The sequence below is a fragment of the Mustelus asterias genome, unplaced genomic scaffold (genome assembly GCF_964213995.1).
Source record: "Mustelus asterias unplaced genomic scaffold, sMusAst1.hap1.1 HAP1_SCAFFOLD_2105, whole genome shotgun sequence".
Lineage (NCBI taxonomy): Eukaryota > Metazoa > Chordata > Chondrichthyes > Carcharhiniformes > Triakidae > Mustelus > Mustelus asterias.
This window is the reverse complement of record NW_027592050.1, coordinates 1-64,716: the sequence shown is the minus strand read 5'-3', so window position 1 is coordinate 64,716 and position 64,716 is coordinate 1. Positions and strand designations below refer to the sequence as shown.

General features: G+C 49.2%; 1 protein-coding gene across 1 annotated transcript; it reads left to right on the top strand.

Moving 5' to 3' along the window:
* Positions 1-28,058: 28,058 nt before the first annotated feature.
* On the top strand, positions 28,059-62,420 carry LOC144489299 (rho guanine nucleotide exchange factor 12-like; the record flags this gene model as incomplete). Its single annotated transcript, XM_078207170.1, has 8 exons — positions 28,059-28,117; positions 30,665-30,688; positions 44,619-44,716; positions 55,532-55,630; positions 55,842-55,891; positions 57,710-57,767; positions 59,489-59,685; positions 62,346-62,420. Coding segments are annotated over exons 1-8 (660 nt in total), but the record flags the coding sequence as incomplete, so codon positions are not given.
* Positions 62,421-64,716: the final 2,296 nt, after the last annotated feature.

Genomic DNA, 64,716 nt, shown 5'->3' with positions numbered 1-64,716 from the left:
CCCCCGGGAGAACCCCCCCCCCACCCCCTTTCCCCCGGGAGAACCCCCCCCCCCTTCCCCCGGGAGAACCCCCCCCCCTTCCCCCGGGAGAACCCCCCCCCCCTTCCCCCGGGAGAACCCCCCCCCCCCTCTTCCCCCGGGAGAAACCCCCCCCCCTCTTCCCCCGGGAGAACCCCCCCCCTCTTCCCCCGGGAGAACCCCCCCCCCTCTTCCCCCGGGGAGAACCCCCCCCTCTTCCCCCGGGAGAACCCCCCCCTCTTCCCCCGGGAGAACCCCCCCCCTTCCCCCGGGAGAACCCCCCCCCTCTTCCCCCGGGAGAACCCCCCCCCCCTCTTCCCCCGGGAGAACCCCCCCCCTCTTCCCCCGGGAGAACCCCCCCCTCTTCCCCCGGGAGAACCCCCCCCCCTCTACCCCCGGGAGAACCCCCCCACTCTTACCCCGGGAGAACCCCCCCCCTCTTCCCCCGGGAGAACACCCCCCTCTTCCCCCGGGGAGAACCCCCCCCCCTCTTCCCCCGGGAGAACCCCCCCCCTTCCCCGGGAGAACCCCCCCCCCTCTTCCCCCGGGAGAACCCCCCCCCTCTTCCCCCGGGAGAACCCCCCCCCTCTTCCCCCGGTAGAACCCCCCCTCCTCTTCCCCCGGGAGAACCCCCCCCTCCTCTTCCCCCGCGAGAACCCCCCCTCTTCCCCCGCGAGAACCCCCCCCTCTTCTCCTGGGTGAACCCCCCCTCCTCTTCCCCGGGAGAACCCCCCCCCCCTCTTCCCCCGCGAGAACCACCCCCCCTCTTCCCCCGGGAGAACCCTCCCCGGGAGAACTCCCCCGGGAGAACCCCCCCTCCCCCGGGAGAACCCCCCCTCCCCCGGGAGAACCCCCCCTCCCCCGGGAGAACCCCCCCTCCCCCGGAGAACCCCCCCTCCCCGGGAGAACCCCCCTCCCCCGGGAGAACCCCCCTCCCCCGGGAGAACCCCCCCTCCCCCGGGAGAACCCCCCCCTCCCCCGGGAGAACCCCCCCTCCCCCGGGAGAACCCCCCCTCCCCCGGGAGAACCCCCCCTCCCCCGGGAGAACCCCCCACTTCCCCCGGGAGAATCCCCCCCCCCCCCCACTTCCCCCGGGAGAATCCCCCCCCCCCCCACTTCCCCCGGGAGAATCCCCCCCCCCCCCCCCCACTTCCCCCGGGAGAATCCCCCCCCCCCACTTCCCCCGGGAAAATCCCCCCCCCCGGGACAAACCCCCCCCCCCCCTCCCCTTTCGCCCGGTACGATCCCCCTCCCCTTCACCCGGGACGACCCCCCCCCCCCTTCACTCGGGACAAACCCCCTGCTTTGCCCGGGGTCAAACAGCCCCCTTCGACCGGGACCATTTTGCACACAAAGTGCTGTCAGGTTGTGCGGGACATTCACTAGACCGGGGGTTGAGTGGGCACCGGGGGTTGAGTGGGCACCGGGGGTTGAGTGGGCACCGGGGGTTGAGTGGGCACCGGGGGTTGAGTGGGCACCGGGGGTGAGTGGGCACCGGGGGTGAGGGCCTTTGGAGGGCCTTTCTCTCCTTACGACAGAGAAAGTTTATTGAAGATTTGGTGGAGATGTTCAAAATGATGAAAGATATTGACTGAATAATTAAATGGCAGAGACTTCATATCCAGAGGACACAAATGGAAGGTATTTCTCTAAAGAACTAGTGGCAAGGTGAGAATTTTGCACTTACCGTTTGCAATGAGTGATGGAGGCAGATTCATCGTAACTTTCAAAGATAATTGGATCAGTCGTTGAAAAGGAAACATTGCAGGGGTACCAGGAAAATGCAGGGAACAGCTAATTGGACAGCTGTCCGAAAGAGCTGGTGGCTCAAAAAGCTGGTGGCTTTTGCTACCAAATAAACCTGTTGGACTTTAACCTGAGACTTCTTACTGTGTTTACCCCAGTCCAACACCGGTATCTCCTCATCAAAGAGCTGGCACAGGCTCGATGGACTGAATAGCCTCCTCATTTGTGAAGACCGGGAATCTTACCCAGATGGATAGCGGCTTTAGTGTGACAGAACCAGTTAAAATTCAGTCTTAATTGTATGTCTCTCTGGGATTGTTACTGCTGTTTTTCTAAGTTAAACTGAAAGCATTACCCTTGTCAGTGCAGTAAGCATGACTCTGTAAATCCTAGTGACATCCCACTAGGATTAACTGTAATGCCAGGGAGTGGAATGACAAACACCCAGGAGTTAATGGCTGCCATTAAACTAGCAAGTAACCTGTGGTCGTTTGTATGGGGGGGTGGGGTGGGGAGAGCAGTTGTCCGGGGGAGGGGGGGGGGGGCAGTTGTCCGGGGGGTGGGGTGCGAAGTTGGGATCGGGCTTGTTCTGATTCAGAAAAAGTAGTTGTTATACATTTCCAGAAACGTGATGTTTATCTTGGGGTGAAATGAATTCACAGAAAAGGGCAAAATCTTTTATCCTACTCTTGTTGTGTCTCCTTGAGCTTGCTGTAATTCCCTCAAACACCCAATATAGGGGAATGCAAAATGGTACGGAATGCTGGAATATTCTGAGGAACATTCAGAGTTGACAATGACATGTTTGTGTGAAAGTGCAAGATAAATGTTCTTAAATGTGGCAGATTTATGGTAAAAGTTTTAAAAGCAGGTCGATAGAAATTCTTAGCATTGTGTTAAAAATGTTTCCACGTGAAAGTAGCCAATCAGATTCTGAGCTTTTGATCAGAGATTTAGCAAAATGGAAATGGAATTCATTGTCGGAAACGGCAGAGATTGCAGTCGGTGATTGTCGTGAATTTGACTGACCAGGGATTGCTGGTCTGAGTGAAGGGGACGTTCCGGCAAGTCTCAGCTGATAAATAAACATTGAGTTATTGATTTGATTGCATCATTGCGTTTCAGGAATTGGATTGGCCATCATGCAGATTGGGTGGCCCAATTTACAGCACAAACACGGTCAATCAAGTTCAGTTCCTGCTGCAGTAATGTGGCCTTGCGGTGGTTAGAGGATTGGGGATGCATTACATGAGGGTACCATGCAGTGTGTCAGTATCCTGGCTGTCATCAATGATGGACCCAGCTCTTGATTCCAGGGGCAAGGCCATGTTTATGAGATACAGATACGTCTGCCTCTCAACTCGTCCATCCCAAAAGGAACTATTGAAAATGAATTAGAATTAAAATGAATTGTGCAAAAGTTTCCAGGATTAAATGGAGGAGTTTGTGACCAAGCAGGGAATGCAGATACTGCTTTCTCTTTGTCTTTCTGACTCTAGTTGCATTGCTCCTATTTGGAAGTCAGTTTTGGACTGAATTTTCAGTGACTATGAGGAACCATTTGAAAAGAGGCGCTATTCAGAGGTGTGTCAATTTTACACAAATCAATAGAATGGAAAGACCTGTTTGTTTATAGATTATCTATCCTCTCTCAGAATTGCTACTAACTTTGCTTTGCTTCCAATTCACTATCTGGAAGCTCAGCAACAATGATCATCCTGTTTCACTGGTGCACAAGATACAGATCACGAGTAACCAGTTAATCTGTTTCTGGCTATGTTGATTGAGACAGCTGACTGGCAAAGCTCCCCACCTGCTCTTCCAATTGTCCCATGGGATCTTTTACATCCTGCAAGATAGGTAAAAGGGGTTAATATTCCCTTTGTAGAATGGCACTTTTGGCATTGCTGTGCTCCCATGTCTACCGAGATGATGTGCTTAAAACCTGAGGCGGGGCCTGAATTCATGAGCACACTCACCTATGAGTTGTAAGGTTTATGGGTTCAAACCCCATCCAGAGACTTGAACCTGTAAACTCGGTTGACACTCCAATGTGCACTGTTGGAGGTGCTGTCTTTCAGATGTGAGGTGAAATTGAACGTACAAATGTCTGCCCCTCCGGGTGATGTGATTTGGATGGAGAACAGGGAGTTCTGGCCAGTGACAATATTTATCCTCAGCCAGCATCTTGGATTAGAAGAAATGTAAAACGGATTGTCCAGCCAACACTCTGCTGTTTGTGGGATCTTGCCGTATGCAAATTAACAGCCAGATCTCCAACTTACAGCAGTGACTGCACTTCAAAAGTACACCATTGGCTGTTCAGCATTTTGGGACATCCTGGCAGCTGCTATGTAAATGCAAGTCTTGAGCTTATTCTACTAAGAGATGAGAGAGTTAAACTTGAACCAACGTGGCTCTTTATAATCTACAGCAGTAGATGCTAATCATACTGTATCAGTGAATACTCTGGGTGTGTTATGTATGACAACTGGCTAGAAAACACCTGTTACAAGCCTTCATTAGGTGACAGGTGCTATTTAAATGGAATTTGGTACACTGCAATCAGACCTGGCTGAATATCTTGGGTCTTCAGGTGAAGCTGTGAGAACTAATTGAAGATCTGGTGAAGAGTAGCCACTACATCTCAACGTATTCCTGGAAAATCCTAATCCCTCACAACATTAATATACTCCATGATGCTAATCCCTAACATTCCCAGGAACCCTGGTGTTAAATGCCCTACACAGAATGACCTCGGGAGTGAGGAGTCAGAGGATTTGAACCCCAACAAGGGGCAACGGCCCTCGGAGCGAGAGGAAGGGTAAAGTTCAGGGCACATCGCTGCTGGAATGGATTCTGTCGTTATTCGGATTGTTTAGTGGCTCGGAGCTGGGGACGGTTGTGTGCGCGCGCTCTCGGAGCTGGGGACGGTTGTGTGCGCGCGCTCTCGGAGCTGGGGACGGTTGTGTGCGCGCGCTCGGAGCTGGGGACGGTTGTGTGCGCGCGCTCTCGGAGCTGGGGACGGTTGTGTGCGCGCGCTCGGAGCTGGGGACGGTTGTGTGCGCGCGCTCGGAGCTGGGGACGGTTGTGTGCGCGCGCTCGGAGCTGGGGACGGTTGTGTGCGCGCGCTCTCGGAGCTGGGGACGGTTGTGTGCGCGCGCTCGGAGCTGGGGACGGTTGTGTGCGCGCGCTCGGAGCTGGGGACGGTTGTGTGCGCGCACAGTGGGAGCTGCTCTGTGTAAACACTGGGAGGCAGCAAAATAGGGAGTTGATCCTGTGCATCTGACAGTGGAGAGCACCAAATATAAACTTCACTGAAGAGTAAGAGAATGTGAAATCATTTTAAGAATGACTCCTACATTTTAATGAAAAGTGAGACATTTTGAATAAATACAGTTAACGATTCAAGTCCGTATAGTCCTCTCCGCTGAGTACTTTGTAAAGTTGCTCCAGTTCTGAAGAAGAATCATAATGAACTCTCTCCCACATTTTCTGTTTTTACTCCTACTCTATATATGTTGCTTGAGAAAGATCTTGGGATTTGTTGGCAGCATTGAGTCCCCAAGGCAGGAATACTGCAGACAATCCCTCTGACACTGAATGTTAGCTTTCATAAGTGTGGAGTCTCATTCCGTCAGATTTTAGTTATTGTTGAAAATTTAAAGATTAAAAATATGCTTTTACTCTGTTTCTGTCTCATACCTCTCCCACTCTCTCAATTCCATGTTTTTCCCCCTCCCTCTTGCTTACTGTACATAGTTTGACCTGATTTAAGTATTCTAACATGCTCTTTCTCATTTGAACTCTGCACTGCTCATTCTTCATCGTTATTGGTTAAGGAGTTCTGCCGTTGCTTGCTCAGTTCACACCGGTCTCAGAGCTCCTGTAGAGGATGCAGAGACTAAATGACATTCCAACAAATTCTGGTTCAAATTCCCATGGAAAAGCTGTAGGTGAGTTTGATGACGGCCAAATCTAGGACAATATTTGTTTAGAATGAAGGTGGTGAAATAAAGAAAAGGTTGAAAAATTCACTCCCGTTGTCAGGCTCTTGGCTTCACACCTGTTACAGGCTGATGTGTTTCAGTGGTATTTGGGATTGAACATTCACACTGATCCTTTCCGAGAATTGGATTTGTGCCCTGGAATCAGGACGGTTCCTGCACAGTGCCGGATTTCCACTGCCCCACAAGCATTATCTGTGATCTGTTGGCTTTTTGGTGTATCTGCCTTCAGGTGATGAATGAAACTTGGACGAATGGTGAGTGGGCTGAATCCACTGTGTTGCTGTTGGATTCTTCCAGAACATTGAGATGAAATCTGTGCAATGTGGGACCTAGTCTGGCATATCTGGTAAGGAACGCCCTGTTTTGGGAAGACTGGAACATCCAGATCATGTATTGAAGCTGAGTAGGAGAGGTGGTTGCACATCTGAGCAATGTTTGAATCAGGAGTGATGAAGCGTCTGCTCTCGGGGTGTAACCAAAACAGCAAGATGGAGCAGCTGACACAAACTGAATGTAACACAGCCAAGCGGACTGGAATTCCGAATTTACTGGATATGTCAAGCGTTTTAAAGAAGATTCTTAATTTGTTGCTGAAATTGGTTTTGAGATTAAATAGGATTTATCCTGGACTGAGTGAGTGCAAGTGTTGAATATTCAATCTTTCCAAGAGCATAACTATCTGTAGAGACATGGATGGAAGTTGTTTAATCTGAGTGAGGCACAGTTAATTATCAACCTTTTGGTCTGTTGGGTTTACTGTCCTGAGGACTGATCATCATTAGAAGAGTTTGTGCTAACAGCAGTTATTTTACTTTCTATATCTGGTGCTGGGCTGGTCACTTGTCTGGACGTGAGTCCCTGCTCTGTTCGTGTTGTGCTGACTGCTGGTTTGCAAAGTTGACAGGAAGTATTCCTTGGTGAAAAATTTACTTTTTAAACATCTCCAATATAGTGTAATCTCTCACTGACTGGGATGGGTGTTTACCCCATTGCCCCTCAATCTTTCTTTCCAGCTTGAGCTTTGTTTCTTGTGTTTTGAGGTGTACGAAACGTGTGGTGAGCAGTGGTTACCATGCGGTTTCCGGAGGGGAAGTTATTGAGATATGTTCTGAGATTGATCAACCCGCAGCTTGAAGCTGAGAAACTGCAACATTCTCAGCCACAGACACAAAGCTCGTCTCTCACGGACCAGGTGACATGATGATGCAGTGGTTAGCACTGCTGTCTCACAGCGACAGGGACCCAGGTTCGATTCCCGCCTTGGCTCACTGTCTGTGCAGAGGCTGCACATTCTCCCCGTGTCTGCGTGGGTTTCCTCCGGGTGCTCTGTTTTCCCCCCACAGTCCGAAAGACGTGCGGGTTAGGCCTCTTTTAGGGCATGCTAAATTGTCCCTCAGTGTACCCGAACAGGTGCCAGAGTGTGGCGACGAGGGGATTTTCACAGTAACTTCATTGCAGTGTTAACTAAGCCTACTTGTGACTAATAAATAAACTGGGATGGACTGTAGCAGATAAGAGGCTGCTGGACTTTCACCTCATTAGCTTGGGTTTGTTGCAATTAATCCTTCCTTCAAAAGGAAAATGTTTGTCTGAAATGAGTTTAAAATTGGTGACTCTTTGATTTCAGCAATGGTCAGCTTGGCCATGAAGTTGCAATAGCCCATGAATGTCTGTGGTTGTTGTTGCGGTCTGTCCATGATTCTCCAGTGAACCCGTTCTACACTCTGACTCCTGAACTCTGCATTGTTTCCTGTTACAATGGCCAATAAGACATCAGAATCATGGCTTTGTATTGACCTGTTGCTGTGGTCAATTTAATTCATTACCATTGACCATCACTGGACCTTTGTACCTTGCTCCGTGCCATTCCAGAGAGCAGAGCAGTATCTTCGCTAGCTCAACTTTATCAAAGTGGTTCCTGGCTGCCCTCCCAAATCCAAACTTCTAAATTTGAGCATGTCCAAAATTCTTCTGCTTGTGTCCCAACTCAAACCAAGTCCTGTTCATCCGTTACCTTGCTGGCTCCCAGTCCTGCAACAATTTATAAAAAAGCAGGAAGAGGTCATTTGGCCCCTCGAGCCTATTCCACCATTCAATAAGGTGATAGTTAATCTGACCGTGGCCTCTCCATTCTCCTACCTGCTCCTCCATTTTAAAATTCTCATCCTTCCGTGGCCTAGCCCTCTCTCTAAGCCAGTGACCTTCTACACATGTGCTATCCTCCAACATCTCTGTGAACGTCTGGCTAGGGTGTCTTTGTCCCTAATTTTAATTGCCCCATTGTGCCTTCAGGTACCTGAGATCTGGAATTCTGTCCCTAAGCCCCTCTATCTTGTTTCTTTCTTAGGACACTTCTTGGATCCCTGGAACGAAGAGCTTGTCGTTTGAGGACTCTGGATCTGTACTCATTGGAGTTTAGAAGGATGAGGGGGGATCTTATTGAAACTTGCAGGATACTGCGAGGCCTGGATAGAGTGGGCATGGAGAGGATGTTTCCACTAGTAGGAAAAACTAGAACCAGAGGGCACAACCTCAGGCTAAAGGGACGATCCTTTAAAACACAGACGAGGAGGAATTTCTTAAGCCAGAGAGTGGTGAATCTGTGGAACTCTTTGCTGCAGAAGGCTGTGGAGGCCAGGTCACTGAGTGTCTTTAAGACAGAGGTTCTTGATTTAATAAGGGGATCAGGGGTTATGGAGAAGAGGCAGGAAAATGGGGATGAGAAAAATATCAGCCATGATTGAATGGCGGAGCAGACTCGATGGGCCGAATGGCCTAATTCTGCTCCTCTGTCTTATAGTCCTTCAAACTTATCTCATTGGCCATACCTTTGGCCACCTGACCTAGCATCTGCTTATGTGGTCTGTCCGCTATTGTTTGATAATGCTCTATAAAACCCCTTTGGAGATTTTGGTAAGGGATGGTGTCTAAATGCAGTAAAGCTACAGGTTGGTGTTTGAAGCATTCCCTTTAGCAGTGGGTGTGAACTGGTTGAAAGCTTGATGCTGTCTCACTGATGTTGATCTGGGTTGCTGGAGCACTGGTTGCTCAGTTGGTAGAAAATCTATCAAATTGTTGATCTAACTTCACTCAGTCATGTCTGTTCGCAGCTTGGAGCAAGAGTGTTTTACCAGGACACACTCCTCTTCCTTGACCTCTGGTGGGTTAGTGTATCAAGGCAGCGGGAGCAGGTATTGAGGTGATTTTGTGTGTAGGAATTCTGATTGGGTTTGGAATGTGCTGGACGCAGTGGCTGCTGTGCCTTTAGCTGTGACGAAATGTTGTCAAACACTGCGCTGCCTCGATGCCGCAGCTTCACATTCTGTGCAGTAGATGAGACTCCCTCCGCCTGTTAATTATTGCAGAGAGCTGCTGACTCGCTGTCTGGGTGTAGACTCATTCTGCCTGCATCAGGATTCTATAAATAGGTGTGTGGGCCGAGGCAGAGACAGGCGTGTAATTAATGTTCCAGTTCCCAATGTGCTGGCCTCTCATTATAGGCACATTCACCCTTTCATTGCTGCTGCTTTAATGACTACAGAAGCTGAGTCTACACAACATCCTCCTGCTGAACCTTTGTAGCTTCCTGATTGCCAACGTGTGGAAAACCTGTTTCAGACTTGTTCTTCCTCCCAGGCCTTTTGGCACTGGAAACCTACATGACATCATCATAAATAATTTTCTATAAACTTTAAATGTTGCAAAGTAGAATTGGATGAATGTCAGATTCCAAACAACTGGTTATGTCAGACTTTAATTATGGGTAAGGTTATTGTTGACTGCAGGGGATTAGATTTTAAATCCTAAGAAGGTGGGGGAAGTAGTCCTGAAAATGCAATCCAGTGTTAGCACACAGCACAATACAGAGTAAAGCTCCCTCTACACTGTCCCCATCAAACACTCCCAGGACAGGTACAGCACGGGGTTAGATACAGAGTAAAGCTCCCTCTACACTGTCCCCATCAAACACTCCCAGGACAGGTACAGCACGGGGTTAGATACAGAGTAAAGCTCCCTCTACACTGTCCCCATCAAACGCTCCCAGGACAGTGACAGCACGGGGTTAGATACAGTGTAAAGCTCCCTCCACACTGTCCCTATCAAACGCTCCCAGGACAGGGACAGCACGGGGTTAGATACAGAGTAAAGCTCCCTCTACACTGTCCCCATCAAACACTCCCAGGACAGGGACAGCACAGGGTTAGATACAGAGTAAAGCTCCCTCTACACTGTCCCCATCAAACACTCCCAGGACAGGTACAGCACGGGGTTAGATACAGAGTAAAGCTCCCTCTACACTGTCCCCATCAAACGCTCCCAGGACAGTGACAGCACAGGGTTAGATACAGTGTAAAGCTCCCTCCACACTGTCCCTATCAAACGCTCCCAGGACAGGGACAGCACGGGGTTAGATACAGAGTAAAGCTCCCTCTACACTGTCCCCATCAAACACTCCCAGGACAGGGACAGCACAGGGTTAGATACAGAGTAAAGCTCCCTCTACACTGTCCCCATCAAACACTCCCAGGACAGGGACAGCACAGGGTTAGATACAGGACATACAAGACCTCCCATGACTCTCCTGGCATGATTGCAGCAGTGCCAAAGACTGAGTGAATGTGAGTCGCCCCCTGCATTATGCATTAACTCGGTACAGGAAACTTTATGAGGGTCCTTTGTTGTAGCATTGCCTGGTTTGGTTAACACAATATATTTCTGTGTAGCTTTATTGTCTGTGATTGAAGGTTGTGGAGTTAGATCCCAGGGAGTCACTGACATTCCAGTTCTGGAATAAGTGTGAGGTTGGAATCCAGGTTCATCTAAGAAATTGGTTCTCCTGCTTTTTAGGCAGCCAATTGGCTTACTGGAGCCGAACGAGACTCGGACAGTATCGCATGGAGCTGAACCCACAGCCGTTCTAGCCGCTGGAACTCCAAATTTTATTCTTCGTCTAATGGTTTGATAAATTTTTGGTAGCGAGATGGTTTCTGCAGGGACACTGAGCCAGTGATGGCCTTTCAGTGCTGGGCAGAGTCACACAATCTCCTTCCTGGGACAGGCTGAGTTATCAGGCTGGGCTGGGCCAGCTGGTACGGACTGACCAGGGAGGGGGTGGGGGAAGGGAGCGTGCTGCGATGGACTGACTGGAGTTGAAGGGCAGACTAGGGCAGAGAAAAACACATGGGGTGTAACACATCCACAGAAGATAAACATGAGGAGTGCAGGAATGGTCAGATTGCACCATCCTACAGGAAATGAGCCATTGATTGAATATAGGTCACTGCATATCCCAGTGTCTGAATATCAATCCCTGGCCCCCCTGTGTCTCCCAGCCTCAGAGTCATACAGCCCAGCAAATATCCTTTGGCCCATCGAGTCTGCACCGACAATAACTACCACTGAATTTCCATTTTCCAGCACTTGTCTCATATCCTTGAATGTTAGGATATTTCGAGCACTCGTCCAAATATTTTCTAAAGGTTATAGGTTTCCGGCCTCCACTACCTTCCCAGGCAGAGCAGTCCAGATTCCCACCACACTGACTGAAAATGGTTTTTTCAAACCCCCTGCCTCTTATCTTAAAACTATCCCCCCCACCACCTCCATGATTGACCCCTCAACCAAGGGGAGCAGCTGCTCCCTACTCACCCTGTTCATACCCCCCCATAATCTTATACACCTCAATCATGTCCCCCCTCAGCCTTCTCTGCTCTAAAGAAAACAATCCAAGCCTATCCAGTCTCCTTATAATTCAAAAGCTCCATCCCAGGCATCATCCTGGTGGACCTCCTCTGTATCCCCTCTAGTCCTATCACATCCTCCCTATAGTGAGGTGACAGAACTGCACAGTGGCCTAACCAACGCTCTGTACAGCCCCAACATAACCTCCTTGTTCTTATACTCTGTGCCATGACAAATAAAAGCAATTGTCCCATAAACCTTCTTAACTAACCTATTCACCTGCTTTGCCAACTTGGGACCTGTGAATAATTACCCAAGATCCATCTGTTCCTCTGAGCTTCCCAGTGTCCTGCCATTCATTAAATACTCCCAGATGGAGTTTAATCCGGACAAAAGCGAGGTGATGCATTTTGGCGGATCAAATTTGGGTGTGAATTATACTGTAAATGGCAGAATCCCTCGGAGCATTAACATACAGAGGGATCTGGGCGTGCAGGTCCACAGTTCCCTAAAAGTGACAACAAAGTTGGCCAAGGTGATTAAGAAGGCATATGACATGCTTGCCTTCATCAGCCTTGGCATTGAGCACAAGAGTTGGCAAATCATGTTGCAGCTGTATAAAACCTTAGTTAGGCCGCATTTGGAGTATTGCGTGCAGTTCTGGTCACCACACTACCAGAAGGACGTGGAAGCTTTGGAGAGAGTGCAGAGAAGGTTCACCAGGATGGCCTGGTCTTGAGGGTGTTGGCTATGAGGAGAGGTTGAACAAATTAGGATTGTTTTCGCTGGAAAGACGGAGGCTGAGGGGAGACCTGATAGAGGTCTAAAGAATGATAAGAGGCACAGACAGGGTGGATAGTCAGAAGCTTTTTCCCAGAGTGGAAGTGTCAATTACAAGGGGGTACAGGTTCAAGGTGAGAGGGGGAAAGTTTAAGGGAGATGTGCGGGGCAAGTTTTTCAGGTAGAGAGTGGTGGGTGCCTGGAGCACGCTGCCAGGGAAGGTGGTGGAAGCAGCACATTAGCAACATTTAAGAGGCATCTGGATGGATACATGAATATGGAGGGAATAGAGGGATACGGACTAAGTAAGGGCAGAAGATTTTTTCTTAGTTTAGTTAGGGCATCATGATTGGCACTGGCTTGGAGGGCCGAAGGCCAGTTTCTTTTCTTTGTTCTTGTCTTGTTACTACTTCCAAAGTGCATCACGTTGCACTTATCAGGGTTAAATACCATCTGCCACTGCTCTGCCCATCTGACCAACCCATCTATACCTTCCTGTAATCTACGACCTCCTTCACGATTAACCACCCTACCAATCTTGTTGTCATCTGCAAACTTACTTATCATTCCCCCCGCATTCTCATCTATATCATTTATGTATATAACAAACAATAAGGGTCCCAATACTGAACCTTGTGGTACGCCACGGGACACCGGCCTCCAGTCACTCAAATATCCTCCTGCCACCACTCTTGTGTCCTATTACCAAGCAAGTTTCTGATCCATCTTGCCAAGTTTCCATGTGCTTCAGCCTTCTCAAACAGTCTCCCATTTGGGACCTTGTCAAAGGCTTTGCTAAGATCCAGATAAACTAAATCAACAACACTTCCCTCATCCACACACACGATCACGTTTTTGAAAAATTCTATTAAATTTGTTAGGCATGACCTCCTCTGACAAAGCCATGCTGACTATCCCTAATCAACTCATGGCTTTCCAAATGGAGATTAATTCCCTGCTTCAGAATTTTCTCCAGTAGTTTCCTTACCACTGACATGAGATTCACTGGTCTGTAATTTCCTGGTTCATCTCTAACATCCTTCTTGAAAAGTTGAACCACATTAGCCGTCCTCTGGCCAGAGAGGAATCAAAATTTGTGTCAGAGCCCCTGCAATTTCCTGCCTTGCCTCCCACAGCAGCTTAGGATACAGTTCAACCAGCGTGGGGATTTGTCCATTTTTAAGCCCATCAGAGCCTCCAATACCTCCCCATTTCCTGTGTCAAACTGCTCAAGTTCCTCACAGTCCTTTTTCCTGAATTCTATACCCATGTTCTCCTTTTCCTGAGTAAGACCAATTAACATCCTTCCAATGTCCTGTGGCTTCACAAACAGATTGCCCCCTTGCTAAAAGCCTTTCTCTTCTTCCTTGTCCTAGAGATTCAGGGTGTCTGAATATCGATCACTGTTCACCTTGTGCATCCCAGTGTCTGGATACATAGAATCATAGAACCCTACAGTGCAGAAGGAGGCCATTCGGCCCATCGAGTCTGCACCGACCACAATCCCACCCAGGTCCTATCCCCATAACCCCATGCATTTACTCTAGCTAGTCCCCCTGATACTCTAGGGCAATTTAGCATGGCCAACCCACCTAACCCGCACATCTTTTGACTAGGGGAGGAAACTGGAACACCCGGAGGAAACCCACACACCCAAGCCGGGAATTGAACCCGGGTCCCTGGCGCTGTGAGACAGAAGTGCTAATCATTGTGCCACCGTGCCGCCCTGTGTATCCCAGTGTCTGTCAGGATTGAGCTGGTTGAATCTGTCACCGGTTTAAATCATTTTGAGGCTCAATAAAAGGGTAAATATAACCATTGAATTTCAGTTTCAAGGGGAGATTTGTTGTCTGTAAGTTATTGAGCGTGTCCCACTGAAGTTCTAATGCATGTTACTCAGACCACCTTGAGTGCAGGTCAGCTTCACTCCTGCCATCTAAAGCTGTACAAGGTCCAAGCGACTTTAGGAGGTGCTTGGGACAAAAGGCCGGGGAGGGGACAGACAGGAGAGTGGGCATGTGAGCAGTGTGAGAGAGCAGTGTGCTGAGTGAGCTGGATGGAGAAGGTGAGATTGGGGAAAGGGGTGACATGTTGGGAACTGAAGAGGGTCAGACATGTGCAGGAACACAAATTGGAGACTATTATCGCACTGTTGCTGCCCAAGGTGGTCACGACGTGCATTTCTATAGCACCTTTCACAGCCTTGGCATATTTCAGAACATTTTTTGGCCAATGAAGTGTTGTTACTGGTGTAAGGTGGGGAAAGTGGAGATTAATTTGCACACACACAGATGGTGATCAAGAGGTAAATGTTTTGTGACGCTCGGTTGGGACAGTGGGAGCGAGGTTTAGAAAGTGACCTGATCAGGTTCATGTAGCTTACAATGCAGATTGAAAAGTGAGCGGCGAGAGTCAGTGACTAGCTCTTGCTGCTATACAGGAGTCTGTGTGAACAACCTTTCTTGTGTATAGATGATTGTCAATGTATATTTACCAACTATAACTGACATTTCCCGAACTGGTGTGCACTGAATCCCCAGCCCCTCGCGTGAGGGGGTGAGAAGTTGTGGAGATGACCACCTGGTTAAATGAATGGTTTGTCAGTAGGTGTATGTTTTAAGTTGCCGAGTCACAGAGATGTGTAGACTGTGTATACTGATCTGTATACTGTGCCAGTGAGGGTAGCCGTGGGAAGTGAAGGGAGAGGCAGCAGCCCCTTCCCTCGCACTCTTTGTTTCATCAGCTGTCCTTTAAATTGCCTTTTGAGTTTTTGTCGAGCTGCTCGGGGTTGTTCTGAACCTTGCTTAGTTTGATTTCTTCTGGAAGAAAGAGCAGAAGATGATGGTGATTTTAAACTCCGTTTCACTGTTGCAAGCATTTTATTGTTTGTGGCCATGGGGTCCGTGGATCAGATGTTTAAAGTCTATTTGAAACCCAGTATCAACCTCTGCTACTCAGCTGCTGTACAATCAGTCGGAGGTGATGGCCTCGTGGTATTATCGCCAGACTATTAATCTAGAAACTCAGCTAATGTTCTGGGGACCCAGGTCCAAATCTCACCACAGATGGTGGAATTTGAATTCAACTTAAAAAATCTACTTAAAAATCATAAAAACCCACCTGGTTCACTAATGTCCTTCAGGGAAGGAAATCTGCCATCCTTACATAGTCTGGCCTACATATGACTCCAGAGCCACATCAGTGTGGTTCACTCTTAACTGCCCTCTGTAAAGGCCACACAGTTCAAGGGCAACTAGGGATGGGCAATAAATGCTGGCCACCCAGCGATGCCCATGTCCCACGAATGAATTTTAAAAAGGGTAAAGCAGCAGACCACTCTGCCAGCTGACAAACACTATGTAGCGTCTGTCTCTCTCCCTCAGTTGCATTGTTGCTGTTTGAATATTTCTCGCGTTATCTGTCAAATCCTCCAGTGTATTTGGAATATTCTTGTCTATTTGACACAGAGCCACACGTGGGCTGTATTTAAACACCAGCACATCACTGTCCACTCTCTTAAGCAGAGACATCTTTTTCTGACTTGCCCGGTTTTTTGGTGCTGCATCCATTGACATTGGCCACGTCCGATATCCATTTGATTGTTTGCCTGGTGAGCAGAATGAGAATTTGTGGTATATGATCAGTTCGCAGAAGAATGAACCTGGACAGGTGTCAGATCTCTCAGTGGGAGAGCATCTTGGGGATAGCGATCATAACTCTATCTCCTTTATGCTTGCATTGGAAAAAGAGAGGATCAGGCAAGCTAGGAAAGCGTTTAGATGGAGTATGGGGAAATATGAAGACATAAGGCAGCAAATTAGAAGAGTAAATTGGAAGGAGGTATTCTCGGGGAAATGTACTGAAGAGAGATGGCAGTTTTTCAAGGAATGGTCTGTCTAGAGTTCTACAGGACAACGTTCCGAGCAGACAGGGAGGAGTTCCTAGGTTAAAGGAACCGTGGTGCACGAAAGCTGTGCGGGACCTAGTCGAGAAGAAAAGGAAAGCGTACAAAAGGTTCAGAGGGCTTGGCGAAGATAGGGATCTAGATAAGTATATGACTTGTAGGAAGGGACTAAAGAAGGAAATTAGGAGACCAGAAGGGGTCACGAGAAGGCCTTGGCAGGTAGGATTAAGGAGAACCCTAAGGCGTTCTATAAATATGTGAAGAGTAAAAGGATGAGACGTGAAGGAATAGGGCCTATAAAAGGTGAAGGCGGGAAAATCTGTACGGAACCAGTAGAAATGGCAGAGGTGCTTAATGAGTATTTTGCCTCGGTTTTCACAGAAGAGAAGGACCTGGGTGGATGTACTGCGGGCGTGCAGTGGACTGAAAAGATTGAGTATGTGGACTTTAACAAAGAGGTTGTGCTGGAATCTTTGAATGGCATCAAGATAGATAAGTCGCCGGGTCCGGATGGGATGTACCCCAGGTTACTGTGGGAGGTGAGGGAAGAGATTGCAGAGCCTCTGGCGATGATCTTTGCGTCGTCGATGGAGACGGGAGAGGTGCCGGAGGATTGCGGATGTGGTTCCTATTTTCAAGAAGGGGAATAGGGATAGCCCAGGAAATTACCGACCGGTGAGTCTAACCTCAGTGGTTGGTAAGCTGATGGAGAAGATCCTGAGGGACAAGATTTATGAGCATTTGGAGAGGTTTAGTATGCTCAAGAATACTCAGCATGGCTTTGTCAAAGGCAGATCGTGCCTTACGAGCCTGGTGGAGTTCTTCGAAAATATGACTAAACACATTGACGAAGGGAAAGCGGTAGATGTGGTTTATATGGATTTTAGCAAGGCGTTCGATAAGGTCCCCCATGCAAGGCTTCTCGAAAAAGTGAGAGGGCATGGGATCCAAGGTGCTGCTGTCCTGTGGATCCAGAACTGGCTTGCCCAAAGGAGGCAGAGAGTGGGTATAGATGGGTCTTTTTCTAAATGGAGGTCGGTCACCAGTGGTGTGTCCCAGGGATCTGTTCTGGGACCCTTGCTGTTTGTCATTTTCATAAATGACCTGGATGAGGAAGTGGAGGGATGGGTTGATAAATTTGCCGACGGCACGAAGGTTGGTGGGGTTGTGGATAGTCTGGAGGGATGTCAGAAGTTACAGAGGGACATAGATAGGATGCAAGACTGGGCAGAGAAGTGGCAGATGGACTTCAACCCAGATAAATGCGTAGTGGTCCATTTTGGCAGGTCAAATGGGGTGAAGGAGTACAATATAAAGGGAAAGACTCTTAGTACTGTAGAGGATCAGAAGGACCTTGGCGTCCGGGTCCATAGGACTCTAAAATCGGCCCCGCAGGTGGAGGAGGTGGTTAAGAAGGCGTATGGTGTGCTGGCCTTTATCAATCAAGGGATTGAGTTTCGGAGTCCGGGGATAATGATGCAGCTATATAAGACCTTCGTCAGACCCTACTTGGAGTACTGTGCTCAGTTCTGGTCGCCTCATTACAGGAAGGATGTGGAAAAGATTGAAAGGGTGCAGAGGAGATTTACAAGGATGTTGCCTGGATTGAGTGGCATGCCTTATGAGGATAGGCTGAGGGAGCACGGTCTTTTCTCCTTGGAGAGACGTAGGATGAGAGGAGACCTAATAGAGGTATATAAGATGTTGAGAGGCATAGATCGGGTGGACTCTGAGGCTTTTTCCCAGGGTGGAAATGGCTGCTATGAGAGGACACAGGTTTAAGGTGCTGGGGTGTAGGTACAGGGGAGATGTTAGGGGGAAGTTTTTCACACAGAGGGTGGTGGGCGAGTGGCATCGGCTGCGGTCAGTGGTGGTGGAGGCAATCTCAATAGGGTCTTTTAAGAGACTCCTGGATGAGTGACAAAAACGGTTGATGAAGGAAGGGCCGTGGATGTCGTCTATATGGATTTCAGTAAGGCATTTGACAAAGTCCCACATGGCAGGTTGGTTAAGAAGGTTAAGGCTCATGGGATACAAGGAGAAGTGGCTAGATGGGTGGAGAACTGGCTTGGCCATAGGAGACAGAGGGTAGTGGTCGAAGGGTCTTTTTCCGGCTGGAGGTCTGTGACCAGTGGTGTTCCGCAGGGCTCTGTACTGGGACCTCTGCTATTTGTGATATATATAAATGATTTGGAAGAAGGTGTAACTGGTGTAATCAGCAAGTTTGCGGATGACACGAAGATGGCTGGACTTGCGGATAGCGAAGAGCATTGTCGGGCAATACAGCAGGATATAGATAGGCTGGAAAATTGGGCGGAGAGGTGGCAGATGGAGTTTAATCCGGATAAATGCGAAGTGATGCATTTTGGAAGAAATAATGTAGGGAGGAGTTATACAATAAATGGCAGAGTCATCAGGAGTATAGAAACACAGAGGGACCTAGGTGTGCAAGTCCACAAATCCTTGAAGGTGGCAACACAGGTGGAGAAGATGGTGAAGAAGGCATATGGTATGCTTGCCTTTATAGGACGGGGTATAGAGTATAAAAGCTGGAGTCTGATGATGCAGCTGTATAGAACGCTGGTTAGGCCACATTTGGAGTACTGCGTCCAGTTCTGGTCGCCGCACTACCAGAAGGACGTGGAGGCATTGGAGAGAGTGCAGAGAAGGTTTACCAGGATGTTGCCTGGTATGGAGGGTCTTAGCTATGAGGAGAGATTGGGTAGACTGGGGTTGTTCTCCTTGGAAAGACGGAGAATGAGGGGAGATCTAATAGAGGTATACAAGATTATGAAGGGTATAGATAGGGTGAACAGTGGGAAGCTTTTTCCCAGGTCGGAGGTGACGATCACGAGGGGTCACGGGCTCAAGCTGAGAGGGGCGAAGTATAACTCAGATATCAGAGGGACGTTTTTTACACAGAGGGTGGTGGGGGCCTGGAATGCGCTGCCAAGTAGGGTGGTGGAGGCAGGCACGCTGACATCGTTTAAGACTTACCTGGATAGTCACATGAGCAGCCTGGGAATGGAGGGATACAAACGATTGGTCTAGTTGGACCAAGGAGCGGCACAGGCTTGGAGGGCCGCAGGGCCTGTTTCCTGTGCTGTACTGTTCTTTGTTCTTTGAGTACATGGGACTTAATAGGATGGAGCGTTGTAGGTAGGCCTAAAAGGTAGGGATATGTTCGGCACAACTTGTGGGGCAGAAGGGCCTGTTTTGTGCTGTAGTTTTTCTATGTTTCTATGTAACCCCTCCTCGCTGGCTTTGCTCGCATTACTTTCCAACTTCTCAGCTTTGCCACTGACATTGGGAACAAATATTTTAATATGTTTTTCAGGATGTTTTCAGAAGTAACTTGCCAGTCGATTTAATTATCGACCTATTTACTTTCCTGCTTGAGTTCTGAGCCAAAGAAGAATTGTGATGAGGGTAATATTATACCATGATATGATTTGAATATCAACATTAATAAGAAAGAAAAAAATAATGTTCTATTCGACGCCATTGGCAAGGATTTAAATGTTTTATCATAAATTTAATATATTTGACAAGTTGGTGACGTGTAAATTATTGCATTCCTGTTTAAACCGTAACGGAGCAAAGGGCAAGCTCTTTATTTTCCACTTTACTGAACTTTTTCAACTCGCTACGTATTTTTCTTTCTTCCTATCATGTCTGAATTCCTTCCTTTCATTCTTCCTCTCTTGTGTGTGGGTGTTTCTCCCCTATCTCTGTAGTTTCTGAATGATGCGAGACTAGAAGTAATAGTGGAGCAAAGTGATTTATGCAAATCTCCAAAAGCTAATATACAGTTGCAGCAAGCAATTAAAACTGGCTGTTATCTGAATAAGGTTGAGGAAAGGGAGGGTAGTGAGTGTTTTGGAGGAGCTTGCTTTGGCCCCGTCTTAAGTACTACTGTCAGTTTCGGGTGACACAGCTCGGGGATATTGACCTTAGAAAGGCGGCAGTATTTATTCACCAGAATTAAAATCAGCTGCTTCACACCAGGGCAGGTTACATAAACTTGGCTTGGCTTCGATTTGAGGGCTGATCAAAATGATAAAGGATTTGGTTGAGTAGAAACTGATTCTTCTGGTGAATTGTTCAGAATAAGTGACTATTGAGGAGTGATATGAAGAAGCACACTTTTCACACACAGGCTCGATTAAACCTGGAATTTTCTCTCCTGAAAAGGTTGCCAAGAATCAGTTGGAGCTTTTGAAACTAAAATTGACAGATATTTGATTTTGATTTGGTTTATTATTGTCTCACGTATTAGTATACAGTGAAAAGTTTTGTTTCTTGCGTGCTATACAAAGCATACTGTTCATAAAGAAGGAAAGGAGAGAGTGCACCTCGCATTTATCTAAATTAAACTCCATCTGCCATTCGTCAGCCCACTGGCCCAATTGATCAAGATCCGTTGCAATTGGAGATAACTTTCTTCACTGTCCACTGTGCCACCAATCTTGGTGTCATCTGCAAACATACTAACCATGCCCCCTATATTCTCATCCAAATCATTAATATAAATGACAAATAACAGTGGATCCAGCACTGATCCCTGAGGCACACCGCTGGTCACAGGCCTCCAGTTTGAAAAACAACCCTCTACAACCACCCTCTGGCTTCTCTCAAGAACAGTAAGAAGTCTCACAACACCAGGTTAAAGTCCAGCAGGTTTATTTGATAGCACAAGCCACAAGCTTTCGGAGCGCTGCCCCTTCATCAGGTGAGTGGGAGTTCTGTTCACAAACAGGGCATATAGAGACATAAACTCAATTTACAAAATAATGGTTGGAATGCGAGTCTTGTGTGCTTACCCCAGTCCAATGCCGGCATCTCCACATTCTATCAAGAAGCCAATTTTGTATCCGTTTAGATACCTCACCCTGGATCCCATGAGATTTAACCTTATGCAACAACCTAGCATGTGGTACCTTGTCAAAGGTGTGCGTGTGAGTGTGCGTGTCTCCGATGGGGGAACGAGTTATCTTAGATCTGGTAATGTGTAACGAGGTAGGTAGAATTAAGGATGTTCTTGTGAAGGACCCTCTTGGGTCAAGTGATCACAATATGGTCGATTTTCTGGTACAAATGGAAGAGGAGAAAGTAGGGTCCCATACCAGTGTCTTCTGTTTGAACAGAGGGAAGTACGATAGGATGAGGGCTAAATTGGCTCAGGTGGACTGGGAGAGCAGACTGGTAGGTAGGACAGCTGAGGAACAGTGGAGGATTTTTAAGGAGATCCTTTTCAGTACTCAGCAACAATATATTCCGGTGATAAAGAAGGACTGTAAGAAAAGGGATAACCAGCCGTGGATAACAAAGGAAATTAAGGAGAGTATTAAATTAAAGACCGATGCGTACAGAGTGGCCAAAAATAGTGGAGAATCGGAAGATTGGGAAAACTTTAAGAAACAACAAAGAACGACTAAGAAAGCGATGAAGAAAGGAAAGATAGGTTATGAAGCTAGGCTAGCTCTAAATATAAAAAATGATAGTAAAAGCTTTTACAAATATATAAAAAGGAATAGAGTGGCAAGAGTGAATGTTGGACCCTTGGAGGACGAGAGGGGGGATTTAATAGTGGGAAATGAGGAAATGGCTGAGACTTTAAATAGGTTTTTTGTGTCGGTCTTCACAGTGGAAGACACAAATAGTTTACCGAATATTAACGATAGAGGGTTGGTAGGAGGAGAGGTACTCAATACAATTAATGTTACCAGGGAGGCAGTGCTTGGTAGACTAATGGGACTGAAGGTGGACAAGTCCCCGGGCCCGGATGGAATGCATCCCAGGGTACTGAAAGAAATGTCAGAGGTAATAGCGGATGCGTTTGTGGTTATTTATCAAAATTCACTGGACTCTGGAGTAGTGCCAGCGGATTGGAAAACAGCTACTGTTACGCCGCTGTTTAAAAAAGGAAGTAGACAAAAGGCGGGTAACTACAGGCCGGTTAGCTTAACATCTGTAGTTGGGAAAATGCTGGAATCCATCATTAAAGAAGAAATAGCAGGCCATCTGGATAAGAATGGTTCGATTAAACAGACGCAGCATGGATTCATGAGGGGAAAGTCGTGCTTGACGAACTTGTTGGATTTGTACGAAGATGTGACTAGTGCGGTTGACGGAGGGGAACTGGTGGATGCGGGTGTTTTTGGATTTCCAAAAGGCGTTTGATAAAGTGCCTCACAAAAGGATGCTGCAGAAGATTGGGTCACACAGAGTTGGGGGTAGTGTGTTAGCGTGGATTGGGGATTGGCTATCCGACAGGAAGCAGAGAGTCGGAATAAATGGGTGCTTTTCTGGTTGGCGGATGGTAACTAGTGGCGTGCCGCAGGGATCGGTACTGGTGCCTCAACTATTTACCATTTATATAGACGATCTGGAGGAGGGGACTGAGTGTAGGGTAACAAAGTTTGCAGACGACACAAAGATAAGTGGAAAAGTGAATCGTGTGGAGGGTGTAGAAGGTCTGCAGAGAGATTTGGACAGGTTGAGTGAGTGGGCGAGGATCTGGCAGATGGAGTATAACGTTAACAAATGCGAGGTTATTCACTTTGGAGGAAATAATAGCAAATTGGATTATTATCTAAATGGAAAAAAATTACAACATGCTATTGTGCAAAGGGACCTGGGGGTCCTTGTGCATGAGAGGCAAAAAGCCAGTCTGCAGGTGCAACAGGTGATCAAGAAGGCAAATGGGATGTTGGCCTATATCGCAAGGGGGATAGAATATAAAAGCAGAGCTGTCTTGCTGCATCTGTACAGGGCATTGGTGAGGCCGCAGCTGGAATACTGTGTGCAATTGGTCCCCTTATTTGCGGAAGGATATATTGGCCTTGGAGGGAGTGCAGAGAAGGTTCACCAGGTTGATACCAGAGATGAGGGGTGTTGATTATGAGGAGAGACTGAGCAGATTAGGTTTGTACTCGTTGGAATTTAGAAGGCTGAGGGGGGCTCTTATAGAGACCTATAAGATAATGAAGGGGCTGGATAGGGTAGAGATGGAGAGATTCTTTCCACTTAGAAAGGAAGCTAGAACTAGAGGGCACAGCCTCAAAATAAAGGGGGGTCAGTTTAGGACAGAGTTGAGGAGGAACTTCTTCTCTCAGAGGGTGGTGAATCTTTGGAATTCTCTGCCCACTGAAGTGGTGGAGGCTACCTCGTTGAATATGTTTAAATCAGGGATAGATGGATTCCTGATCGGTAAGGGAATTGGGGGTTATGGGGATCAGGTGGGTAAGTGGAACTGATTCACTTCAGATCAGCCATGATCTTATTGAATGGCGGGGCAGGCTCGAGGGGCTGGATGGCCTACTCCTGCTCCTATTTCTTATGTTCTTATGCTCTGTGTGTGTGTGTCTCTGTGTGTGTGTGTGTGTGTGTCTCTGTGTGTGTGTGTCTCTGTGTGTGTGTGTCTCTGTGTGTGTCTCTGTGTGTGTCTCTGTGTGTGTCTCTGTGTGTGTCTCTGTGTGTGTCTCTGTGTGTGTCTCTGTGTGTGTGTGTCTCTGTGTGTGTGTGTGTGTGTGTGTCTCTGTGTGTGTGTGTGTGTCTGTGTGTGTGTGTGTGTGTGTGTGTCTCTGTCTGTGTGTCTGTGTGTGTGTGTGTCTCTGTGTGTGTCTCTGTCTGTGTGTGTGTGTGTCTCTGTGTGTGTCTCTGTCTGTGTGTGTCTCTGTCTGTGTGTGTGTGTGTCTGTGTGTGTGTGTCTGTGTGTGTGTGTCTGTGTGTGTGTCTGTGTGTGTGTCTCTGTGTCTGTGTGTGTGTCTCTGTGTGTGTGTGTGTGTGTCTCTGTGTGTGTGTGTGTGTCTCTGTGTGTGTGTGTGTGTGTGTCTCTGTGTGTGTGTGTCTCTGTGTGTGTGTGTGTCTCTCTGTGTGTGTCTCTCTGTGTGTGTGTCTCTGTGTGTGTGTCTCTGTGCGTGTGTCTCTGTGTGTGTCTCTGTGTGTGTGTCTCTGTGTGTGTGTCTCTGTGTGTGTGTCTCTGTGTGTGTGTCTCTGTGTGTGTGTCTCTGTGTGTGTGTGTCTGTGTGTGTCTGTGTGTCTGTGTGTGTGTGTCTGTGTGTGTGTGTCTGTGTGTGTGTCTGTGTGTGTGTCTGTGTGTGTGTCTGTGTGTGTGTCTGTGTGTGTGTGTGTGTGTCTGTGTGTGTGTGTCTGTGTGTGTGTGTCTGTGTGTGTGTGTCTGTGTGTGTCTGTGTGTGTGTCTGTGTGTGTGTCTGTGTGTGTGTGTCTGTGTGTGTGTCTGTGTGTGTGTCTGTGTGTGTGTCTGTGAGTGTGTGTGTGAGTGTGTGTGTGAGTGTGTGTGTGAGTGTGTGTGTGAGTGTGTGTGTGAGTGTGTGTGTGAGTGTGTGTGTGAGTGTGTGTGTGTCTGTGTGTGTGTCTGTGTGTGTGTCTGTGTGTGTGTCTGTGTGTGTGTCTGTGTGTGTGTGTGTGTGTCTCTGTGTGTGTGTGTGTGTGTCTCTGTGTGTGTGTCGGGGGGTTGGGGAAACTGAGCATTGAGCCACCATTGCCCTTTTAAGATGGGAGTGGAGAATGCTGAGAGAGGTTGCTCAGGGAGGCGCTGGTGACAGTTCAGCACAGCCTCCTTCGTTATCCACACCGACATGATCAGAGCTGCAGAGGCTCTCTGACCTGTCCAGAGTCTGTGCTGTGGAAACGTCTGGCCCAGTATTTGCTTCAGCTGCAGGATATGTTGGGATGGAAATGGTTTGGTTTGATTAATGATCAGGTAAACAGCGCAGGTGCAGCTGTTTATTCTGCAACGCTGACAGGAAATGTCGGTGCTCAGTAACTGCTGTTCGTTGGGTTGTGTCTGAAATGGGTTAATTAACGGACTTGTTTATCAACCACTTGGCCCTTTTCTGCAGTCACCCTGCTCCCAGACTGGCTGGATGGGTGCAGATGTCAGTGAGTTATCTTTTCAATGTCACAATGAGTAACAGCCTGGCCTGTTTTGTGCTCAGATTGCTGCATCTGTGGACAAACTGCGATAAGCATCAAACGTACCTATCCATCCATAACAATATGTTAGTCTCTGCTAAATTTTATTTGACGTTCACTAAACTGAATGTTACGCCTTCAAAATACCAAGAAAATATTCCAGGAAAGATGAATTTGAAATGCTCGTTCCAGATCCATGCATTCATTTCCTGTCTAATTGAAAAGCAATAATCTGGAGTGGAGCTTGTAATCTTGGGTAAAGGGAACTGTGGTTTTGTTTGTAAATGATGTTTGACTGTGGCACTCATTTGTACAGTCAGGAGGTGTGCCTACATTTATCAGGGTTTTGCAGATTCCTCCCAACGCCCTAAGTATCAGCCCAATTCTGAATCCAGATACTGACTATACAGGCAGCTTCTCTGTAAAATTCTGTCCCTGACTCACTGGGGTCTGGGTTCCACGCACACTGACTCTCACTGGGGTACGGGTTCCACGCACACTGCCTCTCACTGGGGTATGGGTCTCCCACACACTGACTCTCACTGGGGTACGGGTCCCACACACATTGACTCTCACTGGAGCACAGGTCCCATACACACTGACTCTCACTGGGGTATGGGTCTCCTACACATTGACTCTCATTGGGGTACGGGTCCCACACACACTGACTCACTGGGGTACGGGTTCCACACACACTCCCCTGGGGCTTGATCCAGTCTCCCGAATGTTAGATCAGCTAAATTTGTGTGGACGTCATTGACCCAGGAACCTTCCTGAGCTTTGGTGTCCTGGATGTTTCTACAATCTTCATGGGCATTGACATATTGGTACATTGGAAGCTTCAGTCTCCATTACTATTTGCAGCCAGTTGGTGTGAACCTGTAGTCTATTCAGAGGCTTGTCTTATTAACAGAGGAGGAGGAATTCCTGCAGCACCCATTGAGGTCTGGGTGTGAAAATTATATCATCAGCTTTGTGGTCCTTATGATAAAAATAGGAGCATAAGTAGACCATTCGGTCTATCAAACCTGCTCCTCCGTTCGAAAAGGTTATGATTGAACCGATTGTGATTTTAGCTCCATTTTCGTGCCTACCCTCCTCCTTTGTAGACTCTTTGTATCCTCCTCAGAACTTGCTTTTCTATTTGTCTTTGTATCATCAGGAAATTTGGCTATCATATGGTTGTTTTTTTCATCCAAGTGGTTATCATAGAAAGAAATCATAGAAACCCTACAGTGCAGAAGGAGGCCATTCGGCCCATCGAGTCTGCACCGACCACAATCCCACCCAGGCCCTACCCCCACATATTTACCCGCTAATCCCTCTAACCTACGCATCTCAGGGGCAATTTTAACCTGGCCAATCAACCTAACCCGCACATCTTTGGACTATTTGCAGCCAGTTGGTTATATAGAAGGTAAATAATAGAAGCCTGTAACTGGACCCTGTGACACTCCCCTAGTTTCATTTTGCCAACAACCTGACAATGACCCATTTATCGCAACTTCTGTTAGTTAGCCAATCTTCTCTCCATGTTAATATATCACCCCCAATGCCATTAGCTCTGAGCTTGTATAGAACCTTTTATGTGGAACCTTATCTAATGCCCTTTGGACATGGTAACATTTGTGCCACATAAGTGCCAGACAGTGACCATCTCCAACAAGAGAATCTAACCATTTCTCCATGACATTCAATAGTATTCCCATCGCTGAATTCCCACTATCAACATCCTGGGGGGGGTTACCATTGATGTGAAACTGAACTGGGCTCGCCACATAAATACTGTGGCTACCAGAGCAGGTCAAAGGCTGGGAACCCTGCGGAAAGTAATTCACCTCCTGACTCCCTAAAGTCTGTCCACCATCTAAAAGGCACAAGTCAGGTTTGCGATGGAATAGATTTCACTTGCCAGGATGAGTGCAGTTCCAACAACACTCAGAACTAGGAGAAGAGAACACAGCTTAAAAATAAGGGGTCTCCCATTTAAGAATTGAAAAGAATTTTTTTTCAAGGCCGTGAATCTTTGGAACTCCTCCCCCAGAAAGCGATGGAAGCAGGATTATTGCATATTTTTAAGGCCAAAATAGATTCTTGAGAAACAAAGGAGTTAAAAATTATGGATGAGGGGAATGTGGAGTTGATCAGCTGTGATCTTGTTGAACGGTGGGGCAGGCTCGAGGGATCAAACGGCCTGCTCCTAATTAATTTGGTCGTGTGTAAGAAGCTCGACAACAGTCAGGACAAAGCAGCTCGTTTGAATGACATCCCGCTCACCATCTTCAACTTTCATTCCGGCCATCACTGAGGCAGCCGTGTGTACCACCTACAAGATGCACGACAGAAACTCACCAAGGCTCCTTTGACAGCACCTTCCAAACCCACCATCACTGCCACTTGGGAGGACAAGGGCAGCAGAACACCACCACCTGGAAGTTCTCCTCTCGAGTCACTTATCATCCTGACTTGGGAATATATCACTGTTCGCTGTCACTGGGTCAAAATCCGAGAACTTCCTTCCTTCCTGACAGCACTATGGGTGTGCCTACACGGACTGTATCAGTGGAAGAAAGTGGCTCAGCGCCACCTTCTCGGGCGCAATTAGGGATGGACAGTAAGTGCTGCCCTAGCCAACAACGCCCATATCCCATAAATTATTTTTTTAAAAATCCAAATACACTACATTTATGGGTTCATCTTTATCCACGCTGCATGTTACACCCTCAAAGGCTGCGAATAAATTTTCCTAAGACCATTTTGAGTCTTCCTGATTGTCTTATGATTTTCTAAATACCCTGCAACTACCTCCTGAATGACGGATTCCATCATTTTTCTCCAATGAAAGATGTTAGGCTCACTGGCCTTTAGTTTCCTGCTTTCTTCCTCCCTTCGTTCATGAGAACAAGTGTTACATTTGTGGTTTCATCAGCTGACCCTGGGTTGGAAGTGGTACAAAGCGATGTTGCACTAATGGGAACATGACAGTGCTCAAAGCAGAAAAGGCATTCAGTCTGTCTGTCAGAGGTTGCTTTGGAAAGTAAAGATGAATATTGCAGAGGATCCAGTTGCAATGTTCCAATAACTTTGGATGCATGGATGATGTCAGAAAACAGGTTTCAACATTTGTAATTCCCTAGTTTGTAATGGGCAGGGCATTAACTAGGTAACAGGCCAGTCAACCTAACTTTGGTAATGAGGAAACCTCGAGATAATTATCTGTAGCAAAATTAATTTTCTTGGAAGATGTGGAGATGTGTGGAGTTTGCATGTTCTCCCTGTGTCTGCATGGGTTTCCTCCGGGTGCTCTGGTTTCCTCCCACAGTCCAAAGATGTGTAGCTTCGATGGATTGGCCATGGTAAACGCGCGGGGTTACAGGGATAGGATGGAGGGGAGGGCCTGGATGGGATGCTCTTTCAAAGAGTCAGCGCAGACTCGATGGGCCGAAAGACCTCTCTACTGTAGGGATTCTATGATTCTCGTAATGTTTACATAGCTTGATTGAGTTCTTTGAGGGGAAGGTTGGTGAGGCTATTATGGTTTTTGTTGTGAATATGAACTTTGAGAAAGTCAGAGTTTTACAGCACTGAAAGAGGCTCTTCAGCCCATTGAGTCTGTGCCAGCCATCAAGCACCTATCTATTCAAAACCCATTTTCCAGCATTTGGTCCGTAGCCTTGTCTTCGCATTTCAAGTGCTCACCTAAATATAACTTAAATGTTACAGTAAGAAGCCTCACAACACCAGGTTAAAGTCCAACAAGTTTATTTGGTTTCACAAGCTTTCAGAGCACTGCTCCTTCACCTGATGAAGGAGCAGCGCTCCGAACGCTCGTGCTACCAAATAAACATGTTGGACTTTAACCTGGTGTTGTGAGACTACTTACTATGCCTACCCCAGTCCAACGCCGGCAACTCCACATCATAACTTAAATGAAGTGAGGGTTCCTGCCTTCAGCATTCTTTTTCAGGCAGTGAGTTCCAGATTCCCACCACTCTCTGGGTGAAAAAGGTTTTTTTCTCAAATCCCCTCTAAACCTCCTGCTCCTTGCCTCAAATCTGTGCCCCCGAGTTATTGACCCCTCTGCTAAGGGAAAAGTTTCTTTCCATAGTCCTCATAATTTTGTATACCTCAATCAGGACCTCCTTCAGCCTTCTCTGTTCCAAGGAAAACAGCCCCACCCTATCCAGCCTCTCTCTCTAACAGAAACGCTCCAGCCCAGGCAACATCCTGGTGAATCTCCTCTGCACCTTCTCTAGTGCAATCACATCCTTCCTATAGTGTTTGATAAAGTATCTCACAATGTACTTACTAGGACTGATCTTCCATCAGGAAAATTAAAGCCTGCGGAATTAAAAGGGCAGTAGCAGTGTGGATACAAAACCTGCTTGGAGTAGAACGTAGGGGGTACATATAGTATCATGAAAGACTCCAGGAGGATGCAGTGGGTAAATAGTCAGCCACAGCAGATGCAATTTAATTCAGGGAATGTGTAATGATGTATTTTACGAGGAAGAATGAAGAGCGGCAATATGAACTTGATACATTTTGAAGGGGAATAGATTCATAGAATCCCTACAGTGCAGAAGGATGCCATTCGGCCCATCGAGCCTGCACCGATGACAATCGTACCCAGACCCTATCCCCATAACCCAATGTATTTACCCTGCAAATTCCCCAGACACTATAAGGGGCAATTTATCATGGCCAATCAACCTAACCCGCACATCTTTGGACAGTAGGAGGAAACCCACGCAGATACGGAGAACACACATTCTCCTAAAGCTGGAATTGAACCCAGGTACTAGGCGCTGTGAGGCAGCAGTGCTAACCACTGCCACCGTGCTGCCCTAGGGGAGTAGAAACGGATCTTGGGGTGTATGCACTCACACCTATGAAGGTGGCAGGAAAGGTTGAGAAAACTGTTAAAAAGCAGTTGGAATCCTTGACTTTATTAATCGAGCACAAAAATACTAACTGTTTATACCAGACAGATGTGGCTGAAGCTGGAGATTGTGTGCAATTCTTGCCACTAACTATAAGAAGGATGTCGATGCTTTGGAGTGTATGCAGAAGAGATTGAATAGAATGCTACCCGGGATGAGGGAGTTTCAGTTCTGTGGAGAGACTGGAGAAACTGATTGTTTTCCTTGGAGCAGAGAAAGATAAGGGGAGATTTGGTGGAAGGGTTTGGTAGAGTAAATCGGAGAAATTGTTTCCAGTGACAGAAGGATCTGTAACCAGATGGACACAGGGTGAAGGTGTCCAGCAGCACAGAGCTCAGAGTTTCTAAAGCAATGAATTGTGATGATCTGGAATGCACTTTCTAAATGTGTGCTGGAAGCAGATTCAGTAATCGCTTTCAGAAGAGAATTGGATACGTACTTGAAAAGTGAAATATTACAGAGTTATGGGAAAAGGGGAGGAGAGTGCGGACTAAATGCCAACTCTATCAACAAGCTGGCATAGGCAGGATGCAGGACCTGCTAGGCTGCATCTTTGTATGACCATCACTGAGTGAGATTGGATGAGTTGCTGTGTGATCGATGCTGGCCCCTCTAATTCACGTTGCTTTCTTTAATTCCAGGTTTCCCATCAGAAGACTTCCCAGGTAAGAGCTCACAACACTGGTTGAGGGTGATTGGTCATCTCAAACTGTCAGCAACCAATTGGGTAGCTTAAAAACTTGCATGTACATTTAGAGTTCTCTCTGAATTTCCAGGTCTCTCTAACTCCTGGGAAATGGAAATGTGTGAGACAAATAACTACTTAAACGTGGGAGTGAAAATGCACCACATTGAAGGTGCCACCTCAATATTAACTGGACATAATTACTAGAGGCAATCTCCTTTCAAATTGGCAAGTTATCCAAACCTCCTTTGAACAAATGAAAGTTTATTCATGAAATAAAATGTACTTCATAGGATGTGGGTGTCACTGGCAGGACCAGCATTTGTTGTCCATCCCTAATTGCCCTTGGAAAGATGAGTGCTGCCTCCTTGAAACATTGTTCATATGGTGTAGTACCACCCACTTCACAAGGAGTGAAGCGACTTGGGAGTGTGATTTTTGTGTCAATGTTTTTGCAGTTGGTGAGAGTCTTAATGGTACAGCAATGAAATGAAGACACAAGCGTAAGGAATAGGAGCAGGAGTAGACCATTCAGCCCATCCAGCCTGCTGCACTGTTCATGGTTGATCTTTGGCCTCACCTTGCCTGTCATTCTCTGTGTCCCATGATTCCCTCCGAGACCAAAATCTGTCCATTACAGTCTTAAATATACTCAATAATGGAGCGTCCACAACCACCTGGGATAGAAAATTCCAACAATTCACAACCGAGTGAAGAAATGTCACCTTATCTCAGTCCTAAACGTTCAGCTCCTTATCCTGAGACTAAGTCCCCTTGTCCTAGGTTCTCCAGCCAGGACAAACAACCTCTCGGAATCTACTCTGTCATTCCCGTCCAGAGATCTTGAATGTTTCAATGGGATCACCTCACACACTTCTAAACTCAGAGTACAGGCCCAATTTACTCAGAATCTCTTCATAGGGCAAACCTCGCATCTAGGAACCAACCTCGTGAACCTTCTTTATTCAAAGCTCAAAGTAAGGTTGACCAAAATTATGAAGCTAAGTATGCAGGACCAGGAGGTCATTCAGATCTTTGAGTCTATTTCAGCTTACTCTTGTATCATGGCTGATCTGAACTTTAACATGCTACCTGACCCAGCAATCCATCGATCTCAATCTTCACAGCTCCAATTGTTCTCCAGCATCCACTGGCTTTTGCAAGACACAATTCCGCATTTCCACTACCCTTTCTTCCTGACACCACCCTGAACAACCTCACTCTAATGGTTATGCCTCTGGATTTGTCCACCAGAGGAAATAGTTCCTGTTGATTAACCCTATCCCAATTTTGATGGTATCATAGAACATAGAACATAGAACATAGAACATTACAGCGCAGAACAGGCCCTTCGGCCCACGATGTTGCACCGACCAGTTAAAAAAAAACAAACTGTGACCCTCCAACCTAAACCAATTTCTTTTCGTCCATGAACCTATCTACGGATCTCTTAAACGCCCCCAAACTAGGCGCATTTACTACTGATGCTGGCAGGGCATTCCAATCCCTCACCACCCTCTGGGTAAAGAACCTACCCCTGACATCGGTTCTATAACTACCCCCCCTCAATTTAAAGCCATGCCCCCTCGTGCTGGATTTCTCCATCAGAGGAAAAAGGCTATCACTATCCACCCTATCTAAACCTCTAATCATCTTATATGTTTCAATAAGATCCCCTCTTAGCCGCCGCCTTTCCAGCGAAAACAATCCCAAATCCCTCAGCCTCTCCTCATAGGATCTCCCCTCCATACCAGGCAACATCCTGGTAAACCTCCTCTGCACCCTCTCCAAAGCCTCCACATCCTTCCTGTAATGTGGGGACCAGAACTGCACACAGTACTCCCAAGTGCGGCCGCACCAGAGTTGTGTACAGTTGCAACATAACGCTACGACTCCTAAATTCAATCCCCCTACCAATAAACGCCAAGACACCATATGCCTTCTTAACAACCTTATCTACTTGATTCCCAACTTTCAGGGATCTATGCACACATACACCTAGATCCCTCTGCTCCTCCACACTATTCAAAGTCCTCCCGTTAGCCCTATACTCAACACATCTGTTATTCCTACCAAAGTGAATTACCTCACACTTCTCCGCATTAAACTCCATCCGCCACCTCTCGGCCCAACTTTGCAACCTGTCTAAGTCTTCCTGCAAACTACGACACCCTTCCTCACTGTCTACCACACCACCGACTTTGGTGTCATCAGCAAATTTGCTAATCCACCCAACTATACCCTCATCCAGATCATTAATAAATATTACAAACAGCAGTGGCCCCAAAACAGATCCCTGAGGTACACCACTTGTAACCGCACTCCATGATGAATATTTACTATCAACCACCACCCTCTGTTTCCTATCCGCTAGCCAATTCCTGATCCAATTTCCTAGATCACCCCCAATCCCATACATCTGCATTTTCTGCAGAAGCCTACCATGGTGAACCTTATCAAACGCCTTACTAAAATCCATATATACCACGTCCACTGCCTTGCCCCCATCCACCTCCTTGGTCACTTTCTCAAAAAACTCAATAAGGTTAGTAAGGCACGACCTACCTGCCACAAAACCATGCTGACTATCACCTATCAATTCATTACTCTCCAAATAACTATAAATCCTATCCCTTATAATTTTTTCCAACATCTTGCCGACAACAGAAGTGAGACTCACCGGTCTATAATTCCCGGGGAAGTCTCTGTTCCCCTTCTTAAACAATGGGACAACATTCGCTAACCTCCAATCTTCTGGTACTATACCAGAGGCCAACGACGACCTGAAGATCAGAGCCAGAGGCTCTGCAATCACTTCTCTTGCCTCCCAGAGAATCCTTGGATAAATCCCATCCGGACCAGGGGATTTATCTATTTTCAGACCCTCCAGAATATCCTGCACATCCTCCTTATCAACTGTAATACTGTCTATTCTACTCCCCTGCAACCCAGTGTCCTCCTCAGCTATATTCATGTCCCCTTGCGTGAACACCGAAGAGAAATATTGGTTCAATGCTTCACCAATCTCCTCCGGTTCCACACATAACTTCCCTCTGCCATCTATAACTGGCCCTAAACTTGCCCTAACCAACCTTCTGTTCTTGACATACCTATAGAACGCCTTAGGATTCTCTTTAACCCTATCCGCCAAAGTCTTCTCATGTCCCCTTTTAGCCCTTCTAAGCTCGCTCTTCAACTCCCTCTTAGCCAATCTAAAGCTTTCTAGTGCACTACCCGAGTGCTCACGTCTCATCCGAACATAAGCCTCCTTTTTCTTTTTAACCAACAAAGAAACTTTTTTGGTGCACCACGGTTCCCTAGCCCTACCAATTCCTCCTTGCCTGACAGGGACATACCTATCACAGACTCGCAGTAGCTGCTCCTTGAAAAAACTCCACATGTCGGACGTTCCCAGTCCCTGTAATCTCCTGTATCAGGCAGGAAGTTTCAAAAGTTAATTGGGGGAGCCTGTGAGAAGGCAAAGGGATGTCTGGTAAGTGGCATGCTTTCAAAAGTGTGTTAACCAGGGTTCAGGGTAAACACATTCCTCTTAGAGAGAAGGGCAAGGCTGGCAGAAGTCGGGAACCCTGGATGACTCGGGATATTGAGGCCCTGGTCAAGAAGAAGAAAGAGGCACATGACATGCAGAGGCAGCTGGGATCAAGTGAATCTCTTGAAGAGTATAGGGGGTGTAGGAGTAGAGTTAAGAGAGAAATCAGGAGGGCAAAAAGGGGACACAAAATTGTTTTGGCAGATAAGGCAAAGGAGAATCCAAAGAGCTTCTACAAATACATAAAAGGCAAAAGAGTAACAAGGGAGAGAGTAGGGCCTTTTAAGGATCAACAAGGTCATCTATGTGCAGATCCACAAGAGAGGGGTGAGATCCTAAATGAATATTTCTCATCAGTATTTACTGTTGAGAAAAGCATAGATGTTAGGGAACTTGGGGAAATAAATAGTGATGTTTTGAGGAGTGTACATATTACAGAGAAGGAGGTGCTGGAAGTCTTAAAGCGCATCAAGGTAGATAAATCCCCGGGACCTGATGAGGTATATTCCAGGACATTGTGGGAGGCCAGGGAGGAAATTGCAGTTCCCCTAGCTGAGATATCTGAATCATCGATAGTCACGGGTGAGGTGCCTGAAGATTGGAGAGTGGCAAATGTTGTGTCTTTGTTTAAAAAGGGCTTCAGGGAAAAGCCTGGGAACTACAGGCCAGTGAGCCTCACATCTGTGGTGGGTAAGTTGTTGGACTTTGAGAGACAGGATCTACAGGCATTTAGAGATGCAAGGACTGATTAGGGACAGTCAGCATGGCTTTGTGAGTGGAAAATCATTTCTCACAAATTTGTTTGAGTTTTTTGAAGGGGTAGCCAAGAAGGTAGATGAGGGCAGTGCAGTTGATGTTGTCTACATGGACTTTAGCAAGGCCTTTGACCAGGTACCGCATGGTAGGTTGTTGCATAAAGTTAAATCTCACGGGATCCAGGGTGAGGTATCTAAATGGATACAAAATTGGCTTCTTGAGTGGTTGTAGAGAGTTGTTTTTCAAACTGGAGGCCTGTGACCAGCGGTGTGGACTTGCAAAATCTCACTAACGTTCCTGTCTGGAAACAATACACATCTTTTTAACCGGTGCCTAATGCTCTCTCCACTCACATTGTCTGTCCCTTTTAAGACTTGATTAGCTGTAAAGACTCACATTCCAATCATTATTCGTGTAAATTGAGTGTGAGTCTTTGTGCCCTGTTTGTGATCAGAACTCCCACCCACCTGACGAAGGAACAGTGTTCCGAAAGCTAGTGGCGTTTGCTACCAAATAAACCTGTTGGACTTTAACCTGGTGTTATTAGACTTCTTACTGTGTTTACCCCAGTCCAACGCCGGCATCTCCACATCATGCCTCAGGGATCAGTGCTGGGCCCACTGTTATTTGTCATTTATATTAATGATTTGGATGAGAATATAGGGGGCATGGTTAGTAAGTTTGCAGATGACACCAAGATTGGTGGCATAGTGGACAGTGAAGAAAGTTATCTCCAGTTGCAACGGGATCTTGATCAGTGGGCTGGTAAATGGCAGATGGAGTTTAATTTTGACAAAAGCGAGGTGATGCATTTTGGTAGATTGAACCAGGGCAGGACTTACTCAGTTAATGGTAGGGCGTTGGGGAGAGTTATAGAACAAAGAGATCTAGGGATACATGTTCAAAGCTCCTTGAAAGTGGAGTCACAGGTGGTAAGAGTGGTGAAGAAGGCATTCGGCATGCTTGGTTTCATCGGTCAGAACATTGAATACAGGAGTTGGGACGTCTTGTTGAAGTTGTACAAGACATTGGTAAGGCCACACTTGGAATACTGTGTGCAATTCTGGTCACCCTATTATAGAAAGGATATTATTAAACTAGAAAGAGTGCAGAAAAGATTTAATAGGATGCTACCGGGACTTGATGGATTGAATTATAAGGAGAGGCTGAATAGACTGGGACTTTTTCCTCTGGAGTGTAAGAGGCTGAGGGGTGATCTTATAGAGGTCTATAAAATAATGAGGGGCATAGACCAGGTAGATCGTCAATATATTTTCCCAAAGGTAGGGGAGTCTAAAACTAGAGGGCATAGGTTTAAGGTGAGAGGGGAGAGATACAAAAGTGTCCAGAGAGGCAATTGTTTCACACAGAGGGTGGTGAGTGTCTGGAACAAGCTGCCAGAGGTAATAGTAGAGGCGGGTACAATTTTATCTTTTAAAAAGCATTTAGATAGCTACATGGGTACGATGGGTATAGAGGGATATGGGCCAAATTCGGGCATTTGGGATTAGCTTAGGGGTTTTAAACAAAAAAGGGCGGCATGGACAAGTTGGGCCGAAGGGCCTGTTTCCATGCTGTAAACCTCTATGACTCTGACTCTATCCAATCCTTTAGTTATTCAAAATGTTCATTTATTAATCCACAATCTTCCATTCTTAAAGGCCTCTCTCAAGGCCAATGTATCCTGCCTGAGGTGTTGCCAGAACTGAGCACAGCTGTTCCAGATGGGAGTCTGACGAGAATGCAACTTCCTCCTCGATGACTTGTAAAATAAAGACCAAATTTCCATTAGCTTTTTGACTATTTTTGTAGCTGCTCCATGAGTTTTTACTGCCCATGTTCACGGGCTCGAATTACTCACCATTTAGAAACTATTCTGATATTCCTTCTTGGATGCAAAACAGTTAACTCACCTTCCCCTACACTGAATTCCAGTTCCCATTGTTTTCCCACTCACTTGGTCTGGCTCCCTTTGCAACATCCTGTTCCCCTCTGCATTGCTTTTAATGTCCCTCCTAAGTTAGTATCAGCTGCAAATCTGGAGATCAAACACTATTCTTTCACCTAAGTATTAAAAATATGAAAAAAAGCTCTGGTCCCAGAATCACCTTTGGGACCAGCACAGGGAGTCTGCACTGTGAATTGTGGGTACATTCCTGAGAATCACAACTTTAATTGAACATAGAACATAGAAAGCCACAGCACAAACAGGCCCTTCGGCCCACAAGTTGCGCCGATCACATCCCCACCTCTAGGCCTATCTATAGCCCTCAATCCCATTAAATCCCATGTACTCATCCAGAAGTCTCTTAAAAGACCCCAACGAGTTTGCCTCCACCACCACCGACGTCAGCCGATTCCACTCACCCACCACCCTCTGAGTGAAAAACTTACCCCTGACATCCCCCCTGTACCTACCCCCCAGCACCTTAAACCTGTGTCCTCTCGTAGCAACCATTTCAGCCCTTGGAAATAGCCTCTGAGAGTCCACCCTATCCAGACCCCTCAACATCTTGTAAACCTCTATCAGGTCACCTCTCATCCTTCGTCTCTCCAGGGAGAAGAGACCAAGCTCCCTCAACCTATCCTCATAAGGCATGCCCCCCAATCCAGGCAACATCCTTGTAAATCTCCTCTGCACCCTTTCAATGGCTTCAACATCTTTCCTGTAATGAGGTGACCAGAACTGCGCGCAGTACTCCAAGTGGGGTCTAACCAGGGTCCTATAAAGCTGCAGCATTATCTCCCGACTCCTAAACTCAATCCCTCGATTAATGAAGGCTAGTACGCCATACGCCTTCTTGACCGCATCCTCCACCTGCGAGGCCGATTTAAGAGTCCTATGGACCCGGACCCCAAGGTCCCTCTGATCCTCTACACTGCTAAGAATGGTACCCTTCATTTTATACTGCTGCTCCATCCCATTGGATCTGCCAAAATGGATCACCACACACTTATCCGGGTTGAAGTCCATCTGCCACTTCTCCGCCCAGCCCTGCATTCTATCTATGTCTTGAAGCATGACTTCTCATAGTAAAGCCAAAGTTATGTACCTGAGGACAATTTTTGCCTGGAAAAATCAATGTGAAAATTGAAATTCTGGAATACTGTACAGTGAGTGACTTAATTATTGCCTTGCCTGCAGGCTACTTCCTTGCAAAAACCTCTTTAAAATACCAAGTTCATAACAGGTTCCTTAAACACAGGCACTGTATAGTACAGGACATTATCCCTGCACAGCAAAGGATTCTTCAACAGAAGTTCACAGCAGTGCCTCAGGTATACAATGCAAAAAGCAGAGAAATTTGAAAAACAAGGTATACAGTGCGTATCTGTACATTTCTGCACAGTACAATGAAGAATTGTTTTTTTAAAGTCCACAGAATTCATCAGCTTATAGAGTGCAAAAGTTTAGAAATTAAATTCAGTAAAGAGGGAGGGAGGGACCCTGAAAATGCAGCAAAAAAATGATGCTCATCAAATGTGCGATGAGAACAAAATGTCGCCAGTACAGTCACAGGCCAGATTTTATTCTCAGATTCATTGGGCCTGGTCACATGATGACGTTATTACGCCGGGCACGTATTGGATTCGTCATACTGTTCATGCCTGTTACAACGGGAAACGCTACACTTTAAATGGAACCCTTAAAAAAAAAAGCCCTTTAAAACAAAACCACTTTAAAATGGGGATTTTCTGCACCTCCTATGATTTGCAATTTTCCACTCAAGATTGAATCTAGAACACTTTGGAAAATTGACTAAAGTATTTGAAAATTCTTCATCCATTTTAATATTCTAGGGAAGAAACCGCCAGACCCTGGTGAATTGCCCATTTTAAGTTGTATTATTTTCTCTCATTACAATTTTTATTATTTGTATTAAACCCATTAAGCATTTGGCATGCTTGGTTTTATTGGTCAGAACATTGAATACAGGAGTTGGGACGTCTTGTTGAAGTTGTACAATGCAATACTAAGACGACACTTGAATACTGTGTGCAATTCTGGTCACCCTATTATAGAAAAGATATTATTAAACTAGAAAGAGTGCAGGAAAGATTTACTTGGATGCTACTGGGACTTGATGGTTTGAGTTATAAGGAGAGGCTGGATAGACTGGGATTTTTTCCTTGGAGCGTAGGAGGCTTAGGGGCTGATCTTATCGAGGTCTGTAAAATAATGAGGGGCACAGATCAGCTAGATAGTCAATATCTTTTCCCAAAGGTAGAGGAATCTAAAACCAGAGGGCATAGGTTTAAGGTGAGAGGGGAGAGATACAAAAGGGTCCAGAGGGGCAATTTTTTCACACAGGGTGGTGAGTGTCTGGAATGAGCTGCCAGAGATAGTAGTAGAAGCGGGTACAATTCAGTCTTTTAAAAAGCATTTAGACAGTTACATGGGTAAGATGGGTATAGAGGGATATGGGCCAAATGCAGGCAATTGGGACTAGCTTACTGGCTAAAAACTGGACGGCATGGACAATTTGGGCCGAAGGGCCTGTTTATATGCTGTAAACCTCCATGACTCTAATTTCCTTTCCTTAACTCCTTCTGGTTCCCATATCCTGCTGGGATTTTGTTCTCCTAATGTGGAAATAGATACAAAGTCCACATTTTAATTGGTTTGCAATTTCTTTAATTTTCTCAACTGCATCGGTTTTAATGAAGTGTTTCCCTCGATCACTCTCACTTATATTTATTTAAATCTTTACTGTTAGCTTTGCTATCCCTTCAGGTTTAGATTTAAGCTCTGTTTTTATTTGCACCTCTAGTTCCTTTATCTTCCTGTTATCAGGGAAGTGTGAGAGGGCACCAAGAGAATCACTATGATTAGGCAGAGCAAATTGATAAGGAAATGGTTTGTGACAAATATTTAGAGTTTTTGAGGACATAACCAGTGGGATAGATAAGTGGGGACCAGTTGGTGTTGTATATCTGTATTCAGTAAGGGGTCACAGCTTATTACACAATTAGGGTTCACAAAATTGGGGTAATGTATAAGGATGGATTGAGGATTGATTGGTTAATGCTCAGAAAGAAGAGTAGGAATAAACGGGTCATTTTCAGATTGACTTGACTATTTACAATCCATATTAATGACGGACGAGGGGACTGAGTGTAACGTATGCACGTTTGCTGATCAATCAAGGTTAGATTGGAGAGTGAGCTTTGAGCTGGATACAGAGAGACTGCAAAGGAATGTAGACAAGATGGTAGATAAAGTATATCTGAAGAAATGTGAAGATGTCAACTTTGGTACATAGAATAGAAAAGCAGAATATTTTAAAAAGCTAAGAGACTTGTAAATGTTGGCAAACAGGAATTGCAGAGTCTTGTACAATAAGGAGCAAAAACCCCCCAAAAGCCAGTCAAAATTGGCTGACGAAAGAAGTTAAAGCTTGTAAAATTAAAAGAAAAGGCTTATAAAGTTGCCAGAGATGGGAGTAAACCTGAGGATTGGGAGGTTTTTAGAATACAGCAAAGAAAGGCAAAGAAAATGATAAAGAAAGATAGAACAGAATATAAATGCAATCTAGTGAAAAACCTGAAAGCACAAAAGCTCCTATAGGAATGTGAAAAGGATGTGTTTGGCTAAGACAAATGTGAGTCCATGACAGTCAGGAGAATTCATAATGGGGAATAGAGAAATGGCAGAAAAGCTAAAGATTACTTTGTGTCTGTTTTCACTGAGGAAGATACAGGAAATCCCCCAGATGTAGACATCCAAGGATTTGGGGAGAATGAGGAGTTGAAGAAAATGAGTATAAGTAGGAAGGTCATACTGAGAAATTAACAGGACAGTTGCTAGGCGCCCAAGACCTGATGTTCTGCATCCCAGAATGTTGAAAGAGATTTCTATAGAGATAGTGGATGTATCGATCATCTTCCAAAATTCGATAGATTCTGGAAAGGTTCCTGAAGATTGGAAGGTAGCAAATATCACCCCACTATTTAAGAAGGGAGAGAGAGAGAAAATCGGGAAATACAGACCTGTTAGCCTTACATCAGTGGGAGGGAAAATGCTTGAATCTCTTATAAAGGATGTGGTAAATGACACTTGGATAATCATGATCTGATTGGGCATAGTCAGCACGGATGCATGAATGGAAAATTATGTTTGACAAACTTAGAATCATAGAATCACACAGCGCAGAAGAGGCCCTTCAGCCCATTGAGTCCACACCAAAACATTAGAAACACCTAAACTCCCACCTAATCCCATCTGCCAGCACTTGGCCCTTAGCCCTGAATGTATGATGTGCCAAGTGCTAATCCAGGTACTTTTTAAAAGATGTGAGGCAACCTGCCTCCACCACCTTCCCAGGCAGTGCATTCCAGACCATCACCACCCTCTGAGTAAAAAGGTTTATCCTCACATCGCCCCGAAACCTCCTGCCCCTCACCTTGAACCTATGTCCCCTTGTGACTGATCCTTCAACTAAGGGGAACAGCTGCTCCTTATCCACTCTGTCTATGTCTCTCATCTTGTACACCTCAGTCAGGTTGCCTCTCAGTCTTCTCTGCTCCAACGAAAACAACCCAAGCCTATCCAATCTCTCTTCTTAATTAACTGTTCCATCCCAGGCAGCATCCTGGTGAATCTCCTCTGCACCCCCTCCAGTGCAATCACATTCTTCCTATAATGTGGCGACCAGAACTGCACACAGTGCTCCAGCTGTGGCCTCACCAAAGTTCTATACAACTCCAACATGACCTCTCTGCTTTTGTAATCTACCTCGATTGATAAAGGCGAGTGTCCCATATGCCTTTTTCACCACCCTACTAACCTGCCTTTCCACCTTCAGAGATCTGTGGACAATCACTCCAAGGTCCCTTTGTTCCACAGAACGTCCTAGTGTCCCACCATTCATTGAGCACTTGTCAAATTACTCCTTCCAAAGTGTATCATCTCTCACTTTTCAGGGTTAAATTCCATCTGCCCATTTGACCATGTCATCTGAAAACTTACTAATCCTATCTCCAACTTATTAAGAGTTTTTTTTCCAAGATATTATTCTCAAAATTGATAAAGGAGAGTTAATGGATGCAGTATATTTGGATTTTCAGAAAGTTTTTGATAAAGTCCCCCCACAGGAGTTGGTTAGCAAAATAAAACCACATGGGATAGGAGGCACTATTCTGTCATGGACTGAGGAGGATTGTCTAATGGGCAGAAAACAGAGTCACAGCAAATGGGTCGTTCTCGGTTTGGCAAGCTGTGACTGTTGCAGTGCCGCAAGGATCAGTCCTTGGGGCTGCAGATGTTCACAACATTTATCAATGATTTGGATGCGGAGACTAAATGTAGTATTTCCAAGCTTGGAGATGATGCAAAGCTAGGTGGGAATGCGAGTTGTGAGGAAGGTGTAAAGCGGCTACTGGAGGATTTGTCCAGTCTTAACGAGTGGACGAGAACATGGCAGATGGAATATAATGTGGGTGGCACAGTGGTTAGCACTGCTGCCTCTCAGTGTCAGGGACCCGGGCTTGATTCCAGCCTCGGGTGACTGTCTGTGTGGAGTTTGCACATTCTCCTTGTATCTGAGTGGGTTTTCTCCGGGTGCTCCGGTTTCCTCCCACAGTCCAAAAGTTAGGTGGATTGGCCTTGCTAAATAGCCCCTTTGTGTCAGGGGCATTAACAGGGTAAATACATGGGGTTACGGGGATAGGGCCTAGGTGAAATTGTTGCTGGTGCAGGCTCGATGGGCCAAATGGCCTCCTTCTGCACTGTAGGGATTCTACAATGTGGAAAAATGTGAGATAATCCACTTTGGTAGGAGGAGCAGATGTGCGACGTATTTCCTAAATGATAAGAAATTAGAAAGTGTAGATGTACAAAAGGGCCTGAGTGTCCGTGTCCATAAGTAATGGAAGGCTAGCATGCAAGTGCAGCAAGCAATTAGGAAGGCTAATGGAATGTTAGCCTTTATCACAAAAGGATATGAGTACATGAGCACAGAAGTCCTGCTTAAGTTATTTCAAAGCTTGGTTAGACCGTGTCTGGAATACAGTGTACAATTTTGGTCCCCTTACCTCACAGAGACAATGCAATGAAGATCCCACAGTCTTGTTCCCGGGATGGTGGGACTGTCTTACAAAAAGAGAGATTAGGCAAACTGGGCCTGTATAATAGAATATTCATAGAATTCATAGAAACCCTATAGTGCAGAAAGAGGCCATTTGGCCCATCGGGTCTGCACCGACCACAATCCCACTCAGGCCCTGCCCCCATATCCCTACACATTTACCCACTAATCCCTCTAACCTACACATCTCAGGACACTAAGGGGCAATTTAGCATGGCCAATCAACCTAACCCGCACATCTTTGGACTGTGGGAGGAAACCAGAGCACCTGGAGGAAACCCACGCAGACACGAGGAGAATGTGCAAACTCCACACAGACAGTGACCCGAGCCGGGAATCGAACCCAGGTCCCTGGAGCTGTGAAGCAGCAGTGCTAACCACTGTGCTACCGTGCTGCCCCTACTATTGTCTAGAGTTTCGAAGAATGGGAGGTGATCTCATTGAAACCTACAGAATATTTAAAGGAATAGAAAGGGGCAGATGTGGGGAAGATGTTTTCTCGGGTTGGGGAGTCTAGAACCAGGGGGCACAATTTCAAAATAAGGGGGAAAACCACTTGGGACCGAAATGGTGAGAAATTTCTTTACACAGCAGGTTGTGAATCTTTGGAATTCAGGGCTGTGGAAGCTCCGTCATTGAGTATGTTTAAAGTAGGAGCTGACAAATTCCTGATTAACAATAACGTTAAGAGTTATGGCGATAGTGTGTGTAAAATTGAAGTGTCTGATCAGCCATGATCACATTAAATGGCAGAGCAAGCTCAACGGGCTGAATGGCCTTCTCCTCTTCCTGGTTCCTGAGTATCACAGGCAATTAACATACAGGTATGGGCAACAATTCAGTAAATTGTATACTAATCTTTACTGCAAAGGACAAGTGTAAGGAAGCCTTGCTTTTCAGGTATAGTTCTCTGTAAGACCATAACTGGAATATTCTGTATAGTTTTGATCTAACATAAGGAAGGATGCTTGTGCCTTAGTTTAAAATTTAAAATTTATTAGACTTATTCATGGGATGAGACAATTGTCCCATTGCAGAGAGATTGTGCACAATAAGCCTACATTCTCTGAATTTAGAATAAAAGAGAAGTGATCTCAATAAATGGTTAAAATTCCTCAAGGGCTACATACTAAGTGGTTTCCCCAGCTTATGAGCCTCGAATTCAGAGCGGGATGTCAGGATAAGGGGTCAGTCATTTGGGGCTGAGATGAGAAGAAACATCTTCTCAAGGTTTGTGATCGTTTAGAATTCTCTACTCCAGAGTGTTGTGGGTGCTCAGTCGTTCTGTATATTTAAGCCTGAGTTGGATAGGTTATAAACAGCTCGCTCAGGCAACTGAGGGGTGTGGAGGGTGGGTGGGAGGCCAAAAGTCAGTCTTGACTCCTTACTGTACAAAGAGAGAGTGTGTGATGTATACAATGGAAGCAGAGCTGGGTAAAGGGTGCAGTCTATATAATGTCTGCAAGTGTTAGTTAGGCTGTGGTTGGATTGTCATGATGAGAGTTTGTCTGTTACAGGCCAGGAGGAAGCATACTGAACAAAGACCTGTCACCTGATAAGAAGCATGACAAGAAGAACTCTGAGAAATCTCCTCTGTATGAATTTGATCCAACAGGTAAGGCACAACTTAAACTCTGTCCCATTCCCTGAGACTAATGCTGATGATTTTACTGTTAATGTGGCGACAAGTTACCCGAATGCTTGCCCTCAGCAGATTGCAGTGTAATTCACACTGACATTGACATTGTGCAGCAGTGAGTGGCTGAACACACACGCACTCCCCCCGCCCCTCCCCACACACGCACTCCCCCCGCCCCTCCCCACACACGCACTCCCCCCGCCCCTCCCCACACACACTCCCCCCGCCCCTCCCCACACACGCACTCCCCCCGCCCCTCCCCACACACACTCCCCCCGCCCCTCCCCGCACGCACTCCCCCGCCCCTCCCCACACACACACTCCCCCCGCCCCTCCCCACACACACTCCCCCCGCCCCTCCCCGCACGCACTCCCCCGCCCCTCCCCACACACACTCCCCCCGCCCCTCCCCACACGCGCACTCCCCACGCCCCTCCCCACACACGCACTACCCTGCCCCTCCCCACACACACTCCCCCCGCCCCTCCCCACACACACTCCCCCCGCCCCTCCCCACACACACTCCCCCCGCCCCTCCCCACACACACTCCCCCCGCCCCTCCCCACACACACTCCCCCCGCCCCTCCCCACACACACTCCCCCCGCCCCTCCCCACACACACTCCCCCCGCCCCTCCCCACACACACTCCCCCCGCCCCTCCCCACACACACTCCCCCCGCCCCTCCCCACACACACTCCCCCCGCCCCTCCCCACACACACTCCCCCCGCCCCTCCCCACACACACTCCCCCCGCCCCTCCCCACACACACTCCCCCCGCCCCTCCCCACACACACTCCCCCCGCCCCTCCCCACACACACTCCCCCCGCCCCTCCCCACACACACTCCCCCCGCCCCTCCCCCCACACACACTCCCCCCGCCCCTCCCCACACACACTCCCCCCCGCCCCTCCCCGCACACACTCCCCCCGCCCCTCCCCACACACGCACTCCCCCCGCCCCTCCCCACACACGCACTCCCCCCGCCCCTCCCCTCACACACACTCCCCCCGCCCCTCCCCTCACACACACACCCCCCGCCCCTCCCCACACACACACTCCCCCCGCCCCTCCCCCCACACACACACCCCCCGCCCCTCCCCACACGCACTCCCCCCGCCCCTCCCCGCACACGCACTCCGCCCGCCCCTCCCCGCACACGCACTCCCCCCGCCCCTCCCCACACACACTCCCCCCGCCCCTCCCCGCACACGCACTCCCCCCGCCCCTCCCCACACACACTCCCCGCCCCTCCCCACACACACTCCCCCGCCCCTCCCCACACACACTCCCCCCGCCCCTCCCAGCACACGCACTCCCCCCGCCCCTCCCCCCACACACTCCCCGCCCCTCCCCACACACACTCCCCGCCCCTCCCCACACACACTCCCCCCGCCCCTCCCCGCACACACTCCCCCCGCCCCTCCCCACACACACTCCCCCCGCCCCTCCCCAGACACACACTACCCCACCCCTCCCCACACACACACTCCCCCCGCCCCTCCCCACACACACACTCCCCCCGCCCCTCCCCACACGCACTCCCCCCGCCCTTGCCACACACACTCCCCCCGCCCCTCCCCGCACGCACTCGCCCCGCCCCTCCCCGCACGCACTCGCCCCGCCCCTCCCCGCACGCACTCCCCCCGCCCCTCCCCACACACACACTCCCCCCGCCCCTCCCCACACGCGCACACCCCCGCCCCTCCCCACACGCGCACTCCCCCCCGCCCCTCCCCACACGCGCACTCTCTCCGCCCCCTCCCCACACGCACACTCTCCCCACCCCCTCCCCACACGCGCACTCTCTCCGTCCCCTCCCCACACGCACACTCTCCCCGCCCCCTCCCCACACGAGCACTCTCCCCGCCCCCTCCCCACACGCGCACTCTCCCCGCCCCCTCCCCACACGCGCACTCTCCCCGCCCCCTCCCCACACGCGCACTCTCCCCGCCCCCTCCCCACACGCGCACTCTCCCCGCCCCCTCCCCACACGCGCACTCCCCCCCGCCCCTCCCCACACGCACACTCGCCCCGCCCCCTCCCCACCCGCACACTCTCCCCGCCCCCTCCCCACACGCACACTCCCCCCGCATCCTCCCCACGCGCGCACACTCCCCGCCCCTCCCCATGCACGCACTCCCCCTGCCCCTCCCCACACACACTCCCCCCGCCCCTCCCCGCACGCACTCCCCCGCCCCCTCCCCATGCACGCACTCCCCCGCCCCTCCCCACACGCACTCCCCCTGCCCCTCCCCACACGCACTCCCCCTGCCCCTCCCCACACGCACTCCCCCCGCCCCCTCCCCACGCACACACTCCCCCTGCCCCCTCCCCACATGCGCACTCCCCCCGCCCCTCCCCACACACACACTCCCCCCGCCCCTCCCCACGCACACACTCCCCCCGCCCCTCCCCACACACGCACTCCCCCCGCCCCTCCCCACACACACACTCCCCCCGCCCCTCACCGCACGCACTCCCCCCACCCCCACCCCACGCACACACTCCCCCCGCCCCCTCCCCACACGCGCACTCCCCCCGCCCCCTCCCCACACGCGCACTCTCTCCGCCCCCTCCCCACACGCACACTCTCCCCGCCCCCTCCCCACACGCGCACTCTCTCCGCCCCCTCCCCACACGCGCACTCTCCCTGCCCCCCCTCACGCGCGCACCCTCCCCGCATCCTCCCCACGCACGCACTCTCCCCGCCCCTCCCCACGCACGCACTCTCCCCGCCCCTCCCCACGCACGCACTCTCCCCGCCCCTTCCCCGCACGCGCACTCTCCCCGCTCCTCCCCACGCGCGCACTCTCCCCGCCCCCCCAACGCGCGCACTCCCCCCGCCCCCTCCCCACGCGCGCACTCCCCCCGCCCCCTCCCCACGCGCGCACTCCCCCGCCCCCTCCCCACACGCACTCCCCCCGCCCCTCCCCACACACACTCCCCCCACCCCTCCCCGCACGCACTCCCCCCGCCCCCTCCCCACGCACAAACTCCCCCCGCCCCCTCCCCACACACGCACTCCCCCCGCCCCTCCCCACACACACTCCCCCGCCCCCTCCCCATGCACGCACTACCCCGCCCCCTCCCCACACGCACTCCCCCCGCCCCTCCCCACACACACTCCCCCCGCCCCCTCCCCACGCACACACTCCCCCCGCCCCCTCCCCACACGCACTCCCCCCGCCCCTCCCCACACGCACTCCCCCCGCCCCTCCCCGCACGCACTCCCCCCGCCCCCTCCCCACGCACACACTCCCCCCGCCCCCTCCCCACAGACGCTCTCCCCCCGCCCCCTCCCCACGCACGCACTCCCCCGCCCCTCCCCACACGCACTCCCCCCGCCCCCTCCCCACAGACGCACTCCCCCCGCCCCCTCCCCACGCACGCACTCCCCCGCCCCTCCCCACACGCACTCCCCCCGCCCCTCCCCACACACACCCCCCGCCCCTCCCCGCACGCACTCGCCCCGCCCCTCCCCGCACACACTCCCCCCGCACACACTCCCCCGCCCCTCCCCACACGTGCACTCCCCCCGCCCCTCCCCACACGTGCACTCCCCCCGCCCCTCCCCACACGTGCACTCCCCCGCCCCTCCCCACACGTGCACTCCCCCCGCCCCTCCCCACACGTGCACTCCCCCCGCCCCTCCCCACACGCGCACTCCCCCCGCCCCTCCCCACACACGCACTCCCCTCACCCCCTCCCCACGCGCACTCCCCCCGCCCCTCCCCGCACACACTCCCCCCGCCCCTCCCCGCACGCACTCCCCCGCCCCCTCCCCATGCACGCACTCCCCCGCCCCTCCCCACACGCACTCCCCCTGCCCCTCCCCTCACACACTCCCCCCGCCCCTCCCCGCACGCACTCCCCCGCCCCCTCCCCATGCACGCACTCCCCCCGCCCCTCCCCGCACGCACTCCCCCGCCCCCTCCCCATGCACGCACTCCCCCGCCCCTCCCCACACGCACTCCCCCTGCCCCTCCCCACACGCACTCCCCCTGCCCCTCCCCACACGCACTCCCCCTGCCCCTCCCCACACGCACTCCCCCCGCCCCCTCCCCACGCACACACTCCCCCTGCCCCCTCCCCACACGCGCACTCCCCCCGCCCCTCCCCACACACGCACTCCCCCCGCCCCTCCCCACACACACACTCCCCCCGCCCCTCACCGCACGCACTCCCCCCACCCCCACCCCACGCACACACTCCCCCCCGCCCCCTCCCCACACGCGCACTCCCCCCGCCCCCTCCCCACACGCGCACTCCCCCCGCCCCCTCCCCACACGCGCACTCTCCCCGCCCCCTCCCCACACGCGCACTCTCTCCGCCCCCTCCCCACACGCGCACTCTCTCCGCCCCCTCCCCACACGCGCACTCTCTCCGCCCCCTCCCCACACGCGCACTCTCTCCGCCCCCTCCCCACACGCGCACTCCCCCCGCCCCCTCCCCACACGCGCACTCTCCCCGCCCCCTCCCCACACGCGCACTCTCTCCGCCCCCTCCCCACACGCGCACTCTCTCCGCCCCCTCCCCACACGCGCACTCTCCCCGCCCCCTCCCCACACGCGCACTCTCTCCGCCCCCTCCCCACACGCGCACTCCCCCCGCCCCCTCCCCACACGCGCACTCTCCCCGCCCCCTCCCCACACGCGCACTCTCCCCGCCCCCTCCCCACACGCGCACTCTCCCCGCCCCCTCCCCACACGCGCACTCTCCCCGCCCCCTCCCCACACGCGCACTCCCCGTCCCCTCCCCACGTGCACTCTCCCCGTCCCTCCTCACCGTTCCCACGCGCACTCTCCCCACCCCCTCCCCACATGCGCACTCTCCCCGCCCCTCCTCACCGTTCCCACGCGCACTCTCCCCACCCCCTCCCCACATGCGCACTCTCCCCGCCCCTCCTCACCGTTCCCACGCGCACTCTCCCCACCCCCTCCCCACATGCGCACTCTCCCCGCCCCTCCTCACCGTTCCCACGCGCACTCTCCCCACCCCCTCCCCACATGCGCACTCTCCCCGCCATCCATTTCTTCAATCTCCATTGCTCTGACATTCACTCTAAACGTTTTGTCAATTGTTGATGCTTGAGCCACATCAAAGGTTATTTCCGAAAATAAAAGCACATAGTGAAGGTGGTCACATATTTGGCATGGATAGGAGATTGGCTAGCTAGTGGGCAGCACGGTGGCACAGTGGTTCACACTGCTACCTCACAGCGCCAGGGACCCGGGGCAGCACGGTGACACAGTGGTTCACACTGCTACCTCACAGCGCCAGGGACCCGGGGCGGCACGGTGACACAGTGGTTAGTACTGCTGCCTCACAGTGCCAGGGACCCGGGGCGGCACGGTGACACAGTGGGTTAGCACTGCTGCCTCACAGCGCCAGGGACCCGGGGCAGCACGGTGACACAGTGGGTTCACACTGCTGTCTCACAGCGCCAGGGACCCGGGGCAGCACGGTGACACAGTGGGTTCACACTGCTGTCTCACAGCGCCAGGGACCCGGGGCAGCACGGTGACACAGTGGTTAGCACTGCTGCCTCACAGCGCCAGGGACCCGGGGCAGCACGGTGACACAGTGGTTCACACTGCTACCTCACAGCGCCAGGGACCCGGGGCGGCACGGTGACACAGTGGTTAGTACTGCTGCCTCACAGTGCCAGGGACCCGGGGCGGCACGGTGACACAGTGGGTTAGCACTGCTGCCTCACAGCGCCAGGGACCCGGGGCAGCACGGTGACACAGTGGGTTCACACTGCTGTCTCACAGCGCCAGGGACCCGGGGCAGCACGGTGACACAGTGGGTTCACACTGCTGTCTCACAGCGCCAGGGACCCGGGGCAGCACGGTGACACAGTGGTTAGCACTGCTGCCTCACAGCGCCAGGGACCCGGGGCAGCACGGTGACACAGTGGGTTAGCACTGCTGCCTCACAGCGCCAGGGACCCGGGGCAGCACGGTGGCACAGTGGGTTCACACTGCTGTCTCACAGCGCCAGGGACCCGGGGCGGCACGGTGGCACAGTGGGCTAGCACTGCTGCCTCACAGTGCCAGGGACCCGGGGCAGCACGGTGACACAGTGGTTAGTACTGCTGCCTCACAGTGCCAGGGAACCGGGGCAGCACGGTGACACAGTGGTTAGTACTGCTGCCTCACAGCGCCAGGGAACCGGGTTCAATTCTGGCCTTGGGTGACTCTGACATTCTCCCCGTGTCTGCATGGGTTTCCTCCGGGTGCCCTGGTTTCCTCCCACGGCCTAAAGATGTGCAAGTTAGGTGGATTGGCCATGGTAAATGCACAGGGTTATGGGAATAGGTATGGTGGGCCTCGGCAAGATGTTCTTTCGGAGAGTCGGTTGTCGCGATTCTATGATTCTAACAGAAACAGATTTGGCATAAATGGGACTGTTCCTAGTTGTCAGGGTGTGATGAGTGGTGTGCCACAGGGATCAGTGCTGGGACCGCAACTGTTTACAATTTATGTAAATGATTTGGATGAAGGGATTGAAGGGATGGTTGTTAAATTTGCTGACAACACAAAGATAGGCAGGAAAGTAAATTGTGAAGAGGATGTAAGGAGGTTACAAAGGGACATGGGTTAAGTGAGTGGGAAAAACCTGGCAAATGGAGTATAGAATCATAGAATCCTACAGTGCAGAGGCAGGCCATTCGGCCCATCACGTCAGCACCGACCACAATCCCACCCAGGCCCTATCCCCAGAACCCCATGTATTTACCCTAGCTGGACCCCCTGACACTAAGGGGCAATTTAGCATGGCCAATCCACTTAACCTGCACATCTTTGGACTGTGGGAGGAAACCAGAGCACCCGGAGGAAACCCACAGGGAGAACATGCAAACTCCACACAGACAGTTACCCGAGGTTGGAATCGAACCCAGGTCCCTGGCGCTGTGAGGCAGCAGTGCTAACCCCACTGTGTCACCCCAGTATAATATCGGCAAATGTGAAATTGTCCATTTTGGCAGGAAGAATAAAAACGAAGCTTATTGTCTAAATGGTGAGAGATTGCAGAGCTCTGAGGTACAGAGGGATCTGGGTGTCTTAGTGCATGAATTGCAAAAGATTAGTACACAGGCACAGTAAGCAATTAGGAAAGATAATAGAATGCTATCATTTATTGTGAGGGGAATTGAATACAAAAGTAGGGAGTTTATGCTTCAGTTGTACAGGATACCAGTGAGAGCACATCTGGAGTACTGTGTACAGCATTGGTCTCCTTCCTCAAGGATGGATGTAGATGCATTAGAAGCAGCTCAGAGAACATTTACTGGACTACTGCCATGAATGGGCGGGTTATCTTATGAGGAAAGGGTGCACAGACTAGGCTTGTATCCACTGGATTTTAGGAGAGGAAGAAGTGACTTGATTGAAATATAAGATCCTGAGGGGTATTGCCAGGTGGATATACAGAGGATGTTTCCTCTTGTCGGAGAATCGAGAACGAGGGGTCACTGTTTAAAACTGAGGTGAGGAGAATTGTTTTTGAGGGTTGTGAATCTGTGGAACATTCTGAGAAGGCAGTGGAAACAGAGTCTGTGAATATTTTTAAGGCAGAGGTGGTTAGATTGTTCGTAAGCAAGGGGATGATAGGTTATCAAGGGTAGGTGGGTTGAGGTTACTATCAGCCAGATCTTATTAAATGGCGGAACAGGCTTGAGGGGCTGAATGGCCTACTGCTGTTCCTGGTACGTTCATATGTTAAGGGATTTGTATCATTTTTAGTGCGTTGTATATACACTGTATACGCTGGGGTGTTTCTGTCTATAGGACACCTGAACATTGGGAGTCTCTGAGAACCAGCCACTGGTGCACAAATCAAATTAGTACAAAGAAAATTACAGCACAGGAACAGGCCCTTCGGCCCTCCAAGCCTGCACCGACCATGCTGCCCGACTTAACTAAAACCCCCTACCCTTCTGGGTACCATATCCCTCTATTCCCATCCTATTCATGTATTTGTCAATGCGTCCCTTAAAAGTCACTACCGTATCCGCTTCCACTACCTCCCCCGGCAGCGAGTTCCAGGCACCCACTACTCTCTGTGTAAAAGATCTGCCTCGTACATCTCCTTTAAACCTTGCCCCTCGCACCTTAAACCTAGCCCCCTAGTAATTGACTCTTCCACCCTGGGAAAAAGCTTCTGACTATCCACTCTGTCCATGCCTCACATAATCTTGTAGACTTCTCTCAGGTCACCCCTCAACCTCTGTCGTTCCAGTGAGAACAAACCAAGTTTCTCCAACCTCTCCTCATAGCTAATGCCCTCCATACCAGGCAACACCCTGGTAAATCTTTTCTGTACCCTCTCTAAAGCCTCCACATCCTTCTGGTCGTGTGGCGACCAGAATTGAACACTATATTCCAAGTGCGGCCTAACTAAGGTTCTATAAAGCTGCAACATGACTTGCCCATTTTTAAACTCAGTGCCCCAGCCGATGAAGGCAAGCATGCCGTATGCCTTCTTGACTACCTTCTCCACCTGCTTTGCCACTTTTAGTGACCTGTGTACCTGTACACCCAGATCCCTTTGCCTATCAATACTCAAGCGTTCTGCCATTTACTGTATATTTCCTATCTGTATTAGACCTTCCAAAATGCATTACCTCACATTTGTCTGGCTTAGACTCCATCTGCCATCTCTCTGCCCAAGTCTCCGGGTGGCACGGTAGCACAGTGGTTAGCACTGCTGCTTCACAGCTCCAGGGACCTGGATTCGATTCCCGGCTTGGGTCACTGTCTGTGTGGAGTTTGCACATTCTCCTCATGTCTGCGTGGGTTTCCTCCGGGTGCTCCAGTTTCCTTCCACAGTCCAAAGATGTGCAGGTTAGGTTGATTGGCCGTGCTAAAATTGCCCCTTAGTGTCCTGAGATGCGTAGGTTAGAGGGATTAGCAGGTAAATATGTAGGGATATGGGGGTAGGGCCTGGGTGGGATTGTGGTCGGTGCAGACTCGATGGGCCAAATGGCCTCTTTCTGCACTGTAGGGTTTCTATGATTCTATGATCTATATCCTGATGTATCCTCTGATGGTCCTCATCGTTATCTGCAAATCCACCAACCTTTGTGTCATCTGCAACCAGTTACATTTTCCTCCAAATCATTTATATATATATATATATATATATATCTTACAAACAGCCAAGGTCCCAGCACTGATCCCTGAGGAATGCCACTTGTCACAGCCCTCCATTCAGAAACACACACTTCCACTGCTACCCTCTGTCCTCTTTGACCGAGCAGTCACGGGCATTCAGCCTTGGATCTTCAGGTAAGCGTTCTCCAAGGCGGCCTTCACGACACACGACAGCGCAGAGTCACTGAGCAGAAACTGATAGCCAAGTTCCGCACACATGAGGACGGCCTAAACCGGGATGTTGGATTTATGTCACATTATCAGTAACCCCCACAGCTTGCCTTCTGGACTTGCAGAATCTCACTAGCTGTTCTGTCTGGAGACAATACACATCTCTTTAACCTGTGTTGAATGCTCCCTCCACCCACATTGTCTGTACCTTTAAGACCTGGCTGGCTGTAGAGATTTGCATTCTAATCAGTATTCTGTAACTTGATTTCTGTGTCTGTTTGCACTGTTTGAGAGCACATTTCCACTCCATCGGACGAAGGAGCAGCGCTCCGAAAGCTAATGGTATTTGCTACGAAATAAACCTGTTGGACTTTAACCTGGTGTTGTGAGACTTCTTACTGTGTTCTTTGACCGAGCCATTTGATGCTGTTCCTGGAGATCTGGGCTCAGACCGCAGCCAGCCTGACTGGGTGTGGGTAGAGATAAGAGAAACCGGGGCGTTTGGGCATTCACAGGATCGCACTGAGTCATCAGAAATATCCTTTCCTTTAGCAAAGAAAAACAATCCACTCCACGGTGACGTGGAATTGATGAGATATTGTAGGTGTTGTGTGCGTGGAGTAGTGGGGGTGTAGTCAGGGTGGCAGGCACGCTGACCGTTATTCCTATAACTGACCGTCAGCTGAAAGATTTGAATTACAGAAACTTTGTTATTGAGTCACCATCCAACTTTGCAACATGGCAGATGGAATTCAGCTGCAAGTTAGAATTGGACATAACTTGGAGCAGAGTTGTATGTAGCTTGCTGAGGTAGATGGGTTGGATCTAACCTTATAAAACAGGAGGTGCTGAGGAAAACGTCGTGTCAGGGGCTGAATTTCCTCCTCCGTTTAGTCCCTTGGGAGGATGAAATGAGCAAATGTGCTTTGCTGACAGTTACTCCGTTCTGATTCCTTCACACATCGCAACTAATATCAGGAACTGACTGATCTGTTCCCAACCTGTTTGAGATGTGGCTATTTTAAAAATAACAAGACCAACATGCCCTGAATAAACATTGAATTGTTGATGTAATGTCTCCGGACGGGCAGGAGTTTTTACAGCCTTGTGGATTATTTGGTTTTGCTCTCAGTTTAATGGGGGTTAGTTTGAGCTGCTGTCACTGTGCAGTCGTAACAGCCACCCTGGAGAATTCCTAGCATCTCACAGGGGGATTGGATACGTGTCCCTTGTCTTGTAAGAAAGCATCAACTTATCTAATAAAATGGACAGCTTTTGGTGAAAGTAGTTCTCTGTTGATATTTCACCCTTCAAGCTGCGTATGAACCGTGTACACAACTGGGTTTCCAAGCTCCACTGCCCAGATGCCCCTGTTCTGCTCCCTTCCCTTTGTGGTTATGAATATTTTGAGATGTTACTCAGTAATTTAACTTTCTTCTCTGTCTCACTGTAATCAGGTCTGGTTCAACGCTGTGTCATCATTCAGAGAGATGAGAATGGATTTGGTCTGACCGTCAGTGGCGATAATCCTGTCTTTGTCCAGTCTGTCAAAGAGGGTAATTTAACGATACACTTCACAAAACTTTCTCTGCTGTTAAATTTCTGCCCAATTTAGATGTTCCCTCCCTAACCTGTACAATTACTTCTGGAAATTTCAGAAAACTGTACCCAATTTTCTGGAGAAGTTTTAGTATGAAGCAGGATTGTGAATGTTTAGCTGTTTGATTGTACACTCCTCCCCTAACTCCTCACATGTTTCTCTGATAGATGGGGCAGCAGTGCGTGCAGGTGTGCAGCAAGGCGACAGAATCATTAAGGTGAGGCCTGTTGTTTGCCTTGCCACATTAGTTGGCAACTTTGTGTTACTCGCCTTTCAATATCCTGCTGTAACAATTCAATACGCTTGTTATTCTCTTAAACTATTGCCCCACGTTATTTCAGCTAGCACAAATGTGACGCCACTGTTTAAAAAAGGAGGTAGATAAAAGGTGGGTAACTATAGGCCAGTTAGCTTAACTTCTGTAGTAGGGAAAATGCTTGAATCTATCATCACGGAAGAAATAGCGAGACATCTGGATATAAATTGTCCCATTGGGAAGACGCAGCATGGGTTCACGAAGGGCAGGTCATGTTTGACTAATTTGGTGGAATTCTTTGAGAACATCACATGCACAGTGGACAATGGGGGGAACCTGTGGATGTGGTGTATCTGGATTTCCAGAAGGCATTTGACAAGGTGCCGCACCAAAGACTGCTACATAAGATAAAGGTGCACAGTGTTACGGGTAATGTATTAGCCTGGATAGAGGATTGGTTAATGAACAGAAAACAAAGAGTGGGGGGAAATGAATGTTTTTCTGGTTGGCGATCAGTGACTAGTGCTATGCCTCCGGGATCAGTTTTGGGACCGCAATTGTTTACGATTTACATAGATGATTTGGAGTTGGGGACCACGTGTAGTGTATCAAAATTCACAGATGACACTAAGATGAGTGGCAGAGCAAAGTGTGCAGAGGACGCTGAAAGTCTGCAAAGGGATATAGATAGTCTAAGTGAGTGGGCGAGGGTCTGGCAGATGGAGTACAATGTTGGTAAATGTGAGGTCATCCATTTTGGTAGGAATAACAGCAAAATGGACTATTATTTAAATGGTAAAAAAATTGCAGCATGCTGCTGTGCAGAGGGACCTGGGTGTCCTTGTGCAGGAGTCTCAAGGAGTTGGTTTGCAGGTGCAGCAGGTAATTAAGAAGGCAAATGGAATTTTGTCCTTTGTTGCTAGAGGGATGGAGTTTAAAAATAGAGAGGTTATATTGCAGCTGTATAAGGTGCTAGTGAGGCCACATCTGGAGTACTGTGTACAGTTTTGATCTCCTTGAGAAAAGATATACTGGCACTGGAGGGGGTGCAGAGGAGATTCACTAGGTTGATTCCGGAGTTGAGAGGGTTGGCTTATGAGGGGAGACTGAGTAGACTGGGGCTATACTCATTGGGATTTAGAAGAATGGGGGGGATCTTATAGAAACACAAGATCACAAAGGGAATAGATAAGATAGAAGCAGGGAAGTTGTTTCCACTGGCGGGTGAAACTAGAACTAGGGAGCATGGCCTCAAAATAAAGGGAAGCAGATTTAGGACTGAGTTGAGGAGGAACTTCTTCACACAAAGGGTTGTGAATGTGTGGAATTCCCTGCCCAGTGAAGCAGTTGAGGCTCCCTCATTGAATGTTTGTAAGGCAAGGATAGATACATTTTTGAACAGTAAAGGAATTAAGGGTTATGGTGAGCAGGCGGGTAAGTGGAGCTGAGTCCATGAAAAGATCAGCCATGATCTTGTTGAATGACGGGGCAGGCCCGAGGGGCCAGATGGCCCACTCCTGCTCCTAGTTCATATGTTCTTATTAACTCTTCACATAATCAGTTTAATTCCTTATGCACTATTGAACAGTTGTCGTTTTTTCATGGATTAGTCTCCCTCTCACCCTCCTGCCCTCACCCCTGTCCCTCCCTTTCATGTCCTAGCCCCCCACTCCCTCCCTCCCTCTGCTTAGTTGCAGACTATGGTCTGGAGGAATATTTTGGAATTCTCTCCTTCATAAACATGAAGCACGGTTTATAATGAAGGTATTTTTTCTACAGGTCAATGGGTCGTTGGTGACTCACTCGAATCATGTTGAGGTGGTCCGATTAATTAAATGTAAGTGAATCATCGGCGTGTCGGTGAGACATGAGCACCCAGCCCATTTTGTGAATCCAATAGTGTCCCCACACGGAGATATTTGGAGGCCAGTTTCAGTGCAGGAAGTTCACTGTCTGCAAGCAACTCGAGAGCTTGCGCCCGTCAGCACTCCCCCAACCTCTGAAAGATGGAACAAACAGAATATTTGAATTCTGTCTATAGCTGCGGGTGCTGACTTATTTGTCTAATATTACAGGATCGATTAGACATGAGCTGATGAGGGAATTGCAGTGAAATAGCACTGTATTTAATTATTGCAAGAGTTTTAACAACACCAAAACTCTTACTGTGTTTGCCCCAGTCCAACGCCGGCATCTCCACACTTTAATTATTGCAACAACTTTGAATAGAATTGGTGGTTCATTAATATTTAACTGAATAGATAGAAGGAGTTTAAATATCTCGCGTGAGAGGGCCATCCACGAGTACATCCCTCCCTCAGCACTGACCCTCTGACAGTGCGTCACTCCCTCAGCACTGACCCTCTGACAGTGCAGCACTCCCTCAGCACTGACCCTCTGACAGTGCGGCACTCCCTCAGCACTGACCCTCTGACAGTGCGGCACTCCCTCAGCACTGACCCTCTGACAGTGCGGCACTCCCTCAGCACTGACCCTCTGACAGTGCGGCACTCCCTCAGTACTGACCCTCTGACAGTGCAGCACTCCCTCAGCACTGACCCTCTGACAGTGTGGCACTCCCTCAGCATTGACCCTCTGATAGTGTGGCACTCCCTCAGCACTGACCCTCTGACAGTGCGGCACTCCCTCAGTACTGACCCTCTGACAGTGCAGCACTCCCTCAGCACTGACCCTCTGACAGTGTGGCACTCCCTCAGCATTGACCCTCTGATAGTGCGGCACTCCCTCAGCGCTGACCCTCTGACAGTGCGGCACTCCCTCAGTACTGACCCTCTGACAGTGCGGCACTCCCTCAGCACTGACCCTCTGACAGTGCGGCACTCCCTCAGCACTGACCCTCTGACAGTGCGGCACTCCCTCGGGGCAGGCCCTGCGGCTCCCGGATCCTGTCCTTTTCTAACTGATTTCCTGTGATCTTGAAGATGGGTTTAACTCGAGGGTGTGTGTGGGTTCGAGCTGAAACTGAGAAGACAACCTGATACATTTGCTTTGCAATTCTAAACTCCTGAAGAACTGCCTCTCAACATATTCCGAAACCTCCATTAAGTAATGTGCTTTTAAATATTGTACTTTATTGCCATTTGCTGCTTTTTGTAATAATGACGTTTGAGGTTTGCTGAGTCACACACACATTGGCAGCAGCCCTGCTGCACACTGATCTCACTTTGTGTTTGAGGAATTAGTTAATACCATAATCACCTCGTTCCACAGCCCTTTGTGAGGAAGCTGAGTCACTGGTTGGTTCTCTGATTAAATCGGTTCAAGTGCAGCTTTGCTCTTTGTACACTGAGCTCCTACCTTCACAGAGAGGAAAACTCACATTTTTCTGGCACTTTACACAATCTGGGATTTTCAGAAATGTTCTTTTACTCATGAAGTTTTTTTTGCAATGTGAGGTCAGGAATATTGCAGCCGATTTGTGCATGGCAAGATCCCACAACATGCATGTCCTAATGATCAAACAATTTATTTCAGTTAGTAACTTGGCACTGATGAGTTATGGTGATGTGTTGCCTGGGTTCTCTTCTCTGTTCCCAGCTGGGTCATATGTGGCTCTCACAGTCCTGGGCCGTCCGCCTGGCTCTCCGCAGATCCCACTAACAACCACCGATGGAGATCCTGGAGCTTTCTTCTTTCCTGGACAACAGGGCGCAATATCCCCAAATCCCACTTTCTCCCCGCACTCTCCAAGCAGCAGCTGCCCGGACAGGATCACCAGCCCCATGCCAGTGGCGGTGAGTGCCGGAACTTTCCTTCCTGATAACAATTAAAGGAACCTGTGTCTCTGTAGCCAATCTGCTGGTACATTGGGCTGGGACTGGATGCTGCAAGAAATGGCCTTTATCTGATTGACTCTCACCATCACTGTTAGAAATCCTGTTCGTTCCTGGTAGAATGAGTTTCGATTCTTGACAGATGTTACTGGAGACTAACACTGGGAAGGGGCTGTACTGTCAGCCAATTGAGTTGCCTGGGGAGGCGCACTGTCTGCTGTCAGGTGTGAGTCGAGCTGTGTACCATTGAGGGGTGCTGGTGTGGTGAGATTCCCCAGTGCCACTTTCCCTTCCTACTCAATCCCATTTTTCTCCCCTCCTTATTGCCCCCTCTCCTTCTCTGCCTCCCCACACCCTCTTTCTCTGCTCCTTTACACCCCACCCTCCTCCTCTACAAACACTCATCAGCAAAAAAAGTTTTGGATTGGGGGAGAGTGGATTTTAGTAAAATAAGACAGAATCTGACCAATGTAGACTTGGAACAGCTACTGATGGGAAAATCTACAGAAGAGCAGTGGGGGGGCATTCAAAAAGGAAGTGGGGAGGGTGCAAGCCCAGCATGTCCCCTCTAGGGTGATAGGAAGGAGTAACAAGCCCAGAGAACCATGGATAACCAGAAATATTCAGGATGCCATGAGAAGGAAAAGAAAGGTTTTTAAAACGTACAAGGGGAACAAATCAGCAGAGGCATTAGTGAGGTATAGAAAGTGCAGGGTGGAGCTTAAGAAAGCAATTAGGAAAGTAAAGAGGGGATATGAGAAAGCTCTGGCTGGTAAAAGTAGGGAAAATCCCAAAATATTCTGTAAGAATATCAATGGGAAGAGGATAACCAGGGTAAGAGTAGGGCCCATTCGGGACCAAGGGGGCAAACTGTGGGTGGAGCCAGAGGACATTGGTAGAGTGTTGAATGAATACTTCACATCCGTCTTCACCCTAGAGAATGAGGACGATGGTGTGGAATTCAGGGAGACTGTGAGGTTCTTGAGCAAATTGACATCGGGAAGGACAAGGTATTGGAGGTGTTGGCAGCCTTAAAGGTGGATAAATCTCCAGGTCCAGATGAATCATGCCCTAGGCTGCTGTGGGAGGCAAGAGAGGAGATTGCAGGGGCTCTGACCCAAATCTTCAATTCCTCTCTGGTCACAGGGGACGGATCAGATGACTGGAGAACAGCTAATGTGGTTCCGCTATTTAAGGAGAGTTGTAGAGATAAACCAGGGAATTACAGACCAATGAGTCTCTCATCAGTGGTAGGGAAAAAATTATCTCCATTTGGAGAGGCAAAGCTTGACCAGGGATAGCCAGCGTGGCTTCATCATGCCTAACAAATTTGATTGAATATTTTGAGGAGGTGACCAGGTGTGTAGCTGAGGGTAGTGCAGTCGATGTAGTTTATATGGATTTCAGCAAACTCTTCGACAAGGTCCCACATAAGAGACTTGTAAAGAAGGTAAATACACATGGGATACAGGGTAATTTGATAAAGTGGATTCAAAATTGGCTCAGTTGTAGGATACAGAGGGTGATGACAGAAGGCTGCTTTAGTGACTGGAGGCCAGTGTCCAGTGGTGTACCACAGGGATCTGTGTTGTGTCCCCTATTATTCAGCATTTATATAAATGACATTGATGACTATGTGTGGGGGGTAGGATTAATAAGTTTGTGGATGTCACAAAGATTGGCCGGGTGGTTAACAGTGAGGCAGAGTGTCTTGGGCTACAAGAAGATATAGACTAAATGGTCAAATGGGCAGATAAGTGGCCGATGGAATTTAACCCTGAAAAGTGAGGTGATGCATTTTGGAAGGAGTAATTTGACAAGGAAGTACTCAATGAATGGGAGGACACTGGGATATTCTGTGGAACAAAGTGGCCTTGGCGTAGTCCACAAATCTCTGAAGACGGAAAGGCAGGTTAATAGGGTGGTGAAAAAGGCATATGGCACACTCGCCTTTATCAATCGGGGTATAGATTACAAAAGCAGGGAAGCCATGTTGGAGTTGTATAGAACTTTGGTGAGGCCACAGCTGGAGCACTGTGTGCAGTTCTGGTCACCACATTATAGGAAGGATGTGATTGCACTGGAGGGGGTGCAGAGGAGATTCACCAGGATGCTGCCTGGGATGGAACATTTAATTATGAAGAGAGGCTGGATAGGTTTGGGTTTTCATTGGAGCAGAGAAGACTGAGGGATGACCTGATTGAGGTGTACAATACCTCGGGACATGGACAGGGTGGATAAGGAGCAGCTGTTCACCTTAGTTGAAAGGTCAGTCATGAGGGGACATAGGTTCAAGGTGAGGGGCAGGAGGTTTAGGGGGAATTTGAGGAAAACCTTTTTTGCCCAGATGGTGGTGAGGGTCTGGAATGCGCTGCCTGGGAGGGTGATGGAGGTGGGTTCCCTCACATCCTTTAAAAAGTATCTGGATGAGCACTTGGCACATCATAACATTCAAGACTACGGGCCAAGTGCTGGCAAGAGGGATTGGGTGGGAGTTCAGGTGTTTCTAATGTGTCGGTGTGGACTCGATGGGCTGAAAGGCCTTTTCTGCGCTGTAGTATTCTGTGACCTCCCCTTTCCGAACAGTAATGGTCCTGAATCTTCTCCTTGACCTATTACAGGAAGACAACATCGTACACAGCCAGAAGGTGGAAATCCTGCGGAACATGCTGGGCACGGAGCTACGGCAGCTGGAGGTATGTCAGTTATTTAAGCTCGTAGCTGAACACAATAAGATTGTCTGTTTCATCCCAGCCTCAAACCCAGTTAAAATCCAGCAATTAATCACCGAACTGGTGACTTTGATTCTCAACTCCTGAGGTGTTATTGCTAGGACAGGTACAACATGGGGTTAGATACAGAGTAAAGCTCCCTCTACACTGTCCCCATCAAACACTCCCAGGACAGGTACAGCACGGGGTTAGATACAGAGTAAAGTTTCCTCCACACTGTCCCCATCAAACACTCCCAGGACAGGTACAGCACGGGGTTAGATACAGAGTAAAGCTCCCTCTACACTGTCCCCATCAAACACTCCCAGGACAGGTACAGCACGGGGTTAGATACAGAGTAAAGTTTCCTCCACACTGTCCCCATCAAACACTCCCAGGACAGTTACAGCACGGGGTTAGATACAGAGTAAAGCTCCCTCTACACTGTCCCCATCAAACACTCCCAGGACAGGTACAGCATGGGGTTAGATACAGAGTAAAGTTTCCTCCACACTGTCCCCCATCAAACACTCCCAGGACAGGTACAGCACGGGGTTAGATACAGAGTAAAGCTCCCTCTACACTGTCCCCATCAAACACTCCCAGGACAGGTACAGCATGGGGTTAGATACAGAGTAAAGCGCCCTCTACACTGTCCCCCATCAAACACTCCCAGGACAGGTACAGCACGGGGTGAGATACAGAGTAAAGCTCCCTCTACACTGTCCCCATCAAACACTCCCAGGACAGGTACAGCATGGGGTTAGATACAGAGTAAAGTTTCCTCCACACTGTCCCCCATCAAACACTCCCAGGACAGGTACAGCACGGGGTTAGATACAGAGTAAAGCTCCCTCTACACTGTCCCCATCAAACACTCCCAGGACAGGTACAGCATGGGGTTAGATACAGAGTAAAGTTTCCTCCACACTGTCCCCCATCAAACACTCCCAGGACAGGTACAGCACGGGGTTAGATACAGAGTAAAGCTCCCTCTACACTGTCCCCCATCAAACACTCTCAGGACAGGTACAGCACGGGGTTAGATACAGAGTAAAGTTTCCTCCACACTGTCCACATCAAACACTCCCAGGACAGGTACAGCACGGGGTTAGATACAGAGTAAAGTTTCCTCCACACTGTCCCCATCAAACACTCCCAGGACAGGTACAGCACGGGGTTAGATACAGAGTAAAGCTCCCTCTACACTGTCCCCATCAAACACTCCCAGGACAGGTACAGCACGGGGTTAGATACAGAGTAAGGTTTCCTCCACACTGTCCCCATCAAACACTCCCAGGACAGGTACAGCACGGGGTTAGATACAGAGTAAAGCTCTCTCCACACTGTCCCCATCAAACACTCCCAGGACAGGTACAGCACGGGGTTAGATACAGAGTAAAGCTCCCTCTACACTGTCCCCCATCAAACACTCCCAGGACAGGTACAACATGGGGTTAGATACAGAGTAAATCTCCCTCTACACTGTCCCCATCAAACACTCCCAGGACAGGTACAGCATGGGGTTAGATACAGAGTAAAGCTCTCTCTACACTGTCCCCATCAAACACTCCCAGGACAGGTACAACACGGGGTTAGATACAGAGTAAAGCTTCCTCTACATTGTCCCCATCAAACACTCCCAGGACACGTACAACACGGGGTTGGATACAGAGTAAAGCTCCCTCTACACTGTCCCCATCAAACACTCCCAGGACAGGTACAGCACGGGGTTAGATACAGAGTGAAGCTCCCTCTACACTGTCCCCCATCAAACACTCCCAGGACAGGTACAGCACGGGGTTAGATACAGAGTAAAGCTCCCTCTACACTGTTCCCATCAAACACTCCCAGGACAGGTACAGCACGAGGTTAGATACAGAGTAAAGCTCCCTCTACACTGTTCCCATCAAACACCCCCAGGACAGGTACAGCACGGGGTTAGATACAGAGTAAAGCTCTCTCTACACTGTCCCCATCAAACACTGCCAGCGTCACGTTGGGGGTCTTTGTGAGCAACATCTGACCTGTGGGCCATGCTTTGGATAGAGCTGCTCTAAAATTGCAGTATAATTTGGATAAATGTGAGGTTATTCACTTTGGAAGCAAAAACAAGAAGGCAGATTACTACCTGAATGGCTGTAAATTGGGAGAGGGGAGTGTGCAGAGGGACCTGGGTGTCCTTGTGCACCAGTCGCTGAAGGTAAGCATGCAGGTGCAGCAGGCGGTAAAGAAGGCAAATGGTATGTTGGCCTTCATTGCGAGAGGTTTTGAGTACAGG